This window comes from Fukomys damarensis, unplaced genomic scaffold, assembly GCF_012274545.1.
Source record: "Fukomys damarensis isolate Sample0158 unplaced genomic scaffold, DMR_v1.0_HiC HiC_scaffold_17, whole genome shotgun sequence".
NCBI classification, from domain to species: Eukaryota; Metazoa; Chordata; class Mammalia; order Rodentia; family Bathyergidae; genus Fukomys; species Fukomys damarensis.
The window spans coordinates 79170056-79242144 of NW_022900929.1; the positions used below are offsets into that span (position 1 = coordinate 79170056).

Consider the following 72089-nt stretch of genomic DNA (forward strand, 5'->3'; position numbering starts at 1 on the left):
CCAAATTGTTTATAAACAGACATATTCATGAACCAATACAGTACTGTATTAATAATGATAATAAAATAAATAGGCCCTTTCTTCCCTGGTGCTCTTTCCAACCCACTGAGCTTCCTGGCTGCCATGAAGTGAATAGCATTTCTTGGACAAGCCATCCCATCACAGTGTTTCTAAGTTGGAGCCAGTTGATCATGGAATGAAGCCTCTGAAATTAGGAAGTATAATAAACCTCTCCTATTTTTACATTGAAAATATTGAGTGTTTTGTCTGAGCAACAAGAAAACTGAGCAATACAGAATTTATCCATTTCTTCCAGATTTTTAACATTTATTGCAATATAAATGTTCAGAATAACTTCTGATAATTATTCAGATTTCATGGTGTCTTATAATTTCACCTTTTATATCTAATTTTATTAATTTCAATCATCTCTCTTTTGTAAATTTGAAAAGGTTTTATTAATCTTCTTTATCTTTTCAAAGACCAACTCTGGTTTTTTGGTGGTCAGTAATGCTCTTTAGTCTATATTTCATTAATTTCTGCTCTGATGTTTATTATTTCTTTTTTTCTACTGCATTTGGATTTGGTTTGTCCTTGTTTTTCTGGGACCCTGAAATGCATATTAGGGTATTGATTTGTAATCACATATGTTACTCTGATAAGGGCGTTCCTAATTATAAACTTCCCTCTTGTAATTGCTTTCATTGTGTCCCTTAGATTGTGATGTTTTATTTCCATTTTTATTTGATTACAGGAGTTCTTAAGCTCCCTTGACATCTTCAATGACTCACTGATCATTAAAAGTGTATCACTTACTCTCCAATGTGTTTACACAAACAATGTGTTTACTTCTGTAGTTTCTTTGCTGTTCATTTCCAGCTTCATTCTATTGTGATCTGATAGGGTTCATGACATTATTTTAATTAGGCTTACTTTATGGTCTAAAATATGGGCTATTTTGAAGAAAATTCCATGGGGTACTAAAAAGAAATTTTATTCTACTGTTATTGGATGTAATACTCTATAGATGTCTGTTATGTATATTTGACCAATAGTGTGGTTAACACTGATAATCTTTTGTTCACTTTCTTATCTGGTCACATACCTATCTATTTTTGTAAGTGGGGTCTTGATGTCATCCTCTGTGATTGTATTGAATTCTCTGATACTTTTTGTTTAATAATGTTTTATGAAATTAGAAGTACCAATGATTATATATGATATATATATATATATATATATTTGCAATTGTCATCTCTTCTTGATGAATTATTTCCTTTAACAAAATGTAATGGCCTTCTTTCTCTCTACTAATTATTTTAGTTTCAAGTCTACTTTGTCAGATATAAATGTAACTTCTCCTGGTTGTTTTCAGGCTTAAGTTGCTGGGTGCATCACTTTGCATTCTTTCATTTTCAGTGTGTGTATGTCTTTACAGGTGAGGTGTGTCTCTTGCATGTAACATATACATGGGTCTTGTTTTTATGACCCTATCTGCCAGTCTTTGCTTTTTATTTGAAAAATTAAAATCATTTAACATGTGGTATTTTGAGAGGTTGGCACTATTTCTATTTCTTGTCATTTTGTTTTTATTTTTTATTATTTTTTCATTTCTGATAATGTATACATTTATCTATTCTCCCAATGAAATTTACTCTATCCTTTAGTCTGATGGTTGTGATTGCCCTCTTCTTCTCTGCGGAGGATTCTTTTAAGAACTTTCTGCAGTGCTGGCTTTGTGGTAATGAATTTAATTTACACTGATTTTGGAAATCTTTTTCTTTAGACTTTGTTTGATTTTTTGTTTTGTTTTGTTTTTGTTTGTTTGTTTGTTTTATGGTACCGGGGATTGAACTTGGGTCCTTGCACTTGCAAGGCAGGAGGTGGAACCACTGAGCTAAATCCTCAGCCCTTTCTTTAGACTTTGAAGGATGGCCTTGTGGGATATAGTAATCTGGGTTGGCAATTATTTTTTTCAGGGCTTAAAATACATCACTCAATGCCTTTGTGATCTTTATAATTTTTGTTGACAAATCTGTTATTCTGATGAGCTTGCCATTGTAAGTGATTTGGCATTTCTGTTTAACTGCTTTTAGTATCCTTTCTTTGTTCTGAATATTTTACAGATTAACAATAATAAGTCATGGAAAGGTTCTTTTCATATGTATTTGGGGTTTGAATGCCTCCAAAAATCTTGGTATTATCTCATTCCCTAGGTTTAGCAATTTTTTTCTCTCTGATTTCAGTGAATAGTTTATTTAAAATTCCATTATGCTGTACTCCTCACCCACCTGATGTCCAGTGAATTCAAACTTTTTCTTATATGGTTGTTCAAGTACTTTTGAATAATCTTTTCATTATTTCTTTTTTTTTTAGTACTGTCTGATAGTTGTAGTATATTCACCTTGTTTCAAACACAGATGTTCTTTGTTCTGATTCATCTCATCTACTGCCATGACTTTCAGTTGAGATTTACATTTGACTAATTGAGGTTTTTATTTCAGCTTTTTCAAAACATCTGTCTCTTCAATGAAGTGATGTTTTCTGTACTATATTGTCATCCTTAAAGCATTTATCTGATTATATCTATTCTGAGCTCACTGATCATTTTAATAATTTATTCATTCAGCTGCTTATTTATATCTTCTTTGATCTCACTGGCCATTTTAACTGTTAGTTTTTAATTGTTTGTCTGGAATTTCTTCCATATCAACACCAGTGAGATCAGTTTTAGGGAGTTATGAATTTTTTGCAGGTATCTTGTTTCTTCATGTTCTCAGGTTGCTTGTGTTTTTGTGTTGAAGTTTGTAGATCATCTGGGATGTATATCTCTACCACTGTTGTGTGGAAATTCTTAGTGGCTTGCTTTCTGCAGTGTGCTCTTGGCAGTGGATGTGTCTCATTGTAAAAGCACACACTCAGCCTATTGAAAGTAACAGCTTAATAAGTCACACATGTGTAAATACCAAATAATTTCTCTGATGTGAATAAACTATAGTAGTACATAAGATCCTAATGAGATAATTGACAGTATGAAATAAGAAGAAAAGGGCTAAAGATGTAGGGAGAGTAGGAAGGGTAGGGGAAAGGTAGTAAGGGAAAAGAAAAAAAAATAGGAGAAAATGAAAAAAATGGAAATAAAGTGTTTATAAATGGGGAGGGGAGGAGGGGGTGAAGGGAAGGCAGGGACAGGGAAAAAAATGAGAACCAAGACCTGTCATGTAAAGGTACGAGATCCCAGTAATGAATGTAACTGTACTGTACACCTAAAATGTACCAATAAACTCAATGAGAAAAAAAGAAAGTAACATCTTAAATCTCTACCACTGCTTTCTAAGAGAGACTAAGTACCAGTAACACCAGTATCTAAAGAATCACCTGTATGGGAACATATAATTTAAATTTTATTTTAAAATACTGATATACCTATAACACCATCATTATGGGAGGCTGTGGCAGGAAGATCTGGATTCAAGCCCTGTCTGGACACTTGGTGACTTAGTGAGCCCTTGTTTCAAATTTAAAAAGGTTTTTAGATTTAGCTCAGTGTGAAAGCCCTCCCTGGGTTCAATCCCAGGTACTGAAACATGTCCTATAACATTTCAGTAACCTAGAAAAAGGAAGGAAGAGTAATAGTAGAAGGTCAATAAAAATGAGGAAAAGTATTGAAATGATATATATCTTATATATGAATGAAAGGGGAATAGATGGGAGATTTGAGAGGGTATGGGAGGGAAAGGAATGAAAGAAGGGAAGGGAACGTGAGTCGAAAATAAGAAGATATGCAGAGATTGAACCCCATTGGTGAACTAGCAGAAGCACAAAGTTAGAAAACTCTGTGAAACAACTCTTGCTGTGGGAGAACAGAACAAAACAGACACAGCAGAAGCAAAGGAGTAACTTACACTTATATGCCTTTACAGAAACACATAAGCTTTCCCGTGCCCATAGAAAAAGAAAACAAAAGCATAAACATCTGATCCCTGTTCCTCCTTGTGGGTGCTTTTAATGAAGAACCTCTCCCCGGAATTTTGTTGTTGGACATTGTCTGATTAAAGGGGGATATGAAAATTTTTTCTTTTTTTTTTCTCAGAAATTTAAACTATAGCTTTCTCCTTCTGTGCCTCTGCCCAAGAAGGGAAAAAACCAATGAGGTCAGTGTGGAGGCTGAGCTCTGCCCCTCTGGTAGCAGATGACCACTTGGGCAGGTCTGCCACCAGCTGGACTGGCCCACACCTGCCACTCAGCCTCCTGAGTACCTAGGACTGTGGGTGCTGGGGACACCTAGGCAGTCCACCCAATCTCTCCTTCACTTAGGCCACGGGCCAGTTAGGGCTATGGGCCAAAGCTCCTTGGATTACCAGACCCTACTCTTAGAGGTTTGGCTGCCAGTGTTGCAAAATGCCCCATTTCCTCTGAATGCCTCCCAGCAGAGGCAAGGGGTTGCTAGCTGGGATGCTGTTGGGATTAGTAGCCTTGGGCACCCAGCCTTCCTTCTGTTGGTCCCTGCAGCAAGGCCCCAAACTAAGACCCTCTCCAAGGCAAAACTTCATATGCTTGAGCTCTTTTCTTGCCACAGAATTCAACTGCCTTTGTCTCTCACATACTGTCTGTCCCCTTTCTGGTGCTGCCCTCTGCCTGGCTCATTGTGCTCACTGCTGGCTGGTAGTCCCATCACCATTCAGCCTGCTGGATGACTCCTTCTCCTATGAGCCAGGTGCTGGAGTGTTTCACCCAATCTTGTGAATTCAGCTTTCCCATGTCACAGGTGCCATTCTCCAGGGCTCAAGCTGACCCTTAGGGCAGGTGTCCACTGCCTCCATGGAGTGAGTGTTAGTGTGCTCTATTGGTTTGGACTTGTGAGTGCTGGCTGCCACTATTGCCCTGCCTCCTGCGAATTGCAGGCATTCCTCCCTTTATTATAGTTGACTTCACAAAGCACCGAATCCCAGGTGTAGTGTCGCCTACAGCAAAAAGCATAGCTTTGTTGATCTTTGGAAAAACCAAGGCAATTCATTTTTCTGCCTGAGTGAGTGTGGGCAGGTTACACTTTGGCAATAAGTTTTATACCTGCAAAGTGGGAGATCAGCAGTACTTTGCACGATACTGGAAGTTTAAATGCGATAATCAGTGTATCTTCTTAATGATTAACAATAATTCTCTCCTCATGACTTCCCTCAAAGATCTTATGCAGATGTTATCCGGGCATTCCTGCTTGACCAGAGGCAGGGATTTCTCCAAAGTGAGGGTTCATTTCTCTTTGCTTGTCTTTAGTTTCTAAAGCTACATGAGGAGTAAAAGGGTGACCAGTTGCATTTGGGAAAGGTCATGGCAGATGGATTACTTTTTCTAGAAAAAGTGCTAATTTCAGCAGTTAAAGGAGATACTATTGAGCTGTTGGTGATTCAATTGAATAGAGTATGGACTGACTTTTAAAAATAGGTAGTTTGCAGCTATACTGATTGCCCCATAAGAACAAATAGGCAATAATGTACATATGTGTAAGACAAACATGTTCCATGAACATCCTCATTCCTCTGCATCAGTAAGTTAGGGCTACAGACAGTTGTGTTTGGGGCTGACCCTCTACCAGTTGGTGCACAATGGATGCCCAAGCAACCCTTCGGTGACCGAATGGCATTTTGACCTTCCAGTGACAGTATCTTGTACACTAAATTTGCTATTAGGGCTTAGGGGGAAAGTAATGTTATGCTTATGAAGCAAAATAGCACCTTAATGAACCCATTGGAAATGACCTAGAGACCCTATGGTGCAACCCATACTTACAGATGAGTCTCCTGAGGTTGGGATAGGTGAAAGGGCACCTAAAATCATCTTGAGGATGTGCACAAATGAAGAGAAGCAAAGTCAGGTGAAATGAAGCAGCTCCTGGTCTTGGCTCTCTGGGGCAGTGCTGTGCCTACCCCTTTGGACAAAATGCTTAGACTTTTTGTGCCTCACTTTCTGTATCAGCACAGTGGGACTTGTCTGCTTTCAGCAGTGGGTGGGTAAGAGGGTTGAGGTACAAACAGAGCATTGGGTCCAAAATGAATCGATAGGAGAGCCCTTAAAGCATAGGCTCAATTCAGGTCAAGGACATGGGTGATGTGGCTGGCACTGTTTTCAGAATTTAAATGCCTGTAGGTGTTATTTTCTCTTTCTCCCACAGGTTCTACTTACGCCAGCCTGATCATCCCACGCATGTTACCTGCTTGGGCCTCTGGATATTCTCTTTTGGGAACACTTTTCACCTAAACACCAGTGCAAAGGCACAACCAGCTTTCACATGTGGGTGACGTGGGAAGTATCATTTTAGAGGTACCTGGAAGGCACGATCTTCTTTCCCTGCCCTTTTCCACCTTCTTCCTTTTCACTAGGCAGCTTTCTGATGCCCATAGTTCATTTGTACAGTTCCCTAGAAAATAAAAAATCTCCCCCGGAGGGGAGAACAACATTTTGAACCTTTGCTGTGGTGTGTAACTTAGGCATATAAATTTAGCATAATAATTTCTTAATGCACTTAGCAGTATTAGGAGTTGAATCCAGGGCCTTTGCACCGAGTTACATCCCCAGTCTTTCTGTAAGTTTAAAAAATTCATTTTGAGCAGGTTCCTGCTATGTTGTCCAACTTATCTTGATGTTTTGATCTTCCTTCCTGAGCTTGCCAGAATGCTAGTATTATAGAGTTGTACCACCACTCCTGGTTAGATAAGAAATTTTTGAGGGAAGAGTTTGATAACAGAAACTGATATTGGCTCCATGTGTAGGTAGGAGAGGGAAACTACCAAGCAGATAAGAGGAATAAAAATATTTGAGAAATGTGTAATTCTATAAAGTTGGGACAATAGTCTTGTTTGGAGAGTTAAATGAAATGATTGTATAAGTGTCGCAAATTGCATGTGACTCATTACCAAGGTAAAATTAGCGAATTTCTCTACAAGTTCAGGTCACAGACAGTGCTGCAGAGCCCAAAACATACAGGAGGAGAGGAAGGTCCAAAAAATTTCTTATCCCATTTCTTTGAGAGCTGCTGAAAATATAATCTCCAATACATTCCAGAATGACAGTGAAGTACTTAACAGTGAGGCACAATTCTGCTTTTCAAATACTCATCCATGAGCTTACTTGAAAAGCCAAAGTTATTTTAAATTCTCTAGGACAAGTGTAAGGAACTTGGGATTTGTTTGCATAGGCCAAACAGAGTGAAAAGTTCAGTAGTTACCCAGATGCATAGATTCTAGAAACGTCTGCTGGATCATTCAAAGGAGCTCTTGTCTTCCTCCTGTCCTCTCCATGTACCCCACCACCTAATTCACAGTTTTCCACTAATTTTCTTTGTCTGCATTACATGTGTGCGTTTACCTAGACCCATCATTTCACTGTATGCACATAGGCCTTGGTTATGTATGTGTGTACACACACAAACACACACACACACACACACACACACAATACATGTAGATCCTCCAAGAGTATTGGGTGGGTGAAGGAAACTGATGAAAATTCTCTTTTCCTTTAACTTGGAGCTCTAACCAAAGGCAATGTAAATTGTTCATTAATAATCTTCAATTAGGTTATCTTGGAGTCCTCACCTCTCAAGTCCAGGCCTTTCTCTCAGGGTTCTAAATGACTTAGAAAACACTTTAGGCCTCACTGTAGACCTCTTCAGGTACACAGCATATTCTGTGTATTTCTAGATCTTATTCATAATTAAATAATTCATTATTTCCTTATTTCTCAGTGCTCTTCCTTGAATTTGAATAACACTTGCCTGTTCTTTACTGGATTTCTAGATCACTTGAGAGTGTCTATAAGCAAGACTGTATCTGGAACTGATCTTGACAGTAACTACAAAGAGAGCATACAGAGATGAGATGGAGATGACTTGGAAAAGAGAGACAGAGCTCAGGTTTTAGAATGCTTACCTCATTTTCTGCTCAGCTGTTGTCTTACTGCTAAGTAGTAGGCTGAGGAGAGTGTTCAGAGGGGATGTGGTGCCCAGGGACTCAGTGGAAACATTTAAACATTAATAAATGGGTTTCATTTTTCAATTTTTCAAGTAACTTACAGTAAATGCACTCAGAATGACAAAGACAAGCAAAATGGTTTTTTCAAATTAACCCATTTATTGACTCCTTCTAGAGAGCTAATTCCAAGGTGTCCATTTTATTCGTGGCTACACACAATGATTGAATGGATTAGATACTTGTTAAATCTCTAAAAATCAGAGGTCGGATTTAAGAAATGATGTACAGGGGTTCTACTGATCTTTCAACTGTGACTTTTGGGGCGATGGAAAGAAAGGGTGGGAGACAGTGTCAAGGGAAAGGATAATAAGAGAGAGAGCAGCACTCCTTAGAAGGCAGAATATACTGGACTGTAGCTGCAGACATGGATTTACAGGACTGTACCTCCCTGAAACCACTGAGGCCATGTAAGAGTGATGTCACTCTTGAAAGCCATGTCTCAGCCACACTAATACAGCTAAACAATAGTGCAAACACAAAAAAGGATTTTTATTGAATTTGAAGTACATTGTGTTTTGTTTTCCACTAATGCATAGAGTCCGAGTCGTGTTTTTTTCTGGCTGTCACTAAGTTTGCTTGTGTTACCCAAATCTATACCTACTTTTGTAGGTAGTGTTTGAGGCATGAATTGAGAGACTAAAGGGACTTGACTTTCACCACAGAAAGATCACATGTGGACATGTATGTGGTAACTGGCATAACTCTCTGTAAAAGTCAAATGCCGAATTTCTGAGTATTCAATGGACATGATTGTTGTTGCCATCCTGGCCACTAAAAGAGAAGTGGAAATTCCTTTATCCACCCCAACAGGTATGTTTGGCCCCAATTGCTCAGACATTGCTGAGCACAGTGGGGATCCAGCATAGGTTTTGCTGATGCCCTGTCCTTCCCATGTGTAGTTGCACATGTTGTGGAGATGATCATTTAGTGCTGCGTTGTGTTCACTGACCACTTCTCCCACAAACTCCTTTCTCTTGCACCTGGGTTCTCTGGTTTGGACAAGGGTAGAAGGTTGAAGGAAGGTTCTCATCATGCTGACGTGCCATAGGTGGTAGGTGTAGGTAACATCTTGGGCCTGGAGTGTTCACTATGAGGATGACACTACCTGAACAATGATGGTTCCTATGTGAACTGATGACATATTTTGCAGATTAGGTACCGACCAGCCTTCCTTAGTGTTTGAGTCACTTCTTTGAATTTCTTGGGGTAAAAATCATTTTCGGCAGGTTATCCATCTCATTTGGATGTGTGGCCAAGTCATTTATTTTCTGCATGCTTTCCACACACCTTTCTTGCAAGGTCTTCACATGGAATCGTTTCAGAATTGTCACCAGGACGACTTTCATCATTGCCATGGCTATGTATTTTCCTGCACAGCTACGGGGCCCAAAGCCAAAGGGCTGAAAATACCTGTAAGGAACCTAGAAAGAATTGATGAAACAATTACCACACTGGAAAGGCCAGAGTCTTGTGATACAGTGTCTCATTCATTGTGAAGACATTGGTCAGCCCCAACACTTAGCTAATTTAGGGGTCTCAGCCGTGCATGCTGTTCCTTCACTGAGACACAAGAGTCACACGAAATAAGCCCTTTTCTTATCCAGAGATTTACCTCTTGTGGTACAGACCCAACTCAGAGTTTCCACTTTTGTGTTTGATGTAAGTGAGCTGCAGTAAAGGGATGCAAATCAGCATATTATAAATAATGTTGGGAAGCCAGGCCAGCTCTATAGAGCAGGCAGTTGTATGACACCAAGACAAAGTTTATTTTTATAAGATGCTAAATAACCCGATGAAAATGGACAAATGCAGGCAGGACATGTGGATTTCTGGCATGTCACACTATTTTTGGTCATGCTGAAAATCAATGAGCATCACATGTTTTTGTCATGTTCACAGTATCCCTGGCATATAATAGTTGCTCATATATTTTTGTTGGTATACATAGCATCATCTGGATTGCCTCTGTAGAAACAGGCTAAATTAGCATAGTAGATTAACATTGTGTTTCTAGTCTGAATATACAATGAGGTGACGGGAAAAACACGACACTTAGGCCTAAAAATTCTGTCACCTAAATTTCAACATAATGGAGGCAAAATCCCTAATATTCATCAGTGATATAAAAGAGTTGAAAATTCAAGACCACCAAAACAGCACTCCCCAAAATACTCAAGGATATTCTAGATAGAGACAGTAAAATGAATGCTGTCCAAAAATGGAGCAAAATGAATGTGTTGGGTGTGGTAAGTTGTTAAGCAGAAGAGGGGAAAAAAGAAATCAGATAGAGGAAAATAATGTAATGAGAGGAAGAAGTCAATACCTTTCAGTAATAACTGTCATTGTGAATGGAATTCACTTCCTAATCAAAAGACACAGAACATCAGACTGGATAAAACTATGAAACTGAATGTTATGCTATGTACAAGAAACACATTTAATTCAAAAAGAAATTTAAAGACTAAAAATCAGAGAAAAGACAACAGTATTACATGTAATGTGAGCCTGAAAATGAGTAGAAGTAGATATCCTATTGCAGACAATGTGTGCTTCCAGCCAAAACTGTTCCGAAGAGGCACAGGACACCACATAGTGGCTAAGGAAACAATTCAACAGGAAGAGACAACTGTCATAAACATATATACAGCAAACACCAGAGCATGCAATGTCATAAAAAATTCTACTAGATATAAAAGATCAGATAGACATCAACACAATTATAGTGAGGAACCTCAGTACCCCACTATCACAAACATACCAACTAGACAGGATTTCAAGAAAGAAATACCAATTTTGAACCATACCTTCCAATAATGGATTTAATAACTGTAGAATGCTTCACCCAACAAGAGAATACACATTCTTCTCTGTAGCAGAGAACAAAACTTTCTCCCAAATAGACCAGTACATGAAGCAGGCTTCAGTAAATATGAAACAATCAAAATTATTCCATGTACATTTTCAGATCATAGCTTAATTAAACTAGAATACAGTGGCAAAAGAAACCATCGAAGCGATGCAGACACATGGAGGCTCAACTTTTTTTTTTTTTTCGGTATGTGGTGGGGTGGGGATCAAATTCAAGTCATTGAGTTTGCAAGGCACGTGGTGGAACCACTTCACTAAATCCCTAGCCCTCAACAATATACTCAACAATAAATAATCAATGGATACCAGTGGAAACCAAGCAATTAGATAATTCCTAGAATGAAAGGATAGTTCCAAAGCAACATAGTACTATCTATTGATTACAATTGAAAAAGGCCTAATAGGGAAGTTTATACTATAAATACCCACATCAGAAAAGCAGAGCAAGCCCAAATAAATAACTGAATGATGTATCCCCAAAGTCCTAGATAAACAAAAGAAATCCAAATCCAGTGTTAATACAAGGACATAAATTATAAAGATCAGAGCAGAGATTAATGAAATCAAGACTACAAAACAATACAAAGAATCATTGAATCAATGAGTTGTTTCTTTCAAAGAATAATCAAAATTGACAGACTCTTAACAAGTCTTACAAAAAATGCAGAAAGAAAACACCTATATCAGTGCAATAAGAAATGAAAAAGGTAAAATTACAAAGGACACTAAGACTTAGAGCTTATAATTCACTACTTCAAAAAAACTGTACTCTGATATATTGAAGAATACAGAAGAAATAGGTTCCTAGATACATGTAAGTTACCAAAGTTAAGCAAAGAAGATATGAGAGAAGATATGAAAAGCCTGAATAATCCACTAAAAGGCAATGAAATTAAGGTAGTAATAAGGAACATACAAAGTAAGAAAAACTCAGAATCAAAATGGATTCACAACTGATTCTACAAGAACTCCAGGGGAAGTTTAACACCAATCTTCCTCAAAATCTTCAGTGAAATGGAAAAGGAAGGCATACTGAGCAGTTTCTTCTTGGAAGCTAGCAGTTCTCAATCGGATAAAAGTTCTCAATCAGATACTGAAAATGAGAATTCAACTCATCGAAAAGATCATAAGTCAAGTAGGCTTATCCTAGGGATGCAAACATACACAAATTAATAAATGTAATACAACACATAAACGGAAGCAAGGACAAAAAATTCACATGATAATCTCAGTAGATGCAGGAAAAGCCTCTGACAAAATCCAACATCCATTCATGATAAAAAAAAACAAAAACAAAAAAACCCTAGGGCCAGGAATTTAGCTCAGTGGTTCTGCCATCTGCCTCACAAGTACAAAGTCCCAAGTTCAATCCCCACTACTCAAATAAATAAATAAAGACAGCATTGTACAGGCACAAAAACAGATGTGAATCAGTAGAACAGAGCAGAGGATGCAGAAACAAACTCAGGCACATTCAACCATCTGATCTTTGACAAAGGGTCGGAAAGATATGCTGGAGGGAAGATAGTGTTTGTAATAAATGGAGCTGGGAAAGCTAGCTATACACATATAGAAGATTGAATCTAGACCTGTATGTTTCATCATGTACTAAACAGTGGGTCAAAGATGTAAATATTAAAACAGAAACAGTGAACCTACTGGGAGGCAGGTTCTCAAAACTCTTGAGTTCATGGGTGTAGGCAAAGATTTTCTGAACAGAACTCCAATTGCACAAGAAATAACAGCAAGAATCAAGAAATGGGATCATATCAAATTAAAAAGCTGCATAGCAAAAGAAACAACCAACAAAGTGAAGAGATAAGCTACAGAAGTGGAAAAATTTTACTAGCTACGCTACCGCTGAGGACTAATATCTAGATTATTTAAGTAACTGTCAAAATTGGCCCCCTAAAATAAAAGACCCAGTCAAATGTGAGCAACTTTAATAAATAGATGCTTTTTAAGAGAAATACAAAAGGTCAATAAGTGTATTAAAAAATGGTCAACATGGACTGAGGATTTAGCTCAGTAGTTCTGCCTGCTTCACAAGCATAAGGTCCTGTTCAGTCCCCGGTACCAAAATAAATAAATAAATAAATAAATAAAACCCAACATGTCCTTTAGAGAAATGTAAATTAAAGTAATACTGAGATTCCATCTTACTCTAGAAAGAATGGCTATTGTCAACAAATCAAATAATAAGTGCTGGCAAGGCTAGGAAAGTGTACAATTCTACCATATTTACCCAGAATAAGACCTAACTGAAAATTATGCCTTAGCATCGTTTTTTTAGTTGTCTTCTAATATAATTTCTAATCCCAAAATAAGCCTCACTTAAACTGTCAGCCAGATGGATATATTTAGTATGTCATTTGCAACACATGACAGATGTATTGAAGTATAAAACATTGACAATACTTAAATGATAATATAAATTATAATTAAATATTTGTGAATACCCCAGCAGACACCTTTGCATGAGAGATAAACCCCTATGTGAACAGGTGAACTGGAGACATAGCTGAATGACCAAGTAGATCACAGACACAACGAACAACATGTGCACACTTAATGAATGGATGTGGTTAGGTTTAATATGAATCTTCTTAATTCAGTACACTATGTGTTGTAATGGCGTACTTCATGTACTTGTGTGACATAGGGAAAAATTTTCTGAGCTTTGGTACCTGCAACTTTTGTTCTCTTTTGTGTGGGACATCATTCTGAACTGTCATCATTTTTCCTGCCAATTTTTCCTGCCAGTCTGTGTCTTCATTTAACACTGGATTTAATGGAAACTGTAAATCCAGCCCACAAGGCATCATAATTTGGGTGAAGAATTAATGGGATAAAATCATTGACAGCTGTGTTGCCATTGTGCTACAGCAAGCTACATGAACAAGAAGTGTTCATGTAAGGAGAGCTGCATTGCTGGCCATGAGATGGGGACCTGTGTTCTGTAGGAAACGGAGTCACAAGAAGTTCAGGCTAGAATTCAGGATTTGGAGGTTGTGATGATGTTCTGGAAGAAGATGACAGGACTCTATTTGAATAAGTGTAACTTTAGGTTTATGAACAAACATAGAAATTTGTACATGAATAAATGCAGATTGCTGTAAATGAGAAAATATGACATCATCTGAAAATAACCCTAATTGTATCTTTAGGAGCAAAAAATTACAGTAAGTCTTATTTTCGAGGGAATACTGTACATTGTTAGGACATAAAGTACTACAACCACTATGGAAATCAGTATGGAAATTCCTCTAAGAAATAAAAATAGAAATTCTGTTTAACTGAGCTATTCCCATTCCTGGTATCCTCCAGAAAGAGTTAAAAACATCATATTCCAGTGATACATGCGTTCATGTTTTGTAATAGCTAAATCTTGGAAGCCAACTACATATCCATCTGTGGAGTAATGGGTAAAGAATGTGGTCCTTATACACAGTGCAGTACTACTCTACTATAAGAAAGATACATTTGAATCATCCGTAGGAAAATGGATGCACCGTGAACTATACTGTTAAGTAAAGCTCAGGTATACAAGCATGAAAATCATATGATTTCTCATATAAGAAGTCAGCAGATAAAGAACAAAAGAAAAGATAGATAACAGCGAACAAGGAGATAGAATGCTTGCAAATGAGATGAAGCTAGGAGGGAGGAGAGAGGAAGAGGAAGTAAATACAATATGTGTTATGAACATGTAGCAGCACACTATAAGGAATGTGATTATTATATACTGCAAACATTAACTAATAAAGATAAAAATACTAAGTGGAAAAAAAAAGCAAAAGCTGAATGTCTTGTAATCATTCGTCCCATTTAGAAAGAGACATACCATACGTGGAGACATTTCATGAACCAAAGGCAGCGTGTACAAAGTCAACCTTTTGGTCTCATTTGAGTCCCATACACAGTAGATTGGATTTCCTTTACTAAAATGGTCTTCCAGTTACATCTGATGATAACAAAGTGATTCCTTAAAGGAAAAGCAAATTGCCTAGGTTCAGTGAAACTGACCTCATAATCAAAAACAGCCTGGATTTTTCACTTTTTACCCAGTGAATTGCCACCATTTAGATATGTCCAAGAGCTGGAGACCCATCGTCCTGTCTGCAGTGCCAAATATGCTGCCATGTTGCAGGTGAGGGAAAGGAGGAGGAGTTGGCACAGGGGAAACAGTAAAAGATTCAAGGTATAGGTAGAAACACAGTAAACCAGAATGGATTTAACACCGCATATTGTCAAGAGTAGCACAGTGGATTTAAAGGAAGGGCTCTTACATTCTTCTCAAAGTTTTCAAGAGTAAATTCATTGGGCTTAGGGAAAAACTCCAGTCTATGCATTCTTCCAATATTCAGGATAATGTTAGTTCCTTTTTTCACTGGGTAGCCGTCAATGACATCATCTTCTAAGGCTTTGCGCATGACCAAGGCCACCACCGGCTGGTATCGCATGCTCTCATAGATGAAGTTTTCCACCACTTTTAATTTCTGCATATCATCAATCTGTATGTCTCTTTCTCCTGGGGACACAAATGAAAAGAAAAGTAACGTTAGTTTCCACATCTGGTGGGCATGATGTTCCTGTATCTTTCACAGAACAGTTCTTGGTTGAAGAAGAAATCGTGTCAATACTTCTGATGCATCCTGGCAACCACAAGCAAGTATGCTATATGTGAGCTACACAGATTCTTACTGAAATTCAGATATGAAGTTAGTTATCTTCAAACCTGGAGGACTTCACAGATAAGCTGAAATTTCATGAAAAATCAGAAATGGGTCTGGGAATGCTTGGTTTGAATGGGCATCTCTTCTTAAGGCTGGGTTGATGTCAGTGAAGAAGATTGGATTAGTACAGCCATGGCAGAGTCACAGACGACCCTCAGTGGGCCACTGCTTTTGCAGAATTAGAACCCACCCAGGGTCCTGTGACATCCCTGTCTCCTATGCCACTAGGCTCCCTAGGAAAGTCTGGAGTGGCCAGAGCAATGTACCAAGGCTAAGAGCCCTGCCGCCCATGCAGGGCTCTTATGCTGAGGACCTGGTGGGCAGTGGCTAAGTGGGGTGGGAGGCAGAAGGGAAGAGGATCGAAATGACAAAAGGCATTTGCTGAAGTGCAGGGGCCTCATCTGTCCGCTGAGCGCGGAAGGAGCATGGACATGTGCAAATGCTCTGCTCTTTCTCCATCATTCAGGGGTCTGCTGAAGCATCTTGGGAACCTCAAGAAATACAAACGGCATGGCACAAGGCTGGACTGTAATTGGAGCCCTCAAGGAGGTTCACAAGGTCAAACCCTGCATAGGTAACTTAGTGACTTAGTGAGACATTGTGTTAAATGAAAAACAAAAGAGCTTGAGATCCAGCTCCGTATGATGATCCTTGGTTTAAGCTTGAGCCCTGAAAAACAAAGCCAAAGGGGAAGGGGAGGGGAGGGGACAGAAAAAAAGCCCCCCCCCAAAAAAGCCTTCTATGGACTTCTGTGCTCTCCCCAAAGGCAAGTCTGATATCTTCTGACTGGGGCCATGTTTCTCTGAGGAGTTGGCATGGGGCGATGCTGAAGCAGAGGGCTGTGAGAAGGGGGACATGAAAGATGTGAGGCCAACTCCCGAGCAGATGAGGGGGCAGCATCCCTGGACTGGAGCAAAGAAGGAAACCCATCCCTCACCTGTTTTGGCTGTTACTCTTTCCTCCTCCTGCTGCCACCACCTCGAAGTTGATTTGTGATCTGGCTGCTTCTAACCTAGAAGCACTACTATCAATGACAGCTGTTTTGCTGGTGCCTGCACAAAAGCCTACTGTGACTGATCATGCCGGCAGAACATTGGACACGATCCCACCTTCTTTTAAGACAGACAAACCCGCCCATCTGTGTTTGTGTGCGCGAAGGAAATGATCCTGTGGATGCACAGCACACATTGAGCATGGTTACCCCTGTGGTGGGACTGAGGCTAGGAGGACAGTGGAAAGCACTGGGGCATGTCACTCTGCTTTGTATGGCTCATGATAGTTGAAGTTGTTCAATGAGCACGGCTTATTTTTATAAGCAAAATAAACAGAACTGTCTTTCAACCTATATGGCATAGTCAGTGTGACAACAATCTGCTTTATTTTTCTCTAAGTGAATAATGAACAATTCTGTATTTGACATCAGATTCTTGGGACAAAAGAGGTGATGTTCAGACTTAGTTTTTAAGCGCTGCTGTTGAGTTGATAAACTCTTACCAACAACAGCCTGGATTTCCTTCATGATTGCCTCTTCAACCTTAGGGTGCTCTGCAATGAGAAACAGCATGAAGTACACGGTGATAGACATGGTGTCAGGCGCTGCGATGAGCATCTCCAGTATGCACTGGTTCACGTTCTCTCTTGTGAGTTCTCCACGTTTCTGAGCAATTGAAAGAGGGAAACATTTGGGCAACTGAGTCGAAGTGTCCAAAATAAATGGTAGTGACGCTCAAAAGATGATGATCAACACCCTCAACACAATGAAATTATGTGTCTCTCATTGAATATGAACATGTTACTTGACAATCTTGAGCTGAAATATGCAGGATTTAGCCAGTTATCTACATCCAGTTGGTCCTTAACATCCTTGGGTTCCACATCCATGGATTGAACCAACTGGACCTGGAAAATATTTTTAAAAACTGGGTATACCGAGCATGAATAACTCTTTTGCTCATCATTTTTACCTACGCAGTGTAGTAAAGCAGCATTTTACATTTGCTGAGATTAAAGTATGCTGAGGACATGCACAGGTCACATCATATATGGTGCCACTTTGTGCAAGGGACTTGAGCATCCTTGCGCTTTAGTTTCTGGGGAGAGTTCTGGAACCTATGCCCTGTGGCTATTGAGGGATGACAATGATTAGTATTTTTGGTCTCTCCATTTCCTGCTCTCCTATTTTGTGTTGTGATACTGAAGAGTTTCACTCTTCCAATTCAGTCTTACTAGAATTTTTACTGCTATTTGTATGAGTGCTAAAGGAAATACTTGAAAAGAGAAATATGTAGCAATTTTAAAAGGAGATCTTGCTCCCCTATACACAGGTGGTCATTAATATGTTGGTCGGGGAACTGTTTAGTTCTGGTCAGCACCTCAGCAAAAATCAGCTCCGTGGAAAAATCCATACACTCTTCCAGTTTCTCTGCTGTGCAAACCTTGTGTCTTTTTTCTTCTACCAAATTATTGATGGCATCTTTCAGATCCTTCCTGGAGGAAAAAAAGTCAAAATGCAGTCTTATATTCAGTTTAGACAGATAGTAAAACAGACTCATTTTCTCTTTATCAGTGAACTATTCTGCTCTAATTGAAGCCATGGGTGTTCATAGGCAGATGAATTTGTATTTCATGCCTTCACAAATACACTTATACTGTACTTCATGTTAAGGTACCAGAGTTAAGTGAGATTTCCAAGTACTGGTAGCAAAATCAGAGCTGTGCCTTTACAGTTAAAAGCTCATACCAAAGGCCAAATCCAACCATGTTTTGTAATGACACGACCCGTACAGTCTTTCATTTAAAAACACATGTTTTGCTTTGGAGCATATGCTATTCATTTCACCACAAACACTTTCATTTTCTGTTTTTTTTACAGCCACACATAAGCAAAAGTTGATTTGCATGTCCCCGAAGGCTATTGAGATTGTAGGTTTGTGAGTGTGTGTGTGTGTGTGTGTGTGTGTGTGTGTGTGTGTGTTTATTGGGTGATTGGGATTTAAACCAAGGGCATTTTACGACTGAGCTACATCTCTACTCCTTTTCACTTTTTTCTTTTCAGACAGAGTCTCACTAAGTTGCCCTGGCTGGCCTTGGACTTGCAGCTCTGCCTCAGCCTCCTGAGTAGCAGGGATTACAGGTATGCACACTGCACACAGACAAGTTTGAGGTTCTTGTTCTAGACAATGAATTTTAGTGAAATGAGTATCTCTGATGTTAATGACACTTAGTCATGTATGACTTCTGTACTAGGTAAGTATTTGTTGAGACAGTGCTTGCCTGCACAAGTATATTACGCATTGGGACAATGCAATCTCAGGAAAAGCCCCTTGGACAGACAGTAAGGTTGTAGCCCAGGTCCTTCTCTTCTGCTTTTGGCCTGTGAGCCTTGTGCATCTTTCCAAGTGAACGGATCAGACCCAACAGACAGTGACATCATCTTCAGATCCAAATTGTTATTCTTCTTTCTATCCTTAAGTGTATATGTTCACTTATATTTTCCCAGGAGAAACTGTTCTGTATGACATTAAACATATAATAAATCTTTCTCACACATTCCTGTTTGCATTTTCACCTATACATTTAAATACTCTCTGCATGTTGTCGGTATAAATAGTCTTAATGCTCACTGCAGATAGTGGGAAAAGTAAGTAAAGAGTATTTAAGCAGTGTCGCAGCTGTCCCACTTGAGGTTTAAAGTTTCTTGGGGCATCATAAGGAAGGTATTTAAATATTTTGAGAGAGATTTTTTTCAGTCGGTATAGTAATTATGTATCGGTAAACAAGGTTAGTGTATTGTGTATCTCTATGACTGCCTAAACACACACACTCACAACTCTGCTGGTGTTAGCCAAAAATGTATTGACATTCATTCACTCATCTCTCCATTCAGGTATTCAGCTAAATGTTTTTTGAGCAATTTGTAATGTACATAAGAAGGGCAGATATTCACTCAGCTGCTGGGATGTGTTCCTCCTTTCCCATAGGCATAGAGTGTTGGTAGCATTTCTACCTGAGTATTGGCCCCAGAATCGCTTTAGACTCTGAATCCTAAAGTTCTTCCATGGAACTGCAGCCGCTACTAAGTATTCTTCCTCCCTGCGCTACCATCCAAGATTGGGCAGCAGTGGCCTGTGAATGCTCCTGTTCAAGTGAGAAGTTGACACTACATAGATGCATGCTCTGTATTCATATGCTCTTCAAAACTGGGAGAATTCAGTCAACAGCAGTCAACAGCAGTTTTCAGGGAATAGGAAGCTTTGACCTCTAAACATCTATTACAGGTTGCATTTGAGTTGGCTTATTTGAATTCTGAGTACATTTTTTCACTGAGACAGTGATGGCTCACTCTACAAACACCTATTTAAGGTTTAGGTGGCTGAAAAGTCTTGAGATTGCTAAAAGAGAAAGAGTACAGCACTGTTACATTTGAATTGAAAGAGGCAAAATGCTTAAAAATTGAATAGTTGAGGCAGGTATCCTGTTCAAAATATATTTTTTTAAGTATTGGCATTATTGAAAGGGAATAGTGGGGTGGGATTAAAAGATTTCTCTTGGTTTTACTACTCTAGAGCAGAGGAGATATAAATGAGTACCCTAACCATTGTCAAATGTCACATATAGACTGAAAGTTGCTGAGCTGATTTCTACAGTCTTGTGTGATAAGTTTGGATGGGCCCATCCCCAGGATCAAAGCTAACCTAATGACCAAGAAATAGGTAATTTGACTCTTCAGACCACTGGTGCTGCCACCACAAACAAACCTAATCAAATAAATAGATAATCCTCTTTTCTAAATGATTCAAGGCAAAACAGACTCTGTGGGAACAAAATTACGTGTATAAAGAACTAATATCCAGATTATCTATCTGCCTATACCAACCACAGACTGTGCAAAGCAATGTGAAGTTGGATTCCTCCCTAGAGACTAATAGTTCTGAATTTCAAAATCCACAAAAAGGATAAAGTGGGATTTCAGATAACTTTGGGACCTTTTAGAGGTGGAGAATTTAAGATGGCCAAGGGACCCTTGTGGGAAGATATGAACACAGGGACACTGTGAACATGGTGGCGATTTTGTGCTGTGCTCTAAGCCACTTGCTCTATATACATGATCTCTTTAACCTGTGCCCCCACTCTGGAATGTGCGTTACATTTTACTTGAAATGATTTCCCAAAACCATTCATTTCTCAGTGATGGAGATAAGATGCAAACCACGATGTTCTGCCTCAGGATCCCAAGAGCTTTCCACTGATAATTAGAGGGCAGTGTTTAGTGGCTCCTTACATGCATAAGACCTTCTAGTTATTCTGTAGGCTATTGGTCATTTGTCCAGTTTTCTATTGGACTAGTCTCAGACTAAACAAAGCTATTTAATGATAGCTTCGGGACCCCCAAATCACAAGATATATAGCAAAACCCCCACACTTTTTATTGGAGTTCATTATATTCACTTTGAATATAATTTAGAACTCGTCAGTTTTTCATATTGTTAAAGCAACATAATTATAAATTGATTATATTTTTCCAATTTCCTACATAGGCCAAGAAAGCTTTGCTAAACATTAACAACAGGATTAGGCAACCCTTCTCTTCAGCTGAAAATAGATAGCAGTGACCTCATTCTGGAGATGAGCTCTCAGACCACACACTGCGCTCCTTGCTGTGAAGCTGTCTGGCCAGGAGCCACCACATTGCTCTAAGTGTTTCATCAGCAGCGAAAGCATTAGAGCTCTGTGGAGAACATAAGTCTTCCCAGAGGCCAACAACAGCACAGACACACAAAACCCAGTCCAGTTGCACTCATGCATTGTTCAGACGTGTGCTACTTACACAGGCTTTTCATACTTTTTGTAGAGCCAAGAGATCTTAAAGAAGATGTTTGGCTTGATAATGAGAGTTTGCCATGCATCAAAATAACCCTGGATTTTCCTCACGATGGCAATTTCTAGAAAGCAAAAACAAAAACAGAGCCAGTGAATGAAATGTGAGCCTGAAAAGAACTGTGAGCCTCCAACATACCGCGTAGGTTCTTTGACCAGTGTGGTCTTCTGAGCTGAGCACACCCAGCTCCATCACCAGTGGTGATTTGTGCACCTGAACGCCACTAGACATTCTGAGCACTAAGTTACTCCTTTGACATGTAATTGGGCCAAGTAAACCCGAGTTGCCACTTTTCAAATTTGTGTTCGAGACAGCCATAAATCTCTCATACGTCCTCGGAACCGCAGCTTTCTCCTGTTTTTATGGACAAAGGGCACTGGTAATTGATGCTGCCGTGGCCATGATTGTAGAAACTGGGAGAGCAAAAAACTGAGCTTGTTAGGCCCAAAACGATCACTGTATTTGATGTTGGGTAAGCAGAGCCAGTACTAAGTGGACCGTTCCCTGGGATTATACACCTCATTAATAACTCCTCATTATATTACCACTTCATAGTCCTTTACTCTGTGTCTTGTAGCCCTATCACATAGCTTCCATAGTTATTTATATTTGTGTAGACTTTAGAATTCATCTTAATTTCTTCCGTATCTTTTCCAGAGCTTCATGCATATTCAGCAATGACTGATTGCTTTTAAATTAAATTGAACATTAGAGAAAAGAAAACCTTTGCTATTTAAAAAATTATATCATGTTGTATACAAATGGGAAGGTACCAGTATTTGTTTTGAACTCTCACTGTGCTGGGTACTTTACAAAAGAGATTTTTCAGTTTAGTCTTTATAATCTCACCCTGGGAGTTTTAGTGTCTTCCTCAGTTTGCATGTGAAGAAACTGCAATTCATTGAGGTTAAGAAACCTGAGCTTCACCATACAGCCAGTGTGTCAGATAGGCTCTCAGACTGGAGCCCGGTTCCGTCTGATCTCAGGGCAGTGTCCTTCCTCTTTGTCTCATCGAATCCCATAGGCAAGAATTTAACAAGTACTCAGCATAAAGGGAAATTAGCAGAACCCCGTAGGGGTTATAACAGGTTCTCTGGCATCAGAGTCTGAACCCTCAGGATAACAGAGCAGTGTTTTCATAGGATCCTTCCTAATGATAGAGGCTTGTGGGGGAACCAAGGAGTGAGGCCACGGTGTCATGTTTCTGCCTGCATGAGCAGAGGTATATGTAGAACAGGTTAGTAGGAGATCAGGTGAGAAGGTGTGACTGGAAATTGTCAGAGTGAATGGAGGCTTTTGCCAAGGGCCAGTCAGGTACAGTTTAAGTACAGCACCTGTACGGGCTGGTCAGAGTGGTGGAGACAAGACAGGGCATTAGGCATGAGAAAGGAAGGGCTTCTGGTGTGTCTGTTTATCTAAACGTGGTGAATCGGGCAGTGTGTGTTAGGACTCAGCTGGCTTGAGAAGAGTTTAAATCTGTGCAGTGTTCTTCTACCTGAAATATTCTCCCTTTGGGTCTGCACATGGCTCAGGGCCTCACTTCATTCAGGCCACGTGCAAATGTCCTGTCTGCAGAGGCCTTGCCTGACCTGCCTCTCTGCATCAGACAGACCCCCTCCTGTTGTCCCCTTTGCTTTCTGTGCTCTTAACCCTGTTTTCTGTTTATTTCAAGGTACTGAGAGTTGTGTACTACATATATTTTTAACATTTACTTGTTTTGTGTCCATATCCCCACTAGAATGTAAGCTCCTTGTCACTATAAATATATAATACATATGTATTTTATAAATACATGGATATTATATATATATTTGTTGTTGTTGTTGTTGTTTTGTGGTACCTGGAATTGAACTCATGACCTTGTGCTTGCGAAGTATGTGGTGGAACCAGTGAGCTAAATTCCCCACCCTGCATGCATATGTTCTAATATTCATTCCTGCAACACAGTGAGGAGAATGAGACATCCTGTCCATGCAAATGTTAAATGACAGGCATGCATAAAAGAAATTTTCAAAGTCTTTTTACACGGTGGATACGAAATTACCAGCAGCTGTCATCATCATTTATATCCGCAGCAGCATTACTACCACTGCTACCATTTTTACCATCCAGAGAAAATCAAGTTTTCACATGTAGTAGATCTGCGGAAGGATGTGAGTACACGTATAAACATATGTGGTCATTTTTACGTCATGCCCATGGGAACAGTGGGAAATGGTGTCAGGCTTCTTTTCCTTTCGGCTCTCTTTTTGAAAGTGTTAAAATGATTTTTAAAGGAAATTTTGTTACTTATATACATTAACTATATTATTAATTGATGTGTAGCCCAAGACAATTCCTCTTTACTCAAGGAAAACAGGAAAAAATTACTAGGCCAGAGGTTGAACATGGCTGGGTTAAATGCGTCCGTGTTGCTGAGGTAAGATATCTTTATGACCAGCTAGACCAATAAGGTTTGACTGGGAGAGAAGCCAGTTTCCTAGAGCAATGACGAGAGATACAAATGAAAGAGAACCCCACATTATAGAAGTTTACAGCTTAGAAAAGAACAAGGCAAACACACTAGGGGAAATGCCTTCAGGATAATTAGAAATGTTTAGTCAAGAGCAGTGTGACAGTGTGTGTCCCCGTTAGCTGACTGTTGCCCTCTTTGCCTTGTTTAATAAAGGGCAGGATGTCTAGTCATAAGAATGGAAACATAGGTACCGTCAAGGGGCATCCCTAGGTAGAGCGTGTTGGTGGTGTCCAGCATGATGCATCGCATGAGGGTCAGCACGTCCATGTTGCCTGATGAGTAGGTGACCTCCTCCAAGTTGTCCAGGTGTTTTATGATGGACTCAGCACAGACTGCCACCATGCGCACAAGGCCAGGGCCTGTGAGAGCTGAAGGACACACAGGAGAATCAGCCATGTGCAGCGCTCCAGGGCGCGCACCACCTCACAGTTTCAGCTCTTTCTCTTTGGAGTTTAATTGTTCACAATTTTGCTTCAAAGAAAAGAGTGGAATTTTTTATGTTGTTTAATTTTCTGTCTTTTCCTAATTTTCTACTAATACATCCTTCCTTTTATGGTTAAACATATATGAATCAATGGATGAAGATTGTTTTAAAGGCACTATTTGAAATTTAAACTTTTCTTCCTGCTCTGGCAAATCATTTGTGAGATTGTAGATGAAATGTTTGGTACTTGTGATCATAGTCAGAAATCAGTGATTTTTAAAGATATTTATGGTATACGTTTCCCTTAAAGACAGTTTGAATTTGGCGAAGATCATAGTTATTTTATGTTTCCACAGCTGGCAGTATATTATCACCTAAGTAGCTATCAAAATTGGTTCTTTTTATTTGAATTAAGGTCCTTCAGCTTGGTCTGCTGAAGGTATAAAATACTAGTCTTGCAAAGGGCCTAAGGTGATCTTCTTTTAATTTTCATTTCTCTTCAGCTTACTTCCAGATTTCTTTTACTCAAACAGTGGCGTGCTAAGCAATTTGTTGCTGGCCCTGCAGTCTCCCCCGCCAAACAGAGTGCTCTGTATGACAGTGAAAACTGCTTCTTAGCATCGTACTTCAAACGAGTGAAACACAGGGCCCCTCGATACAAAGTAATGAAGTGCGAAGTAGAAGACTGAATGAACAACGTAGGTAGATTAGTGAACCCGACCAACCACCCAGTTGTTCTGTCTGGAGCACCTGGACAGTGGCTAGTGCTCTATCATGAGAAATGTTTAGAATTCTCATTGATTATAAACTTATCAGGCACCGAGTGAACATTCAGTAAGCGATCAGCCTTCTATTGGCATTTCATTTCAGTCCAGTTCTGCAGCATTTTTATTAGAAAATGTGATGTAGCATATATAGAGTTAATCTAAAAAGTTCACAGGAATGTTTTGATTAGTATCCAAGTACTGTAGGCCCAGCTCTTTTACTGATTCTTACACCTGAGGCCTCCCTCGCTCCATCTGCCCCGTGTCACCGCAGGAGCTCATGGCTCCTCACCACTGACAACCAGGGTCCCTTTCAACCCACCAGGCCCTCAGCTGCCATGCACTCAGATAAGAGGAGGTTTTCTGAGACACACAGTTCGTGTCACTCTGCTGAAACTCTTCAGAAAGGCCTCACAACTCTTGAATAAGCTCCACTCCTCGCCTTAGCAGAGTCTTTGGTGACGTGCTGCCCTCCCCTCGGCTCCTCCCGTGTATGTTGGTACAGGTCCCTGACCTGTCATGTTGATGTATCCTCTGCTTTTGAATCACCTATGCTATACCTCTAGCATGTCTTCCTTAAACTTTCCCTGATGCCTCAGGGGCTTTACGTGGCCCATTTGTCTGCCGTGCAGCTCTGTGCATCCCTCCAGCGTTATAGTGCCTGGGCCATCATTTAGTGCTGGATAGGCCTGAACCTTCCAGGGTCCGTGTGTTCCTTGTCACTGTATTCTTGGTGCCTGTTGAATGATGGCAACATGGCTTGTTAAACAAATGTATGAGTGTAGAGATTGGAACAACTCTTGCAAGGCTGGGTAGAGGGTATATGTGGATGTGAACGTGAACTACTCCTAAATACTAGTTCACATATTCCAAATAAACCAGGGTCACATGTCAAAGTTTGCATGCCATGGGGTCTTATAGCATTGTATCATTTGTTGTTCACATAAGAATACAGTGCTGTTTCTGTGAGATGTATCTTCTCTGGAGCAAGTAACGAAAGTGAAAAGAGTTCAAGTGAATAGCCCAGTTTGCATATCTAGTTAGGGGCCATCTTGGGATTTGTTCCACAACCTGGAAGCCTGGTTCCTATACTGTTTCCACAGATCCATTCTGCAGTTCCCTAAGGAGTGGGGAGATTGATCTGCCGCAGCACAAGTAGTAGGCAGACAAATTGGTCTCCCGTGCTGTCTGGGTTGTAATTCTCAAGCTACTGTGCATATGTTGCATGGAGACAAGAACTTGGCAGAGGTGATGAAGGTGAAAGATCTTGATATAATGACAGCAGTGTGGATCCTCAGGGTGGGCCAGAACGAAACTGTGAGTCCTCACAAGTACAGAAACACTCTTCACTGAGGTCAAGATCAGAGAGAGATGTGGTGATACAACCGAGGGAGCACCAGAGAGATATGACTTGGGCAGGCACTGACTGCGCCTCTCCCACAGAATGCAGGTAGCTTCTGTAAGCTGGGAGCAGCGAGGAGAAGGCTTCCCACCAGAGCCTCCAGAACAGCCTCGTGAGCACCTTGACCTGGGCACGTGTGACCCATGGTTGACTTCTGATCTGCAGAAGTGCAAGATCGCAAACATGTCATCTGTAGCTGCTTAGTGTATACCGTTTGTTACCGCAGCCACAGGGAATGAAGCCACTGGGGTCCGTAAGAGTGGAGCTGAGTCCTGGCGGTGGACACTTCTGTGGGGTGAGATCCACACGTGGCGGGCACACACACAGAGGCACGGCTCCCACCTGTGTGAACGGGCATGCAGGAGGCATCTGGGCTCACTGTGGAGGCGGATGAAGGGAAGAATTCTGATGGGACAGGGTCAGCCTAAAACCCAGCTAGCTGCAGACTCCATCACCGACAGGCTCTCCAGGCCACAGTTATCTTTCTAGTGCTTGACTTAACCTCAGAGGTTGACTTGTTTGTTCCCAACATCATCATCTCCAGTGTGATGCCGAAAAGGCTGAAAATCCCTAGATAAGGAGGCATGGAATTGGGTCTGCTCCTCGGTTATTTGCTGTGCTGCCCGAGTGAAAGTCACAACCTCTGTAGGACATTATTTCCTCAAATATAAACTCAGAGGCTGGGGGCCAGGGATTTAGCTCAGTGGTTCGGCGGCCTGCCTTGCAGGTGCAAGGACCTGAGTTGAATACCCAGTACCAAAAAACAAAAACAAGAAAAACAAACAAGCAAAACTCAGAGACTGAATGGGCCACACTTACACCCCTTTCCATGCACTAACATTCACGAATTTCGCTCACAAGTTGTTTTCTCCCCAAAAATGTCTGCACCAGCAGTCAGTGATTCAGAAAACACATGGATTAGTGTGGGTGACATAAGTCCATCTGTTCTTCCTGCTCATGAATTTACTGTGTGGCTCGATGCTGGGGCTATAAATGTAGGCTCTGGGCTGTATGTACCCAGAGACCCCCCTTTATAATGGTGGGATTTGGGGGCAAGTTACAGGACCCATGTATACCTCATTTCTCTCATCCGCACAATGCAGGTGGTCAAAGTAGTTACCCCATGAGGTTGGTGTGGGATTGAGTCATCAGGTGCTTGGCACAATGTCTAATGTATGGTAAGTGTATAAAGTCTTTCTTAGCAGTATCATATGAAACCAATAAAACAGCAAAATTTTAAATATGGTTTTAAAAATGGCATATTCATACACCAAACGCAAGAACGTAGCAACACCAGCTTACCTTTCATAAAGAAAGGTCGAACTGCTTTCCAGGTATCTGGGTTATTGTTAAATATGATTCCGTTCTCATACATCCCGACGCGTTGTAAACCGAGCTTGCTGCCAAATCGGGAGATGTAGTGACTGTGCTTCATTATGTGGAACATGCTTGAGGACCTGAAAAGAAAGCAAACCTTGCTAATCTTCTCATCACAAAAGGTAGCAAACCTGCTCTCATCATTCCTTATTGCCCTGTCTTTGCTGATCCCAGGTCACAAGCATGGGACCCCCCCACTGAGTCAGAGCTGCAAGTCTATTATAGAACTACATCCAGTGGAAACAGTTCCACCTCCTGCAAGAGTGAGCCCTGGATTTGGAGGCAGCTGGAGTTACTCAAAAGTCTTGCTTTGTTAGTTTAGATCCGGCAGTTGTATGTGGAAGTTCCCACTCCCTTAAAGTCAGTCTGGGTACCACTAGTGCAGTTTCACTTCTACCCCTGGGCTGTGCAGGGCCTGGAGGCTCTCTGTGTTGGCAGGGGAACTTATCTGTGGCCTCTGCACTGTGTTCTGTTGTGGCATGTCAAGGACTCTGGGGTTGCAGGGTTCTGCTGTGCTACAGGACTTGGCGAGTCACTAGAGAATGCAGTTTGCCTGGTATTCAGCAGTGCAAATCCAGGATGCATTAAATAGCGTGAGTGTTATCTTTATTTCATATGTTGCTGCTTTTTAATTTAGTGAACTGTATATTTAGGCATGTTTTCATGTATTCTCTGCTACGTCCTTCTCCTTCCTCTCTTCTTGAACAGAATACAGCAAGCTGTTTATGTCTCAACAGCAAATCTTCCTACTGTGAAAGGTTTAGAACATATAACCCTCAAAAAGTGGCGGTGGCTGCTCTAGTATATGCACCTGACTGTCAGACTGCGTTGGAGAATCTGTCTTAACCCTTGCTCTCATCTTACCATTGACACTTAGCTCCTAAGAAGATGGCTTTGAGTGGGAGACAGGGAGATAGGTCTTTTGTGAGAGAGAAGGGACCAGAGGTGCAGAGAATGAGGAGGGAGAGGAGAAAATGGGAATGAATGACTCATGGAAGCCAGCATGTGTCACGTACCTGAACCACTTCCCAGGATGAATGTGACCCTGACGCGCTGTAGACATGCACTAGTAAAAGTATAAAGTTTAAAAACACCAAAAAGAACTACAGAAGGATGACTTTGTTTCAGCACGGTTGTTCAGGTATGTTTGCCAAAAGACATCCCTTAGAAAATGCTGTTCTGGCTGGATGGACTAGGCCGTGGGCTTCCTATTAGTGAAACTCCCACATTTATGATGAGTTTTATATGCTTATACAAAGTTTAAATGCATGCTCCCGAAAAACTACAGTGCTAATAAGAGGAAAAGGAAATTGTAATTGTTATATAAATAACTAATTTCCTTCATGTTTATTTCAGGAAAAAGCCTTATTTTTAATGAGATAAGTAAGCTAAATATTGTTTTTATTTGATGAGGGTAATGTTCAGCAAGTGAACTTTAGTTTTGGACAAGTTTTCCTCTTCCTAACAGTAAACACCAAAAGAGACAAGCTACATACTTCCCATCTGCATTCCAGCAGATTAATTCAATTAACGATTCAAATGTGTTCCTTATGTTAAAGCCACGAAATAGGACTTAAATTATTACTAGATTAAAAAGATGTGAAATATCTTCTCTTACCTCCTCATACTAAAGTAAAACAAAATTAATGTTTATATTCTTTGCTCACAAAAATTAATCTAAAAATATGAATACTTAGAGTACAAAGGGAGCTCTGTGTTCTAGGGCTTTTGCCCCTAGAACTTTTGTACACTGCATTAATCCTATTGTCCTATCAGTTTCTTTGAGGAACTGCTAATCAAAGTATAAACAGAAAAAGAAACCTCAAACCTGAAACAAAGAAAACTAAGATCTCTTTTAGGTCACCGAGGAGCTGAATTTTAAAACCCACGTGTCCTTCAGGGGGCGCCAAGACCTCAGTTACTCTCAGACTGACTGGGCAAGAGAGAAAGCCAGTTAGGCAGAAGTGATAGAGCCAGTGAAGAGCTCCTGGCCACAGAGCACAATGAGAAGTGGGACTGGATGTATGTAAGCAGAGAACTCCTGGCCATCAGACAGACCAGGCTCTGCGTGGGCCGGCCGGCAGCACAGGCTGAGACCGTTGTCCCGCTGATGGAGAGTGCGGCTTTCTCAGCCCTGAGTCCCCAAGCTCAGAAGGCACAGCAGGCAGTGGAAGGTGTCTGCTTACTTGGGGCCATTCTTCTTCTCTGAACGAAATCAGAAGATGTGTGCAGAAGAGCAAACTGTCGTCCCTTCAAAATGAGGAGTAGCCACAAAGTGAGCTCTGAGGAGGCAGGGAGGAAGCACCCCAGTTCTGCGTTTGTGCGACTCACAAACCCATGGCCAGGCTGGCTCAGAGTGCTACAAGAGGAGTCAGCTGATGACATTATTGGAAACAAACATTTACAACTACAGAAAACACCTCTCATAGACCTGTGCTGTGCCCTAGATCAGGTCCCCTCATTCCTATCACCTTTCTGATGCCTTTGCCCCTCTGACATTTACCCAGCTGAAATTCTAGGCTCAGTGCAAGAGAAAAACAATCTTTACGACAGACAGCCCTGGCTATAACCACTCCAAGCCGGTGATGAAATTTAGATAAATCCAACATTTCGTTTGAGTTGCTGGTGCAGTGGGATTCACGTGTATGCAGGCACGCATATTCTGACCCCTGCTGACAGGTCTCGGTGAAATTCACGTGGACCCTCTGTAGCTGGCACTGTCTCCCTTTTGCATTCACTCTGCTCTTCTGTATGATGATTGTCTTGTGTCCCCTCATTCTCAGTTGAATGAATTTCTGATTTCCCAGAGAAAATAGAAGAAAACCTCGTCAGGCTCCATCCCCCAGGGCCTGTGACTCACACTCAGCCTTCTCTCCTGTTAGGATGATGAGCTCCCACATCCGCTTCAAGGCCACCTCCTCTGCTTGCTCTGTGACCCTCTTCCTATCTCACCTAGCTCAGACTTCTTCCCTCATCCCCGAAGTTTCCCTCTGTGCTCTGTGGCTGTTTCCCCACAACTCACACATAACTCCTTTGACTGCCTGGCCCTGCAGCATGTCCCGCCTCCTGCCTCCTTTACAGAAAACTCCTGAAAGAGCTGCCCATTCTCGCTGCCTCTTTCTCACTGCCCCTCGCCCCCAATCCTCCTCTGGTCCGACCTTGCCCCCAACATCCATTGATGCAGTTCTTTCAGGCTCACCAACCAAGTCTCCAAAAGTAACATTCAAATCTCCATCCATTGAGCAGGTCTGTAGCAGCATTTGAGATACCTGGCAGTTCCTTTCTCTTTGAAGTGCATTCCTCAGCAGGCTGTCAGACTGCCACACCCTCCTGCCTCCCTACCCAGTCTCTCTGTGCCTTCTCAGTCTCCTTCACTAGCTTCTGACTGCTTTACCCTGGAGGGACCCAGGCTTAGTCCCTCCCATTCAACATCCCACTGAGGTGTTCCCTGGGCGTGGCAAGTCCAATGTCATGATCTTAACTGTGATATCTCCCCACCCCACCTTTGCTTTGTCTGGCTCAGCTAGCAATTCTGTCCTCTCCTTGCCTGGCTCTTTAGGCAAAACAGGGCAACACTTACCTCTTCTTTCTGTCTTGTCCAAGGTCCAAACTGTTGTGTCCTGAAGGTACTGGCAACTACCTTCAACCCATGACTGGAATTTCATCTCATCTTACCTCCTCTACCACCCTCATTTGGTCCAGACGCCATCATCTCTTCCTAGCTGGTCCTGTTTCCCACATCCTTCGTGCCCTCACCACTGATTGTCAACAGAGCAGCCCTTATGAGTGTGTGGAAACACGAGTGAGCCAGATATGTCTCCCCTCTTCTCAAGCTGGTCCATGGCTCTTGTGTCAGAAAGGGTCAAGGCAGAGTTGCCATGAAGCCTGTGGGGCCCAGCACGGCCTGGTTTCTTGTCATCTCTCTGGGCCCCTTCCATGGTGCTCCCACTCAGCCACGCTGGCAGACATTTGTTGCTTGAATGTTTCAGAAAGACTCCTGCCGGAGTGTCTGCACTTGCTGTTCTCTCCATGGAGAATGCTTTCTGCAGTTCTGCATGGCTGACTTCCTTCAGGTCTTAATTCAAATGCTGTCCTCTCAGGGAGGCCTGCCTCAGACCACCTCCCGAGAGGTCACTGCTGTGTGTACCAGTGTTCCTCTGCCCACAGCTTCCCTGCCTTTTTTCTAGGTAGCTCGTGTCCTCTTGACAGTAGTGTGAGCATGAACTCTGGTTTACCAGAGACTGTCCCAGTTTTAGCAGTTCCAGTTTCATCATAAGAAACCCCCTAGTGTCAGACAAACAGAGACAGCTGGTCACCCTTTTGATGCAGGTTCTTTATGATGACCTGTTTGTCAGTGACAGACTGCAGATGTGACATGGCTCTGGGACATTGTATCGCCACGTGAAATAGAAGCCATCTTAGTGCGGACATATGCTATAAATACAGTGGTGCCACGATATGCATGCCATAGCAGGCTGTTCATAGCATTGAAAGTTCTAAAAAGTTCAGCAGAACTGCTCTGTAGTGTGCACATTATGACACCTTTCTTAGAACCTACCCTAGTGTTAAGTGACTTATGACGGGACTATATATTTTCTTTCTTTATTGTTGGTATACTGACAGTATATTGCTGCATGACGATAGCAATGCTTAGCTTATTGTATTCTCAAAATAAAATGCCACTGCATACCCAGAGTCTAGAACTGTATCGGTGTACATGGTCAGTACTCCATAAACATCTACTTATCAGTGTCAAGCCACTGTTGACTATTAAGACTTAGGACCACAGAGTACTTACTTACTGTGCAATAAATTTTAATATACATTGATAGAAAGCTAAACAAAACCCCTGTGGATTTACACATGGTTAAGACAGATGGCCAGATATAACCCTGGCTCACATGTCCATTGCTAATTCCTCTCTGTAGAGTTACTGAACTCGTATTTGACAAAAACATAAAAACATGCCCATACGGTGGACATAAACAGTCATGTCTATCATCTGTAGACGGTCATGTAGAGTGTAGCTGGGGAGCAGCTGCCTTGGGCAACTGTGCTTACTTTATCTATAGATGACCAGAGGGGCCTGAACTCCCAAGCCTCCATGTGGCTGGGGCTGTGGGCCAGCAGCCCTCACGCCTGACTTTCTCCCCTGAGGTCCTGCGGTCCCTCCCACTTTGGGACAAAGCGGTCTCTGCACAGTTGGAATGAGTACAGCCCTCAAACTTCTCAAAAGAAAAAGAAATCTGGCAAACTATTAAAATACAAATCAAAAGGTTTCTGAGGCCCAGTGGGGTCTTTTCTCAAGAGGTACGGGCAGTTCTGGAAGCGGCTTGGAGAGCAGGCAAGGAAAGCAGAGGGAAGCAACTTGTCCCACTCCTGGGGGAGCTCAGCACTTAACCAGCAAAATCGAGCTGCTCTGAGGCAATTAAGGGGAACACAAAGACTCCAGCAAGGGAAAAACCTGAGAGCACAGCAGGACAAAAACAGGACTGGGAGGGCTGGGGCCCAGCAGCAGGTGTGTGCACGCCTCTGTGTGCATCCATGCCTTAGCTGGCCAGTCCCTCACATGGCCTTCCTCGTTAGATGGGCAGAGTAGTCAGATGCCAACCTGACATTCCAGGTGTCCTGAACAGTCTTTGGGCTGATGGTCTAAGGGTCTACTGTCTAAGAGGGGCTCCTGCCTGGTGCTCAGTTCCCAAACCCATTACTCTTCAGTCCAATCCACGCTTCACCCCCACCACTGTAGCTGGACTCAGGAGCAATGCAGTGAGACACAGCTGGTGCCCCCTGCTTATGCTTTCTCCATAGTCCACAGGACAGAGCGCTCCTGGTAGAACCTTCTTCCTGCTCCTTCTGTCCAGGTAGGAGATTTCCAAGCCTGCTGGAATCTCCTGGAGAGCTAAAGCACCAGCGATGTCTGGGTAGCACTCACAGAGAGTCTGATCTCCAGGGCCTAGACACGGGGGGCTTTGGGAAGCTCCACAGGGACTCCACTGGGAAGCGGGGCGTGAACCGCTGCACTGAGTCTGAGCTGCAGGTTCACCTCCTTTTGGATGAAAGTCCCGAGGACCACACAGCCGTTTGCCCAGAGGAGCGGGAGCCAGGGAAGGGGGATTTGAATTGAGGAGGCCTGGAAGGCAGCCAACGTGCAAGTCCTCCAAATCCAAATTTCCTCTGTTGTGGGATGTGTTTGAGGCTCTAGCCAGTTACAAGAGACTAATTTACTGATTTTTAAAATGAGACCATCTCTAGTTTCCTTCAGTATGGCTTGCCAGAGCTGAGTAGACCAGAACAAGTAAAACCAGAGAGTAATCATGATCCAGTGATTATAGCAGTGGATCTCATCTCCGAGTGTGCATCAGAATCACCTGGCACGTTTGTCAAAACACAGCTGCAGGGGGCAGTGGGGGGGGTGTCCCATCCCCAGTTAGGTCAGTGTGCATTTGTAACATGTTTTTGAGTTTGCTGCTGCTGCACGGTGGAGGATGCTCTGTGAACCATTGTGTTAGAGTGTTTCCGATAAACCTGAGGAAATGACATTTCCACCAGCAGCCATTTATGTGTAGCTAAAGAAATGTGGCCATCCACAGCAGACGCAATGAAACAGGAAAGCACTGGGCAAGAATTGAGGTATTGGATTGATTGAACACAACACTACGGGATAGCCTGAAGTATTTGGAAGTGTGACGCATTTTCCTCCCCTGCTCTCTTCTTTTTTCGCATTTGCTTGAAGGCACTGGACTTGGAGGGCGCTGTGGTACTTGATGAAATGATGTATGTAATTTGGCCTGAGAAAAGTAATTCAGCTTCTGGAAGTGCTTCACTTAACTCTGAGCGAGTCTACCTATCTGGCTGAAGGAATTTAACAAGGCAGTAAAACACCTTGGTCTCTTGGGTTTGTGGGTAAAGCTCTGTCAGGAATTGTAGCTGTAAAGGTTATTAATAAGAAAGTGTTGGCAGATAGCTTTGTGAGGAGCTAAATTCAATAAAGAAGAAAACTAGGATTCGTAATGTCTGTTCTTCTCTTTTGATAAATTTTTGGGTATCTCTAGAGTGAATTCAGTCTGCTTCACTAATCCAGAAAAAAATGATACAGAAGAGAGAACATCATTTTTTTTAGCACGCAATATGTCTGTTTCATTCAAACAGTGCTACATGGGCAAGCGGCTCCCAAATCACTTCTTTTTCTACTCTCTTCTATCTCAGAGGTCCTCAGTAACCTAGTATTAGAAACACACTAGAAAACTACTAATCACATACCTATTTCTCAGGTTTTGTTTTCTGTGGGTTTTTGTTCTTTGTTTGTTTGTTGAGCTTGCTCATGGAGATAAGGTCAAACTCTCAGGAAAGCCAAAAAGCTACTGCCTCTCTGTAAAGTATATTTACTCAAGAGCAAAGCATCTGAAGCCCAAGTTTGTACATTAAGAGATGTTTTAATACTTTCCCAGGTTTTTGGAACTCTTTGCCTCTGTACCTTTGGGTTCAGCTCAAGAGAAAGCTAGTAATTCCATATACCTACAGATCTAGAGTTTCATGAGGGAATTCACTTACATGTTTTTACTCATTCAGTTTGTTGGTACGTTTTGGGTATGCAGTATGATGACATTCATTACTGGGAATCTGTACCTTTACATGATGTATCTTGGTTCACTGACTTTTATTTAACTGTGAAAAATGGCTTTAAGAGATGTCAAGGAATCAAAATAATGTTTGTTAAATCAGGAAAAATCTTGGTCTTGATTTTAAAAGTATTTCTGTGCTGTGTTGTTGTTTTAAGACCTGAGCATTGACCCCAGAGCCTTGAAAATGATCAGCAATCCTCTACCAGTGAGCTATACCCTATTTCTCTGATTATTAACACACTTACTTGCTGATAATGAGAGTTTCCTCTCCATTTATCCAGACTCTCACGAATTCTCCATACATCTTGTTGTAGTAGTCACAGGCACTGCCAATCCCCATCCACAGGAATCTGCCATAGGAAATGAGGGGCCCAATTCCCAGACAGTAGCCAGGACCTAGGAGAGTCATCAGAACATAATCAGCATCTCTGCAACACCAAAAATACTTGCACTTTTCACCTACATGTTCTTTACATCTTCAGCTGCTTATCTGTGAATCAGTAACAAAATGATTTACAAACACCAGAACAAACCAAGCTTGACATGCGATTCCTCACCTCTCCACAAGTGAAAAGCATTCAGCATCCACATCATACTAACTCTTTTTCTCAGTCATTTCTGGCTCAGTGAACTGGGGGATGTGTACTCATTTCTTCCTGAGTTAGTCAGTGTCAGTGAGTTTCAAACACAAGTCCTTAGGTCTGTGTGGTAACAAGTGTGAAAACCATGGCAAGTGTCAAACTGACAGAATTGTTTGGCTGCTTGGTTTTGTTTAAGTGCTTTTGGTTTAATTCCCTACTTGATGGAATGGATGGATTAGAACTAGGTTGCTTTAGAATTATCCTTTGAGCTTGGAGAAGCAAGGTCTGCAAAGATAATGTTCAATCTAAGGATCTCTCTCCCCCCCCACACCCCCTCAGAATTCAGCTTAAGCAAAAAATCTAAAGCTCAAATTCATGTGGCAAAATAAAGCTACGAACAGAGGAATTAGGCACTGAGTCTGCTCAGTGTCTGAGTACCGTTTGAGTCTCAAGACCTGATTCTAACTAAGTACATGGCCAGTCACATCCTTGCTTCTGCAGACAGTGGCAAGCCGCAACAGGGTCAGTGTGCCAGGTGTCGTGGTACATGCCGCCTTCTAGTCCCAGCTACTTGGGAGGCTTGGAGGGAGGAGTTAACCTTGAGTCCTAAGCAGTGAGTCCAGCCTGGGCAAACTTTTAACACCAATCACTTAAAAAAAAAAAAAAAGCTTGGCACACCTAAAAATTATGAAAGGAAAAATATTTTTCAAAAATAAGTATGCAAGTAGAGATTGCAATAAACCTTGGGCTTGGCTTGGGAACATGAATGTTCTAACAGAGGAGAACTGGTGTTTGAGTCTTTAGGGAGCAACTGCAAGTCACCTTATGTTGTCCAACAAACATTTACCAAGACCCTACTAGACAGATACACTAACTCCAAGATGGGGGCTTAGGATAAACAGTAGAGAAATAATTCTCATTGCATTGACATTAAGCTGCTCTCTGCCTTGCGGATTTGGGGATGTTTATGTAGGCATGCAGCAATGACAGTGGCATCTGTCATACCCAAAGAGGTAAATAATTCACTACATTTTTGTGCAGACACTGCCTCGCTGAAGACAACTGCTGGGATCTCTTCACAGTCCTAATCAAGAAGCTGGTTCATTCAGTATCTTCTTAGAAACCTGAGTCCACATGTGTTCCCGGCAGCACTGTCGAAAATAGCCTGGATGCAGGCTGGACACATCCTAGTTGCTCTGAACACAGAACTGTAGAGATGTTCATGAAAGACTGTATGACAGTGAAAATGAGCTACAGCAGCATGCCACGATCACAGTGTGGATGAGTCTAGCAAACACAACACTGAGTGAGAGAAACAAAAGAATAAGCAGCGTATGATTTGATTGCTGAAATCTTTTCAGTGAGGCAAATTAAACTACATTGTCTGGAGATGTGAGAGTAGGTGGCCAACCAATAAAGAAGCCAGAGAGTGATTGTCACAAAATCCAGGAAGGTATTCACATTTGAGGGTGAGGGTGAGAGCAACCTGAAGGGCACAGGAAGATCTCCTGGACTGCTATTAACATCCTGTTTCTTGGTTCGGACCATAGTGGAAACTTCTCATTACCCTGTGCACTTTGCTGTGAAATGCTTCCTTAGTGGGCAAAGGGGAACATGTTGCCATGTCCTCCTTCTGGGGCCCCACTGTGGGGATGTGCTGCCGGGGCAGAGTGTGGCACGCAGAGCAGAGGTCCCAGGTGCAAGGTTGGGGTGGTTGTGTGTCTTCAGCGAAGGGAGAGCTGCCAAGTGCCAGGTTATGTGCGTCCTGGACAAAGATGAGTGGAGATGGGGCACTTCTCCCACCTGAAGTCTACGACACCCCTCCCATCCCCTCAGATGCCCTCACCCGGACTCTCCAGCCCCATAGACAGGCATGAATGAGCTTCTGTTTGAGTCGGCATTTCATCACAGGTTAGCTGTGCAGCCCCTGCTTTCCTTGAGTCTCAGGTTCTTCATTGAGGAAATGGGCAGATACACCGGCCTCACCAGAGAAAACAGGCAGGAAACTGCCTTCCAACAGCAACTGCAGGGCTTTGATTGTTGTGCCTTCTGTGTGCCCTTTGACTTTTGATGACCCCGAGCTATAAACCGTATAAAACTGAGAAGCCAAGGAGCAGTAATTCAAGGGACAAGGCACGAGTTTGGGAGAACTGGACAGCAAGAACCACCCTACCAAACTGATTTTGCTCTTATCACCCACCCAAGAGCCACAGGAACTCAATCTGCGTCCCAAGAGGATTCTGGCCAGATCCTACATTTTCAGAGTGAAAGGAAGCAAGGAACTCCCTGGCCAGCGAAGTGCTCGTTTCCCCGGGCTGGAGGAGAGCATGTGTGGACAGCGTGACGTCCCTGCCCAGAAGTGGTGGACGGGGAGGGCGGTCTCCCCTCCCAGTCCCAGCCACTCCTCACACAGCCTCCACAGCAGCGCCGCCTGAGCTTACAGCATAAGCATCTGGGGGTGGAGAGACCGGGTCTTTTAAAACAACAACAACAAACAGAAGCTCCCGGGCCTGGAGAGTCTGATTCAAAATTCTGGAGCACAGCCCAGGGGTCAGGATATCCATCCCCCAGCTGCAAGGTGATTCTTACACTAAAAGGCTGAGAACCTCGGGCTTAGTCCTGCTATGGGCAGTGCCGACTTCCTCCTCCTTGTGAGACCTCTGATAATACAGGTAGATTGGAGTTCAGCCCCTGAGCCTGTGACAGTAACGGGAAGGAAGAAGCATTCCACCACCTCCTCCCCTTCTGTACCCTGACATTCACTGACCCTGACCAAAGAGTCCACTGCAGGGAGAAGAAGAACTCAACTGAGTGACTTGAACAGTGGAAAAGGGAGTTCAAGTCAAAGATGCTGGAAGAGTTTTCTCAAACCTGAGCTTCCTTCTCCAGAGACGACCCCAGGGAGGTCATTTACTACATAGTCCATTCACCTGAGCATTCGATGAACCTACACTTCCACGCTGAATGCAACAGACAGGCTGTTTCCTTGAAATATTTTGAAGGAATCCAGGGAGCATTTTGTACCAGGCTTTGTTCCCATGCTCAGTCGCCCTATCCTGAGGCTCACCACACATAAAAGTGTCTAATGAATAAGCTCTTGCAACAAAGCTTGTGGGGTCTTATGGGAACAGTTGCCTGCCATGAGGGAGGGCCACTGACAACTAAAGAAACTGTCTGAAACGTCTGATAGTTTAGAACCAATGTGATACCAAGTAATTCCAGCTGTAACAGTGGAAAATTAGGGTATAATCTGTGTCGTTCTGGTATTCTCCTCTTTTGCCTGACCTGTAGGCCTGGTTGAAGATTCTTTTGGGGTGTGACTTCCCGAGGAAAATGGAATGGACCCCCCACACTTCTCTCACTACTCAGGTCCCAGTAGACCCCCTGACTAACCCACCATTGCCGTGTTGCTGCTGTGAGAATATGAAGACTAGGAATAAATACAAGATAGGAAGAGTGGGACGAAGCAGTGAGGGAGGAGAAAGCCGCAGGACAGAAGACATCCCAGAGACACTCCCACCTTTTGAATCTTTAAAAAAAATTTTAATTCCCTACAATTTTATCTTGCTTTGCCCCAACTAAAGCTGTGCTAAATCTGCCAAAGTGCTGGAAGGACAGGAAGCAGTTTTCTCAGACATTTTAAAATGCTGTAGTGTAAAATGTATAGATAATTGGGTTAAGTTTTTGCCTAAGTCCCATTTTGCTATCAAGGCTTTGATTTTCAGCGATCTTACCAAGTTTGCTTTTATACTTTTGTCCAATTTTCCTTGTCATCATGGAACAAAGGCCCAATGAAACAACATCTTTAAACACAGAAATAAACAAGCAACTGACCTGGAATTGAGGCTGCGCTCTCACAGTTCCAGATGAAGAGGAGGAAGGCCACGAGCAGCAGGATTAGCATGGCAGCAACAGGCAGGACTACAGGCATCATGCTGGTGACTTTACAGTGTATTTGGTTCAGCATTTCCAAAATCATGCTGCCGTGCTGGGTGTCAGAGGCAGCAGTTTAACCTTCTGTGGAAATCAAGAGGCAGAAAAGTGAGAGAACCCTTATGAGGTTCTCTGTGGCTCCCGTTGCTTCCAAGGATGCTACTGGAGTGACTTTGCTTTGCTTTATAATGTGATCAGGCAAGACAGATATGTAGTTGCAAGTCAAAACAAGCAAACCCAAATGTCTTTTGACTTGAAGCACAGAATTTCTGACCTTGGTTGTCTCAGGTTCTCTTCGCCACATGGTGTAACAGAACATTATCAATTTGCCCTTGAATGGGTAGAGTGATGTGCATTCGCAGTTTAGAGGCAAATCTCTTACCAAAACAAAAGAAAATGAAGCTCATTCCAGAGGAGAAATCATTTTGTGACTTTATCAGCTGATTTTGTTTAGGCAATCTTCTTGCCTTGAAGACAAATCATTAAAAAGCAAAAGCAGCAAATTACAAATGACTTTCCTTACGACCTGAAGTAGTTCCCCAATATTAAATTCCTCCATACTTCTTTGAAACTGTTGGATGCTCTCAGAGCATCTGAGTTGTCTATTGAATTTAAAGTGATAACAGGACAGTGTTTCCCCAGTGGCTTTATAGAGCCCTACAATCTCTTGCAGCATGGGCTTGATTAAGCAACCTCCGTGCAGGTTAATTCAGAAGTAGAAGGAGCAAAATGGAATGGAAGGAAAAGAATAAAGGGAGAGTAGAAAGAAAAAGAACTGGAGAGAGAAAGACAAAGAGTAATAGAATTCCCTTGTAGATAAAATGGCCCTTAACCCACATCCTAAATGGCTCTTCCAGGCAGATAATAAATCACTCTGGGGAAACAGTGACCCAACTTTCCTGCCACAAAGCCCTCCCACCTCTAGTCCTTCCCACCCGAAAACCTGAACCTGCCAATGGATTTAAACATCATCTCTGTCGGCAGTCAAACATCTACCTCCACTATGCCCCTTCCCCTTATCCCTTGCCCATATAAAACCTCACCTAGCACACCCCTGCCCCTCTGCTCTCACCATCACTGAGATAGCCCACACCTCGTCCTCTACAACTCATCCACCTAATAAAACCCTAGTTTTGGGTGTTCGAGTCTTCATCTCAATTTCCATCCTCTCATTTCTGTTGCCGAAACCCAGGAATGACATGATTAGGATTTTGGGAAGATGCCCTGATGGTCAGGGTCAATGGCCTTCCAACTGTCCTTCTCCGACCCTGCCAAGCATTGCTGATACTCACATCCACACCAGCCTTCAGTTGTTGGGTGAGTACGCAGACTACTCCCCACCCCTACATCTGTGTTCCCACTCAAATAAAATCTTAGTGCTAAGTCAGATGGACTCCTTGGCCTGCCAGGACCATTTCCCCTGGCAGACACCCCATCAGCTTGGAGCCTCTCACTCTCTCCGGAGATAGTCAAAGGGGCCAAGCGCTCTTTTCCCTCTTGTCTTTCTCCTCGGGACCTTGTCTGATATACACCCTATATCCAGTCTCCTTTCATTATGGGAACTGCTTGACCCAAACCCTCACATTCAAACCCTTTGGGATGCCTTTTGACTAACTTAAAAACTCTTGGGCTCACTGGTGACACCGAGCCTAAATGGCTTATTTTCTACTGCAACCAAGTGTGGCCTCTATATAGATTAAATAATGGAGTCTCATTGGCCAGAATGTGGAACATTTGACCTAAATGTTCTTTGGGAACTCCTTACCTTCTGTTGTCACAATGGCAAATGTCTGAAGTCCCCCCTCTATAAGCTTTCATCTACCACCACACCTGCCCTTCTCTTTGTTAGTTCTGTTCCACCCCACAAATTCTCCTTGCCCACAAGGCTTCATCCCCCACCCACGATCTCAGCCCACACTCAGACATGACTACTTTTGATCTGGCTGACCACCTACCCTCTCACTCAGCCTCCACCCTACAGTCCCTCCTTCTTGGTGCCTTCAACCACTCCCTCAAGCTCTCCCTCCCCACAGTGCTCTCACTCACCACAACCATTCCGCCCATTCCCTCCTCACCCTGATGCCCGATACCCTCACTTCAGCCCCTCCTGCCATGCTCATGCCTCTCCAGGAAGTGGCAGGAACAACAGAAGGCATTGTTAGGGTCCATGTCCCTTTTTCTCTCATAGATCTTTCTCAAATTGAAACATCTTGGTTCTTTTTCTTCTGATCCTGACTTCTGTATCAAATAATTTTGTTACTTGACTCTCTCCTATCATCTCACTTAGCATGATATTTATATTAACTTCTACTCTCCCTCCGGAGGACAGGGAAAGAGTCTGGATGGCAGCCCAGGCTGTGGCAGATGAATTTCATGCTGCAGATAATGCCAAGCCAATGGGAGCACAGGCTGTCCCCTGGGAAGATCCCCAATGGGACTATCAGCTAGGCCAGATCAGGGCCGCAGAGACCACATGATTATCTGCCTTATCAAAAGCCTCAAAAAAACAGCCTAGAAGTCTGTTAACTTTGATAAGATCAGCAAAATAATTTAGACTCATGAAGAAAACCCAACACAGTTTCTGTCCTGCCTCAGTAAGACCCTTCAGAAATACACCAAAATTGATCATACCTCCCAGGCTGGCATGACTGTCATTAACACTCACCTCTCCTCAGCCGCTAACATTAAGAAAAAACTAAGAAAGATTGAGGAGGGTCCAAAGGTAAGCCAGCAGGATCTCCTCAATACAGCTTTTAAGGTACATAATGGAAGAGAAGATCAGGAAAAACAGGAAAAGGCTCTTCAAGATAAGGCTAAATACCAAATATTTTCAAGTGTCCTGTATGGCTCAAATGGCTCAAAGCAGGGCCCCAAGACTAAAGGGGCTATAAATAAACCACCTACTGGGATGCCTCCAGGTCCCTGTTTTAAATGCAGTCAAATTGGCCACTGAGCAAGGAATTGCCCCAATCCTAGTCCACCTCCCAGCCCTTGCCCAGCTTGCAAGCAGAAAGGTCATTGGAAGATGGATTGTCCCTTTCTCAGATGGGTTCGTGGGCTTGCTGGATGCTGACTACCCCCTGGGGAATGTCAAATGGAGGGGGTGTACAAGATCAGACACAAAACAACAGCTAAAAGAGGTAGAAAACTCAGGTCATAAGCTCTTAAAACACCTCCTCCTTGTAAGATCTGTAGTCCCTTAAAAAAGTGGTTGAGACACATAAAAGGCGCCTGCATGTCTTCAGCACCACCCTACTTAGCTTGCCAGGCAACCAAACGGAGTTCTGGATGTGCCTGTTACCCCAATTCCAGCCATATGTCCCTATACCAATTCCCCTTAACTGGACTATCGCTGTCCCTGAAAATACCACAATGTTAGGTCCCTTTGCAACTCAACTAAAACCCTCCACACATGGTGATTGGAACCGTATAAATTCATCCATCATAAATCAGTACAACTCTACCCTTTTGCCTAAAGTTATCCATGTTCGCAAGTCAGGCATGACCTGTCTTCCTAATGGTTTGTTTTACCCCTGCAACTCCCGAGCTTTTTGCTGTCTCAACTCGAGCCTGTCTTCCCTCTGTTATGTAGACTTCCTTAGCCTTCCACTCACAGTTTATACAGAAACCCAGTTATTACAGCAAGTTTTGCCCTCACAACAACCACCTACCACCACCTCAATAAGTGCGCTACTCCTGTACTTCCCTTTCTGATGGGAGACAGTATTCTGGCAGGAATCTCAACATCGACAGATTTCTGTTACTCCCTATCCCAAGAGCTAAATGAAGATATGGAAAAGGTAGCTGACTCTCTGGTCACCCTGCAGTCCCAAATCATTTCCTTGGCAGTCGTGGTTATCCAGAATAGATGGACCCTGGACATAACAGAAGAAAGAGGAGGAACATGCCTCCTGTTATGGGCAGAATGCTGCTACTTTGTAAAACAATTTGGCATTGTTGGAGACAAGGTAAAGGAACTCAGGGAGGGCATGGAAAAACATAGACAACTTAGTCCTGCTACTCTCTGCCAGGATACTTTGACCAATGGCTTCCATGGCTTCTTCCATTTCTGGTTCCCCCACTATTCTCTGCATAATCCTACTGTTCAGACCCTGTCTGTTCCATTTTTTTTTTAAATTTCTTGCAGGAGCATATGCAGGCCTTTACCAACCAGACAGTTTGCAAACGCATCATGGCCAGTTACCAGCCCCTTGCCACAGAGGACCACACCACTGTCACATAAAACTCTATCCATCACCCCCAGCCCTTCCCAATGCCCCTTACCAGCAGGAAGCAGATACAGAAAAAGACACAAGCCTGGAGATTTAGCTCAGTAGTTCTGCTGCCTGCCTTGCAAATGCAAGGGCCCAAGTGCAATCCGTGGTACAAAAAAAAAGAGAAAGAAAAGGAGACCTTTGCCCCTATCCCATAATAACACAAGTCTGGGATGATAGAGTTCCCTGCTAGATAAAATGGCCCTAACCCCACATCCTAAATGGCTCTTCCAGGCAGATAATAAATCACTCTGGGGAAACAATGACCCAACTTTCCTGCCACAAAGCCCTCCCATCTCTAGTCCTTCCCACCAAAAAACCCGAACCTGCCAATGGATTTAAACATCACCTCTGGCTGCAGTCAAACATCTACCTCCACTATGCCCCCTCCCCTTATAACCCCTTGCCAATATAAAACCTTACCTAGCCCTCCCCTGTCCCGCTATTCTGGCCATTGTCCAAGACAGCTTAGCACACTAATAAAAGCCTAGGTTCAGGTGTTCATGTCTTCGGCTCAATTCCCACCCTCTCAGAGAGGACAGGGGTTGTCACTGACAGCAGGATCAGGTGCCACTCAGCAGCTCTATAGCAAAATCCTCTATCATCCTGTGCAAGACAGTCGCTGTTCAGCTTGATTTGCTGGTTAAACTGTGTTTCTCCACAACAATGTGCTCTTGAGTCTGTCTTTTCAGCCAGGTTTTACAAATTTATACTATCAGAATAGAGTTTCGGGGATGATAGAAGCATATGTTGAATAAATTTGTGAAGCAAAAAAAACCCAATTCAGTGTGTTTCCCAGAGGCACCTGACATGCTTGGAGGTTTGCCTTTTCTTAGCAAGTTCCCGAATATGCGAGGCTGGCCATGACTCGGGAAAGACTTCAGCTGGGTTTTACCAGTAATGGAATTACATGTTCATGCATAGGGCTTTTAACTGCATGTCAGGTTTCTGAAAATTCCTTGAAGTGATGCTTAAAATGTTCTATCTGTTACTGCACTTTGGAAGGGAAAGAGGCTCTATCTATCCTCAGATAACTAGGGGGTATGTAATTACATCTCTCTGATCTACATAATATCGTTAATGTCCAATGACCAAATTTTTACAGCAACTGAAACTTCACATTATAGGTGAATTGGTTCAGTTGTTTCTTCATTTTGTTAATTCATTCTATTCCACCATTGAAATAACCATTGCCATTTAAGTGCCAAGCATTGAAAATGTGTGTGCCTGTGTTGGGCAGTTTTTAGTTGTTTGTTTTTGGTACCGGGGATCAAACTCAGGACCTTGCACTTGTGAGGCAGGTGACCCTGAACTCATTATGTAGCTCAGGTTGGCCTCTAATTCGAGGCAATGCTCATGCCTCTGCCTCCCGAGTGCTGGAATTACAGGCGGGAGCCACCAGGCCTGGCAAGGTAGTTTTGTTGTGCTGCTGAGACTGAATAGTCAGCATTGCATGGTTTTCGTCTTGTTCCTCTATCAATGCGTGGCTAGGTTGGACAGTTTGAGGATGAGGGTGTTTTAGGCTCTCAAGTCACTGAGTGGATTTTTATGTGATTCTGAGTAAGCACTACTGTGGTGGGCAGGACCATTGAGGTTTCTATGTATATGGATGAAATGAGACCATCTTGAAAGCATAAGTGAGGAAAGAGATCACAGTAAAAATGATGACGATAACCCAGAGGAAGTGATGCCAGCAGAAAACTTCACATTAAAGGAACTCACAGACATGTTTCAATGCTTTGAAAGTGCAAAGTATAAGATCCTAGAAGCTAATACCAGTTTAAAGGGAGTAGGGCAGTTCACTGGACCAGAGAAAAAGGCACTCCCTCATTATAAAGAGATGGAAAGAATGGCCAAGGGTACAGCTCAGTGCCTGGCAAGCTCAAGATTCTGATTTCGATCCCTGTTGCAAAAATTAAAAAATAAAAAAAGAGAGAGAAGGAAGAAGTGTTTAAAGGTTCTCACTCTAATGTGAATTACTGCGCTCTAAAATATTCATGACTCTATTTTGATTCCCTGTATATATTCACAAAGTATTTGTTAAAGAGTCCTGATGTTTTGACAGAAAAGGTTAAAAGTAGTGGACCAGTTGTAGTTTTCTCTTGGTCTTAAGATGGCTTTGCACACTTGCAGTATATGCCATTTTTACAACATTGCGCTAGCACACACAGGGCAGACTGCATGTGTCTGTCTCATGGGACTGAGAAGCCTCGCTCATTATCTTCCTCAGAAGTATATCATGAAGACTCTCGATGAGAACACCATTTAAAGACCCAAGAGCACGAGAATATCTCTAACACCCGTAAAACATTTGCTGTCTGTCAGACATGGTTCCAGGAAATTACTGATATTAACTCTTTCATCCTCACCACAAACCTGTGAGCTACAAAAGATTATTGTCATTTTACATGTGAAAAAAACCCCAGAGAATAGAGAGGTTAGGTAGCCTGGCATAGGACACCCAGGTGCACTTAAAGCCTTCACTAGCTCAGAGTAGTAAATGCAGTACCTGCACCCAGAGTCTTCAGTCAGGGTCACAACACAGCCTGTGTCCCAAAGCCGGAGTTCAGTAGGGACTCCCAGATACTGTGGTACAGCCCCTGCAGGGAGAAAGGCTTCCAGAAGTGCTGTGTTGCCTGGCTAGACCCTCCTACATCCTTCCTAATGCATGCGTAGGGTGAGCAGGGTAGTTGAGCAGGGAGACCATGCACGCACCCTGAGTCTCAAGGCTCAGCGCTGGCTGTCCTTCTCTTGAGCATTCCTGGGCAGTCCCTCTTTTATACTTCAGTTTCTGGAGAAGTGCAACCCAGCGACCTTGGTTCTCCTCTGCTACATCCTTTTCTTTGGTTTTTCCCCAGGAGGCTGAGTCAGGGCTTCCACTACAAGCAAGACAGATGTGACTTTGGCCACCTGGAGCAGCCACAGTCTTAGGGAAGTATCAGCCCTTTCGGGATGGTTTTCCAAGTGATTGAGAGCTTCCAGTTGGGGGCAGGAAGCCTTGTGGCTGGAGAAAGCTCTTCCCAGGCAGTGAGGGGGCAGGGGATTGGTGAGCATGATGATGAGCTGAAAGAAACATCAGTCAGGAGCAGAGAGATGGCTGGGGACCTGAGACTCAGGAAACAGGTGACTGTGGGATACGTGGACCGGGGACAGAGGGATGAGACTCTTTGGTAAAGACTTACAGGATGCAGTAATGATGTTCACATTGTCCTAAGTGAAATGATAAGTCACTGAATGGCTTGAAGCAGGGGTCAGCATGATCATATTTGTGTTATGAAAGTTGGAATTACCGTGGCTGCCGTGGGAAAAATATGATGGTGCTGGTGCATGTGGGACTGGATGAAAAGAGACGAGTTGGGAAGACCTCCATGGTTTAGCAGTCAGGAGAGGTGCTGCTGTGGCCATGGGGGGTGGGTAGAGGAGGATACAGAGTCGGGCAGAAAGCTGAGGAGACATTAGGAGCTTGAAGTGATGCGAGGGATCACGATTTAAATCCGTGACACAGGGGAGAGGAGAGCATGCAGGATGACAGCCAAGTTTCCAGGCTGTGTACCTGGGGGGAAGGTGGTGGTGCCCTCTCTACCTAGGCCAGTTCTGTGTGGGGGAACCTCAGCGTCCAGAAGTTTGGAGTAGAGTACTATTCAAACACCCGAAGCCCCGGGATGTACAGCCCATGACGGAGAGTGCAGGCCTGAGTCATTGACAAGTGGGCAGAAGTGAAGCCTTGGGCAGTGGAAGTCATCACCCAAGGAAGGTGTCCAGCCTGAGGATGGTGTCTAGAGGGACACTGCAATTCAGTGATGGTGTAGTGGAGCATAAATCTGGGGAAAAGATGAGTTTGCAGAGAAGGCAGGGGAGGCAGGGCCCAGTGACAAATGGAGCTCAGAGGAAGTGGACTGTGCCAAGTGCCAACATCTGTGATGATCAAGGCAGGATGGTTGAGATGATACAGTAATGACATGAGTTAGGGATGTGGAAGTGGGTGTGTGAGTAAAAGGCATGAATCTCCAAAAAGCTATTTTCAAAGTTCACAACAGTTGTTGCTGCTGTTATACAAGATGTGCAAACCGTGTGGGTAGTACCCCTAGTCGCGGGATGACTGGCAGGATGTGCTGACTAGAGCACCAGTTCCACCTCCCTGGGAAGGCCACCGAGCACTGTGCATTTACAGTTCAGCATCACTGTTCCCTTGCAGGATAAGCTGGCACCATAGATCCACGTAGATGAGATAGATGAGGCGAATGGCGAAGCACACAACCGAAGCTTCTCCCTTGAAGATCATCTCAAGCCTCTCTTACCCATGTGTCTCACCTCCTGCTTCCTTCCTGTCCTTTCCTGGCCTCTGCAATACTGGCCTCTATGGTGGATGTTTCCATTTTTATTTGGAAATTACAATCCAAAATGCATACCAAGAATGGGGGCTATGTGTATGCAAGGAGGGGGAATACTTAGAGCATTTTGAAAGGATTCACAGCAATCTGTCTTTTCTTCAAATTATTTTTAATTTAAATTATTTTCCATTATTTTCTGATCATACTGCATTGAATAACTAGTTATGGCAGCTTCTGTCAAAAATGTGACAGATGTGTAGTCATCCACCTGACTCACTGGAAATGGCACCGTACACTTCCTTGCTCTTCCAAAAGCCAAAATGCTCATGAAAGGGATGTTTTCAATCAAGTCAGGACGCCCACGCAGCCAGGACAGCACAATGGAAGACACTCGGGAAAGAGAACTCCACAATTGCTCCTGGGAGTGCATAGATGGATGGGCCGTGTGTGCTTGAGGCGGGGTGGGGAGGGACTGCGAAGGGGATAAAGGGCAGTGCGTCTTTTAATGTGTGCAGCAGGAATTTTTCAATTTAAACCTTCACCACAGTTTTTCTTCTTATCGTACCCCATACCTCTCTGATCCGTTTCTCTTCTTGGCAGGTTCCTTGTTTGTTTTCCAAATCATTAGTGTATTTTCACTGCTCTCCTCTTCTTTTGACACGTCCCCTTTTGTCATCTGGCTTCTGCCTCGGCATAACAATGGCACATGACTCTCAGAGATGACGCATGACTTTCTACTGCCGCACCCGAACCTTTTCCCCTGTGTTCCTTCTTGATTTCACTCCATAGCACTGGGCCCAGTAGCCACTTCCTCTGCCTGGTATCTTTTCTCCTGTAGCTGTTGTGTCAAGCTCTGCCTTTACGCCCAGCGTTTCTTCATACGGTCCTATACCTGTTCTTATTCCCCCTGCAAACTCCTGGGCCCCCAACACAGTCATCTCCCCAACCCAAGCACTTGGCCTCTGTGCTTCACGGTCCTTTTCAGCACTCCTCACTCTCCCCTCCTGAGTTCCCCCTCTGTGTTGGCACCACCCATGTGCCATCCCGGACCCGCTCTTCTCCATCTGTAGCCCCAACTGCCTAGTGCGCTGTGCCACTTAGATGCTCCACCATCACTCCCCGTTCCATGAGCCCCTGCCCAACCCCAGGTCTCAGTTTTACTCTTGGTATAGTTATTGTACTCTTCGCCTTTCCCTTCCTAGCCATATCCCTCTCCTGTCCCAGCGATGGGACGTTATACCCTGTGTTCTCTCTGCAACTCTTTCTATTTTTTATGTGTGACATGAAGTGACCTTATTAGGTCAGTCTCATGAAATAGTTTTATCTGAGAAAGGATTTCAAATACATCTGTTTTGTAACAACAGTAGATAAAATTGTTTGTCCGTCTGACATATATTTGTTTTTGTAAACTTACTCAGTTCTCTTTAGAAGAAAATGGGTCATGGGTTGCTTAAATCTCTTATCTCCCCCTTGTAGAAGGTGAGTTCCCCAAGGCTGGGAGTCGGTGTTCTCCCTCACGCTGACCCCATTTCTGGAGCCACTTCCGGGGCTGTCTATGTAGGTACCCTCTATGGAACTGATCCTGTGTGCACTAAAGTGCTTCCTCTTGGGCTCTGCCTTTCACTCCATCCTTCCCGCTGCTGCCAAATTGTTTTAAAACTCAGTTTTATCATGTCCACCCCTTGCTGGAAATTTTTCCTTGCTTCTTCTTGCTGTAAGGCCTCCAGACTTGCCTGCATACAGCCTTGTGTCTTGATTCTCTCTGCTGAGACTCACTGACCCACGAGCATGCTTCCTGCTGGGTTCCTCCTCCATTTCTCTCTGATCTTCCATGTCTTCTTGACCTCCCCACCTAATAAGAGTTGGCCTTTCCTATTTTTCTCAGAGCCATTTGCTATCTTTTATAAGGGCCCATCTCTTTTTCCCTTGGATATGGGTCCTGGGTACTGTTGACCTGATTTCCAATGCACTCTATAAATCAAGGTCTGGAAGGGGTTTGTTGTACTACGTTCAGTTCTGATTCTAGATGTGAGAAGCAGTAAGACAGTCGAGGAGGTAGTGGTGTTGGCCAAGCCACCTTTAGAAGGGCTGTCGTTCTCTACAGGGTCAGGAAGAGCTGCCCAACAACTGTGATGAGGAAAGGCAGATTATGAGAACTGGAAAGAGATGCTGAGGTCTTCTAATAGCACAGTCTTTTCCCTTTAAAAATGGACCAATATATATATATATATATGAGATCCAGGTACATAGGACCACTTCTCCATGGACACTTAAAAGCAAAAAATTGTACTGGTCCTTACATCCTGTGATCGGCTTTCCATAGGCAAGTGCTAGGGTCACGACAGTAGAGGTTCAAGGCATTCTTCCCAGCAACTTCTAAGTCATGCCCTGAGGATTTCTTGTTCTAGAGCAGGAATATTAGGAAGAACCAACTAGGGAGACTGAGATGGATGGTTGTGCTTGGGCCAGGTCACCTGAAGCAGAAGTATCCTGACCACTCTGTAGTCCCTGGCTCATCCTATGTATGGATTGATGAAAAGCCCAGGAGGAACCATTGTCTGGGAGACCTGAGACCTAGGGATACAACCACATAAGGAGGACTGTTGACAGTGCATGAAAAGCAGGTGCTGCCTGGACCCATAGTTCAGGGGAGCAAGTAGAGCCAAAGCTCTTAGAATCAGTTAGGCAAGGCTGGGTCTTTCTTACTCATTTTGAGGTCCTGTGACTTCCAACAGAGCACATCAACAGAGGTGCTCAATGTATGTGTATTTAATGGAAATACTCCTGCCTTTACTTTATACTGGCTTATCGACCACCACCAGCAGGCTGGATGGAGCCTGGGCGATTTCTGGGACCTCAGCTTTCATCTTTGCCAATCTGTCAGTGCCTCTTGACTCTCACATGTGCCCAGTGTCCCAGAGGAATTGTTTTGTTCCCAGTAGGCCGAACCCAGGATAGTCTCCCAGGAGAGCTTGTGTGAGATAGGGCCAGCAGTGACTGCCTTACAGGCCACCTAGATCCTGATCCTTGAAGGTGGTCAGCCCATGATGAGGGACAGAGTAGCGTTTTGGGGACTGGAAATCCACTCTGGGCGCTCAGATGCTATAGTACTGGGGATGTCTGACACCCAAACCATCATTTTTCTCACTAGCAGGCTGACCTGTCTTATGGAAGTGTAGAAGAGGGCCAAAAGAAATGCTGCTTTCTGAGATGCTTTGCACCACTTCACTTTTCCACTGAAATTTGTAAGACTCAACTTGTTGCCTTGGCCCAGTAGATTTCTCTGGGCAAATGGGGCTTTAGCCTCAGAAGGGCAAAGGCAGAAGTGACAGTGTCCCATTGTCAGAGCACGACTAGGGTTTAGAAGACCCAGGTTTAAGCCCCAGTTGTGTGAGCAAGCAGCCCCTTGACCTCGTTCAGTTCTGGAGCTTTGTGAGCAGCATCTGCGTAGGTGAAGTCTCTCCACCTCAGGATCTGCGCACCGGTGCTCCCGGTTGCCATTTTGGTCTCTTTGGCACATGCAGTTCTGTGATTCCATGACTCTGCTTGCAGCAGTGGAGGTACCCAAGGGGACCCACCACCGTCAGAGTGTCCAGACCCCAGAAAGGACACTGATCCTTTGTGGCAGACCCAGATCAGTAGCTGAGCCTTTGTATCACCTTGCAGACGAAGTGGCCTTGTTCCTGCTCACTTACATGGATACTATCAGCTCTTTTAAGGGAAGGAATCACTTCTTCCTGCTCTCTTTCAAAACAGCCAGTTGCCCTTGCAGTGGGATCTCCTTCATCATTAGCAGACCATTCATACCTTCATGGCTGGGACTTGCACCTTGCTGCAGAGTGACCCCATGGTGTTTCCTATGGGTGCTCAGTAAGTGTTACTGAGGGGAACGAGTTTACTGAGGTGCGTAAGTTAACTCGTTAAGGTTTTTAGGCCTGAGATCCTAAAAAAGTGATACATTTCACATGTGCCCAGAGGAATGTTTTCCTTTTCCTATCTGTGATTCCAAATGTCAAGTTTCAGCAGTGTGATGACCCATAACTTTCAGATAGCAGCCTAATCTACTGTTTAATTAACAAACTACAGGGTCACAGAGATGCCCTAGCTGAGGGTCAGGCTCTTCCAGGAGCTCCTGGTTGACTGCAAAACATCAGAGTTACTTCACCCCCTTGACCTTGATTTTCTGATCTGCAAAAGAAAGGGTTTGGCCTCATGGCCCTTTGTAACTGATTGTGATGCTCTGCATCCTTCACCTTTGCCTGGTCCTCCCACTCCTGAGCCAAACTGGGAGGTCAGGGAGGCTGGGCTGCAGATAGCCAGCTTTGTCCACCGACTTCACCTCTTCTTGTCTTCGGAACCCCAGGCCCATTCTCAGAAACTGATGGAAGCTTAGAATCTCTCTGGAGAAAACAGTCCAGGAATTCACATGCTGTGCTTTGAATAAGATGCTGGGTCCCCAACCTCCTGAGGCCCATTCAGAGTGGGGAACTCCTCCATCTATTTCCTTGCTTCACCTTCTGTCTCAGGTGCCCAATGTCCCAGAGAATTTTTCAGAGCAAAACCACTTTCTCTTGACCAGTAGGGCCTTGCTTCCAGGCCATACTCAAAAGAAATTTCTCTTGGGCTGTTGACAGTAAGTAGTAGATTCATTGATCCATAGAACCACTGAAAAAATACAGAGGTCAGTTTTCCTAGCTTGATCCCATCTGTGATCCATCTCGGCCTGTACTGTCAAGGGCCGCTCCTGTCACCCCAGCAGTGAGTGTCATGGCTCACGGCATCTCTGGGCTTCGGCCACAGAAGGTCCCATCTTCAGATGCACAAGCGCATTCAGGACACTTTCTTCCATCCAAAACTGTCAATAAATCTACAATGTCCGAGCCCCTATTTCAGTTAATTAGGAATGTGGGAAAAATGAAGTCTTTTCCCACGAGTTAATTTTGGGCAGCACTGTAATAAAAGTCTGATTTCAGCACTCCAACGGGAGGACCAAACAACCATGGGAGGAGAGGACAGAGTGACTCACTCCCCGGAAGGCCTGGCAGCTTCATGCACAGGCCTTGAAGAGCATTCCTTTGAAAGGCATCAGCTTGGGGGAAGGACACTGGAGGCTGGGAACATGGGAGAAGAACTGAAGGGAAATTCAGTGCCTCTCCTCCACCCTGAGTGCCTTTTCCTTTCCTGGGTTCGGGGTCCATCTATCCCTGTGTTCACTGCTACAGCTCTGCCTCAGTTTCTTCACTGAACAATGGGGGCAAATAACACTTTTTCTCGTTATGGTCACTCTGAGGGGAAATTACTTTCAAAGCCATTTGAGTCTTTTCCGGAGTTTGGCACACAGTAAACTGAGTTTCATAGAAGCTGCTATTAGTCTTCACTCTGGCAGGTAGTAATGGGCAGTTCTCGAATAGCCAGAAGGAGCAGCATCTCTGGACTGGATCTGGGCCCTTGGGGTCACTAAAGGTTTGTGTGCTTGAGGACAGGCCACGCGTCTCTCTTGGGTACCCAGAGGGGTCTGCAGAGTAGGATCATTCCCGAGTCCCTACATTTCTGTTTCTGTGGTCTCTTGTCACTGATCTGTTGAGGACACGGGAGAGACACAGGTCACCTGACCAGAAGTGTGTATCTGTCTGCAGATGGCACCTGCCTGTGGCACCCACCCTCACCCACACCTCCTGCTCTGTATCACTTTCCAGCACTTTCTACCCACCCACTTTCCTCTCCCTAGGCAGAGGAAATAGTCCCACAAAATCATTAGCATCCAGGGACTTGTTCTTCAGCTTCTTCTCCCTCCTGGAGATATTTCCATAACAGTTGACCATAGGTGGTCTTGGGAGGGCACAAAAGCAAGGTCTGGCACTCGTGGTTCTAGGGCAGCCTGCAGTGTGTTAGGATTGAGAAACTGGCAAGTACAATAGTATGGGCAAGTGCAAAGAGGTGTGATCAAAGGAGGTTTCAGGTGAGAGGTGGCACTTGTTCTGGGCCTCTTGAAATGAGGCTGGGGTCTCATTGAGCTGAGGGAGGACATTGTCAGTGGCGGGCCGAAGGAAGGAATGAGGTATTTGGAGATCACGAGGCTCAAGCAGCTGTATTCCTGTTGGGCAGCATGAATATCTGTCCTGGACCACTGAGTGTGGGTGCATGATATGGAGGATGCAGGAGAGACCCTGCTTTTTGGGTGGGTCACAGGCTTCTGATTTGCTCATGCACCCCCATGCTGTATTAGAAGAAAATGAGAAAAAGTCTTGAGAAAACGAAGGAGATTGTACTGGCTATAATGCCTGTAGTTCTTAGTAGTAGAAATAGGCTTCGTTAGTGCTAATTTGTTAGTTCCCCCCCCAAAATTTTTTTTTTAAATCTCATTTAATTTAGTTTACATCTCATTGTCAACACAAACTGAGTTTGATCCAAAAGTGATGGCACATGCTTGTAATCCTAGCATTCTGGGAGGCTTAGGCAGGAGGTTCACTAGTTCAAACCCAGTCTGGGAAATTTAGCAAGTCCCTGTCTCAAAAAGGGGTTGGGGGTCTGTCTCAGTACTAAGGCCCTGAATTCTATCTCCAGAATCCACCTCAAATTTAAAAACCTGGATATAGTCATCCATTTTTTGGTGCCATACTTGGCTTCTAAGCCGTTTTTCAAGGTCAATTGTTTTTTCAGTCAATGAAGAATTGGCCTCACTGAGATATTAATATGTGGCATGTTTTTACGACTATGAATTCAAGCAGTCCTTTTTCGGGAAATATTTGATTAATATTTCTGTGAATGTTGCCTCTCCTCCATCCTAAGTATTTTTCCTTCTTAAAGTATCAATTATAAAACCATTGGATCTGAAAGATTCCCTCCTTTTTTTTTGAACCTGCTTTCTTCATATTGCCTGCCATCCCTTGTATCACATGCCAGAATAACTCCTTAATTTTATCTCCTAACTTGTCAACTGTCATTTATTTGGCCTTTTAGAATACCCACTCAGATTTTTAATTCAAAAGTCAAAGTATCAATTTGCATCTCGTGTTCATTATGTTATGGATTCAGTGTCTGCTGGCATCTCTGATAGTAAGCCAAGATCCTGTGGAGTCCACTTTTAATTGATCAGTAAATCTGTTTCCTCAGTTGTAAACTCTTCCCTTTGTCTACACTTTGTGACTCCCTTTTATAGTGTTGCCATCTGTAAAATGTTTGGTGATTCTTAATGATGCGCTCAGCTTTGTGGCTGAATATCCTTGCTAGTTGGATGGCAATCTCTGCTTGCTCACTTTTGAGGCAAAGAAGAGGACAAATGTTCTTGGGCAGTTTGCACTCCTGTGTGTTTTGCAGAAGAATGAAGAAGGAGTAGGATGTACCATAAAAACTGTCTTAGTAGTTTGGCTTCTGGCCTTAAAGTGTACCCTGTGTTTCCAGCACCAGCCCTGTACGTTCCTAGCTTCTTTGGGCCAAGATACTGCTTGGTAAGAGTAGGGGTGACCCCTAAACTCTCGGGCCAGTTCCCCAACCTCTTGGTTGCCCCTCCTTTCTTCCTGCTCTCATTATTCACTATTTCCAGATGTAGAGTTGTCTTGGATTTTTATCCTACCCTTATAGGAAAATTTTTTTCTTCTTTATATGTATTCTCATCTGTTTTCTTTATACGATCTATTCCATTCATTTTTTACGCTTTTGGAATCTCTGCCTCAAAGAGGGCTCACCTTTTTGTTTTAGAGTTCATGAATTTTAAAATGTCTTGTCTTGTTTCCCCAGAAACTTGGTGAGAGAAAGTAAGATGGGAGCATGTATTTAGTCCACTATTGGGAACCTGAAATTCATTGAGGACATTAACAATATGCTGCCATAGTTTTCAGACAGCAATTCCAAAGGACTAGTGATAACACTGAACTGAGCAGTTAGGCTGCACAGGAGAATCATGTTTGACCATGGGATGTTTGTGGTTTTAGTTATTTATCAGCCACATAGCTTGAGGACAGTCCCTGTGACAGTACAGCACCACCACTGATGAGAAAGGTGCTCTGCCCCTCACCTGAGGAGGGGTCCAGATCTGAACACTGAAAATATGAGAGATAGGAGGAAGCAATTAATGAAAAGAGATACACCCGGAGAACAGGAGGGCAAGCAGGTCGGCTGGAGAGGTCAGAGCCCAGCTGGAAGAAACAGAAGCAAGTGGAAATGCATATAACAGTCATCCCAGTTATCCCAGAATGGCTATAGTACAGATTTTGACCAGGCATGAAAATTCTAATATAATAATCAAACTTTCTACAAAGCAGGGTACACTTGGAAAGAGACCGCAGATTTACCATCAAAAGGTAATACAGATATACTCCTAAGTGAAATAAATAAGTCACACATGTGTAAATACCAAATAGTTTCCCTGGTGTGAATATTCTGCAACAATGCATAAGATTCTAATAAGATTACTGACATTTAGAAATTTGAAGAAAGGAGCTAAAGGTGTAGGGAAGGTGTGATACGTAGGGGAAGAACAAAAAGGGAAAAGAAAAAAATGTGAGAGAATGAAAAGATGAAAATAAAGTGTTTGTAGATGGGGAAGGGAGGAGGGGGTGAAGGGAGGGCAGAGGTAAGGGAAAAAAATGAGAATCAAGACTTGCCATGTAAAGGTACATGATCCCAACAATGAATGTAACTGTACTGTATCCCTAAAATGTACCAATAAACTCAATAAAATTAAAAAAAAAAAGGTAATACAATTTGAAAAAAGCTCTGAATGATTTGTGACCAATTCAGACTTTGAAATAAATCATAATCCATATTTTATTCAGTTTTTATGATGTTCCATTGTTAATATATTCATCTCATGGGGATAATTCACTCTCCAGCTTTGCCCCATCTTGTACTGTGAGACAGGGCAAGTTACTATACCACTCTGGGCCATCAATTCCCTTGCCAGTAAAATGGAGATCATAAGACCTTCCCTACCTTGACCTAAATGGTGAAATGTGAATAGCAGACATAATTTTGCCTGAAGCTCACTCTTAACTTTCCCAGAGTTTCAGAGGAAGAGAGAGCCTGACCATCTCCAGCTCCATATTAGCACCCCAAGGACCTGGCAAGCCCCACCTGCCATAGCCAGTGAGCCAGACACACTCACCCAGCTGTTGTGTGGTCCCATGCTAGGTGAGGGGGTGAGGGACATGGCCATGCTGTAGTTGTGCAGGCAGGCCTCAAACGCTCAGTAGCAGAGGTAGCTGAAGGTCCTTCCTTGTCAAGTGTAAAACTGAAAACCTCTTCCAGAGCTGCCAAACAAGGCAAGACACCCTCCTAAGTGGACTCTATTCCATCCATTTTTTAATATTTCCTGAGCAAGTGCCAAGAAGGAATGGCTAAGGGGAGAGGGCACAGTGTGTGTGCAAAGGCCCTGATGGTGACAGTAGTGCTCTTTCCCAAAAGGAGGAAGGATTTTCCAAATCCTGCAGATGTTCTCCCAGCAATGGAGGGAGACATTGTTCTCTCACCCCACTGGGCTCTGTAATGGCTTGCACTGAGCTCCCCATGTGGTCTCCTGACCAGAGGAGATAGAGAGAGGGTAAGCCTGTATGCAGCAGGGCTCACCTCAGCTGACATTTCCATGACACGAGAAAGAGGGATTTGTCTCCATAAAATCCCAGTGAATCACTCACAGGAGTCTTTCCTCAGCAGAATATCTGAGAACAGACTTCATTTTTGGCTCACTATGCTTGTAAGTGGATGGGAGGGGAGGCTTTCAGGTGCTCTGCTCCTCAGGAATGACCTCAAATTAGAAATCCCTTAATGCCCTGGAATGAAAACTATCCTTAACACTGAAGGTTATTGAGATAAAAGTCATAAGCTGCCAGCTAGAGTGCAAGTTCTGCATGGAAACTGTAGTGGAATAAATCAGTCAGGGAGTACAGAGGCAACCTCAATACTAGGACATGATTTAAGGAAACAAGAGTCCTTCTGGACAAGTACCCTGGAGGTGACGAGCTCTTTGCAGATGGGCAAGTAATAAGTTTATTGAAAAGCTCTCTCTTCACACTCACACCAGTGCTATAGATAGCAGTCATTTTCTGACACTATAGAAACTACCCTACTGAAAACTAGGGCCTAAAGAGCTCACCTAAATTCTGAGTATCATTGCCCAGCTTTCTTCATGTGGAAACAGACTCTCAGAGCTCATGTTTTCTACCAACAGACACTTAACAGGTAAGATGGTACAGCTATACCGCTGTGGCAGAATCAGAAGGGGCATTCCTGGAAGTACTGCTTCTGCAAAGCTTATCAGCAACTCATTTTATCAAATGAACCAGTCACTGGCTCCAGAGATCCTGCTCTCCACTCCCTGCCTTGGGAATACTGAAATGACAAAATGACAAAATCAGCAGAAACCTTAGCAATATAATTATTAGGCCTTATGAAAACTATACAAGATTCCATTTTCAAAGCAACCATGAACTGTTGTATAGCCTGAATTTATGAGGCTCCTATTTCTGTAAAGTCAGAGAGCACCCGATGGCTATACAGCTGCCTTCTCCAACCTGAGGATTTGGAATTGATGTGTACACAAGGAAGATAGTGATCCTAGCACTCCCATGAGTATATGAGGAGCCAGGTGGGAGACAGGGCCTGGGCCCACTTCCAAACATTCTGGTCCAGGAAAAGTCAGTAAAGTGATGTTAAATGTGGTCTGTGGTAAATCACAAAATATACCACTTAACCTGTAACCTTGCTTGGGCAAGTTACTTAACCACCTTGCACTTCAGGTTCCACAGTTGTGTGTCAGAGGTAACATTTGCCGCCCAAGTCATGGTGCGGATTTTAGAGCTTATTTTCATCAAGCACCGAGTAGAGTGGCTGACACATACTCCCTCCCAAGTACTGGCTAGCATCCATTTCCTAAGAAGGGACGTAAACCTTCATGGTGAAAGAGTAACCTTCAAAAAACAAAGATACCATGACAAAACAACATAAAACAGAACAAAGCTCTGCTAAGAACTATATTTTGGGAAAAAAAGGTCAGGTGAGAGGTGAGCCTGGACAGAAAGTGATAGGCTGATTGGCCAAAGGCACCGATATCAGTATCACCCATAAATCCCAGAAGTGCCTCACTTCAGACAGTCAGCAGATGGTCACTTAGCTGTGTGTGAGTTGCTTCCAGCAGCAGCCTCTTCTGTGGACCAGCATCAGTGTCACTGTAGTGATTGCTGCTCTGAATAATTATGACGGCCACCTTTAGTTAACTGCCATACTTTTTTACATCTAAATTTCATCATCAGTCCCATAGGTAGACTTTATTTGAACACCTATTTTACAGATATAGTTTGGCAAGATGAAGTAATTTGCCCAAGAGTTCATATTTCACCGAGTGTAGCACTTGGAATGATGGCCCTCATGTATATTCTTTATGGCTAAAATACACATTGCCCTGGGCCCTCCATCTGGAGAGGTGCAGAGCAGGATAAGGACTGATGATCTTGTAAGGATGAAAAGAGTCACTGGAAATTTCTCAGTAATGAAACTGGCTTTCCATGGTTCCCGGGACCTGAACCGAGAACACGTCTAGGAAAGATGAAGCTCTTGAGCCTGCAGCTCTTGGGATAGTATTCAACAGGAGCTTTGCCTCCACGCCATGGTGTAAAGAATCCAAACAGGCTTTGCCTTCTTGAACAATTGTACTTCAGCACCTGAGCCCAGAGCCTCAAGGTCACTGCTTTTATTGCAATGCTTTCCTCTGAATATTAACCCAAAGTAGTAAACCACGTAAAAACAACAGCCAGCAACACACGAAGGTTAAGTTTTCTTTCCCTAAAAGAAAAAAAAAAAGGTTTTCTTCCCCTGACTTTTCCTAGTATCTTGTAGAATATAGCAATTTTTCAATTTATAGATCCTAATAGTACTTATGGACCCTAACGGGCATTATGTGTGTGCATACATGTACAGACTGAGCAGTGATAAGAGCTAATACTTTTGAGTACTTACTCGGTGCCAGGCATGGTTCTAGGCACTTTGTAGGTAGTGTGCTCATTTGATTCTCATGCCAACTTTAGGAGGTAGATACTGTAATAGCAGTCCAGAAAATGCGCGTGGCTTGTCCACAGTCCTCTAGCTATTGAGCATAGAACAGGACTCAGATCAAGGGTACATAGCTCAGAACCATTCTCTTATCTTCTACTATTTCTTGCTGTCTTCCGGCTCCTCCCCTCTTCCTCAGTACTTAGTTCTGAGTAGCTAACGCATTTGTATCCTTGGTACTTCCAAAGGACTTCAGGCTCCTTAGGCAGGCACTAGGTAAGGACGCTGGGGCCCTGTGGTGAGCAGAACTGTGTTTTCCTCCTTTTAAGTAGGATTTTACACTTCCTAACTCATAATCCCTTCTCACAACGATTGTGCTTCTCCAGCCTACAATCACCCCTGCCTCTATTTCTTTTTCATTGACTTACAACACATGCAGCACTTAATGTCCATACTTGGTGATATTTCTAGCATGTCTGTATTCTAGCATAGTCTATATGCTTGTTATTTGCATGCATGTGATTTGACTCTCATAAACTACCCTAAAAATAATAGGGCCTCTGTATCTCTGTCTCCTCCAGCCCCTTTTCACCGGGACCCACAGTGGACCGCACAGCATAGTTGGATGCTTAAGAAAAACCTCCATCCATCTCTGGAGAGTATACTGTGGAAAAGGCTCTCCTTCGGTAGGTTTTATTCTAGGGCCCTCACCCCTACAGTCTTTCTCTGCTTCATTTCTTCCACCCTCTTTGCTTCCCTGTCTCTGCATCTAGCAGAAGGGCTCACAGAGGAAGGGAGTAATAAATATGTTGCCTGAAATTCTCAGCTAAGTCCTGTTGAAATTGTTACAAAGATTTACAGAAACTAAGAGGATTCTAAGAGTGGTTTTCTTTTTAAATTGTCAATTGGATTTATTCAGTTAGATGAGTTTCAATTCAAAGACTAGGGGAACCAGCTTAAGTGGATGATGAAATATCCCTGGAATCAAAGTCAAGACAGATTTGACCAAAGCTTGGGAAAGCAGGAAAGCCTTAGGAATCTAAGTACTGAACCTTCCCACCCACCACACCCTGGACCACACACACCATTTGTAAGGAGTAGCAGTTCAGGACAATTCCAGATCTTTCTCCCAGCCCCAGATTGTGCATCTGTAAAGGGACTAATGATACCTTCCCCAGCATTTAGGGGATAGAATGATCATTGGAGCAGATGATCATCGGAGCAGTGGAGGCACCCAGAGACCTGTGAAGTACTGGACAGATTGGGGACTTACTGTGATTATCATCAAGAATATGTAAAGTAATCAGCAAAGTCAGTGGAAGTCGCCGGGGATGGGAGTGGGAGGTGGGTTGTTTGTTTTGTTTTGTTTGCTCAAACAATGATGGTGTGCTCATTACACAGCAGTCACCTTCTGGTATACACTATGTTTAGGAATAATTGGAGCTGAGAGCACCATTTTGTCTGTGTACAAGAAAACATGAAGGAGCACAGAGAAAGAACACATTGTGTTCACTTTCTTGGTTTCAGGATTTGGAGGGATGAGTTAGATACTGTACATAGCCTTGTTTGGCTACAAGACAAGCAGCCCCTTTGCAGAGAAGACTTTATCAGGCTTTGCCATGGGCTGTGGGGCAGCACTTTCTTATCAGGGCTGGAGCAGTAGGACAGTTCTGCAAATGGAATGAAACTGATAGACCCTGGAGCTAGCTTGAGTCAGTATCTAAAAATGAGCCAAAATGGGGAGTGATAGTAAAGGAGCCAGGGCTGCAACAGACTAGAAAGCTCTTTAGTGGTGGACAGAAATGCCAGACAGATGGGGAGAAACTACAGGAAGCCAGGATGAGTGGGCAGAGAAGAGGCTGAGGACTTAAAACGTGGGCAAAGACAAGTAAAGCATTTTTTATGAGAAATGGCCCAAATCATGTTTTATTTTTCATCCATTCACTAACTCTTCTAGAACTATGTGCAAAACATGGTGTTCCGGTATTTAAGGGATAAGTACAAGTAGGAAGGACACAGAGAATATTGTCTCTGCCTTAAAGGAGCATAGAATACAGCTAGAGAGAAAGACATGAATACAAATAAAAATGGCAAGACTTTATGTGATAATCTTCACAGAAAAGTAGTATGCAGATTATCCAAGGGGACCCATGGGAATTGACTCCCATAGAGAGTAGACAGAAATCAGGAACTACCTTCCAAGGAGGCAGTCTTTCTGGTCCTGCAGAATCATTAGGGTTCTGCTCGAACTAGATGGTTGAGTATTCTTAGGGATGGCATAGGACATGAATTCAGAGGTATTTAGAGCATTTTCCCAGAAATATTGGTCCTACAGGCTGCTGGAGCCCTAGTCAATGTTGGGAAAACTTAGGAAAAGCATTAACTGTGAAAAAGTCAGGAAAAGCACTACCTGTGAAAATCTACTTAAGGCAACACAGAGAACATCTGAGTTAAGCTGTACTACAATATGCATCCAGTGTTACTAACAGTGTCTGGTCCATTTAAAAGGTTACATTGCTAAAGCATTTGCACACAGCTTGGAAAGAGTTTAACTGGAACCAGCTGAGCTCTAGTGCGATCACCCTGGGGTTTGAGTCATTTAGTATCTCAGAGGTAGTGTACAAGGCTATTCGGGAATTAAATGATTGCTTACTTCAAAATCAAAGGAGGGAGTAGCTATCAAAGACTTATACAAATATTATTTTAGAAAAATGAGGAATAAACATTATTAATATGCCCCGCTAAACTTTTATTTAAAGGAGGTTGTGGAGAAGATGCTTAATTTACTAATTATAAGTCAAAGAAATGAGAGAGTATGCTTCTTTGGATTTACAGGGTTTTTTCTTTAATAGTTCTAGTGTGAAGCAGATATTTCATCACAGATGGCACAGTGCCTTGAAATGTTCAATTACACAAGCAGTCATGTTCCACAAAACAGTCCATGATCTTGGCTGTGTGAACAAAGTGCTGTGGAGGCAAACTGTAAAACTGTTCTCCCTGGGCCACTCAGGGAGAGTTTCATAGAGATCATAGTAGAACAGGATTCCAGCGAGAGAAGTGTGGGGAGCTAGGTCCCGCTAGGGAGAAAGAACAGCCTGTCTTTGAGGGCCCACTGAAGGGCACAGTGGGTAAATATAGTGTCCTCAGAGTCTGCGGTCCTCCTTGTCCACCAACTCACCACCTCATTCAGTTGTTACCATCTGAAGTCTTGCCTCTCCCTGTCCCTCTCTGATCTCAACATGACCTGTAGCTATGGCTATTCTCAGCCCTCTCCAGGAGAGCAGAACCGTGCCACGTCCCTGTCCCTACTCTCCCCTTCCACCAGTGGTTCCTGTTCACTGCTGACAGTTTCCCCAGACGTGCAGAGCTCACCCTGTCATTCCTCCACTCAGACACTTGAAGACCCTCTCAACCCTTCATGCTAGGTTTTGAATATTATTATTAATAAAGAATTTCCCCATTTCTGGCAAATATTTGGGTTAGGGTTCTTCAATGAAAAAAACTAACTGCGCACTTAATCTGGAGAAAAGGCTGTAGTGACATGTCCTAGCTCCTAGACAATGCCATGAAGACAGACATGGGCCTAGCAAGTAAGATGACATTGTAACTCGGTCACCTTTTTGTAGGCTAGCCCAGTGATTACAGAAGTGGCGAATAAAGAATGCTCTACCTGCCCTCAGAGCTTCTAGTCTAGAGGAGACACAAACAATATACACATAATCACCCCAATAGGTACTTAATGTCAGTTCTGTGATGGAACAGGTAAGACTTCAGAAAAGATAACCCAGGGAGCTAACTTAATTCACTGCAGAGATGGTATTTAAAGCCTTGTGAGAAGCTTGGGATTACCAAGGGACAGTGTGGTATAAGAGGGGTTCCCAAAGAACTCAAGGATTAGCAATGGAAGTAAGAAACCCTAAGAAATATCAGTCAGAGAATACAAAGACCAGACAAACGTTTATCACTGAAGGCAGGAGGAAAAGGTTTCAAGAAGGAAGACATGGTTAGCTATATTCAGCCCTGCTAGGTGCCAGGTCCAATGAAGACAGCACATTTATGCCTTCTCACCCCTGAAGCAACAGCACCTGCCCCCTCCTTCACCTCAGGGCCAGCTGTTCTCTGGGGTTTCTGCACTCTGATTCTCACCTGCAGGATCTTCGTGGCTCTTGGTACTCTATTCCAAATACTGGAATTTCTTTGTGCAAAAGTGAAGCTAGCCACTCTTTGCTGACATGTCCAGCCCAGAGGCAGCAGGGAAAAGAATCAGCACTGGCCTCACAAAAAGTTGCCGGGCTGGGAGAACAGATGTGAAGATGTGCGCATGGCCTCATCATGTGCACAGTGCATTCTTCCCCTTGGCAGGTACCCGCTGGATACCGGTAGACTATGTCCTCAGAGGCTTAGCCACATGCCCGGGTCTCACAGCTAACAGCAACACAGTCTAGTACCCAGGCCACTTGCCCCTAGTCCTTGAGCCCCTGGGGATGTCACCACTTCATCCTGCCCAGGAGAAGGGCTGGCAGGAGGCCTCCCACATGGCGGAAGAAACAGTACCTCTCTGCTCACCCAGACACTTTCAGTGGAACTTTGAAAGTATAGTTTTACTGCTAAATTTTATGAGTTTAATAGACTTGTGGGCTGTGTCTGCTAAACAGAGCTCATACCTGTAGTGAACATGGGGTCAGTCACACTGAATACACAATGATTACTGGCAGTCAGGCAAGGAATTCTAAGAGAGTAGTGACCAAAGAAGCTGAATGGCTCAAGAACAAATTGCCCAAATGCCACAGCTGGAGCAACAGGTAAGACGGATAGAAACCACATAGAAAGAGACACAGCAGAACTGCAAATTAGATAAAACTGTCTCAAATGATTGGAGGAGCTTTGCTCCCAAGCCGAGTACTCTGGGCCTCTGTTGGATAAGGGTGTTTCCCTAGCCTGCCTCAACTTGACCTGAACTTTTATTCAGTGAGTGACTTGGACTCAATTTGGCCTCATTTGTATGATGAGGATCTCTCAAATATATTCGATTGTGCCTGCCTTATCAAGTAAGGGACTAGTATATGAATAAATCGGGCATTCAAAAGATAATCTCAGTCTCTTACCTGATCTGTTCCCATCCTTTACCTCTGCTGGGAGGTGCTCAAGACAATACCTGCTCTTACCCTTTTATGATAAGCGTTCAGAAGCTGGCTTGGATTATGTGGAGGAAGATGGAGGAAAAGAACTGACAAATCAAGGAAAGGTTTGCCCCTGACTTAGAAAAAACCTGGAGGCTTCTTGGGTCTGGTCTCCCCCTGCCTCTTCTGCTCCTGGGGCGCTATTTTATCAGGTACCCTCCTCTGGCAGGAGAGGTGAGGCCTGGAGAGGGAGCTGTACCCCTTTCCTACTCTCTCAAAGGACTTGGCTGTAGACATGGTTAGTTTTTTCAAAACATTAAGTTGGGACCTTCACTCATTCCACTGGAGAAGGAAGCAAAGGACAGGGAGTCAACATCAGAAGAAAATCTGATGAGGGCATGACTTTTCTTGCATCCCGCACCCTTTGTATTTCTTGCCCTGGGAAATGGGTCTGTCCTACATTCCAGACTCTTCATTGCAAGGTAGGTTAAATTGAGCCAGCTCTTTCTCCTGAGTCTCTTGTAAGCTTTCAGTCCTTCTACTAGGAGCAAAGCATAGCTCAAGCACTGTAGGAATTTGTATATGCAGTCATCTCAAGCAGACTCTCCCGTAGCCAGCAAAATGAAATGTGAGTCCTCTCTTGTTCACTAAGTAGGAAGAAAGTCTTTCCCTTTCTTCAGTGGTCTTTCTCTCCACCCATCACCTGTGGGTTTTGTTTGCTATTTAATATTGCTCTCTCCTGTGCTCAGGGACACCTCTGGGGCAAATGCAGACCCTCTCAGGCCCAAAGACACAGGCCCATGGCTGTGCATGCAGCCCCTATACTCCCCACGTATGGGCTCCAGGAGATGAGATCACACCTGAGGAAAGCTATTCGCATCAGACTTCTCTCATAACATACAGATTCAAAGATCAAATTAAGAATTTCAGCATGGAAATTGCAGATCATTAAACCTCAAGCACTGCCCCTTCTGTGTGCCAGATTCTATGTGACTGCCTTGGCCTGTCACCCGAGAAGCTGGTCCTGCCTGCTACTGTCTCCTGGTCCCACAGGCAAGGGCACTTATGGAAGCCCTACCACCACCACTGGTTGGCACTAGGCATTGTTCCCTCTAGCCTCACCTTGCTGGCCCTAGGGAAATGGCTGGTACTAAGCAAACACCACAGTAAAGTAGTCTCTATTCCCTGGGTTTTCTTTAAAACCTACTGTATAGGTGGAGTTTCATCTGCAATGTCAGACTTCATTCCACCTACCTATTTAAACCTGGGAAAGGAAAGAGGAGAGGAAAAACTGGAAAGGGACTTGGACCACAGTATTGTTCTGGGAGTTTCAGCCAGCACCAGGGTATCTCCAAGCCAAGAGTGCCTGCTAGAAGAGTCCTGTATTGGCTGGAATAAGCTACCCCAAAATGTATTTTTAAACTCTTAGATATAAGATTTCATTGAGGCATCAGCAACATACAATAAAACTTGAATACCTAAAAGTGCACAGTTTGTTGCTCAGTGTTGCTGGGTACTGTTCTCTGACATGGCTACATGGTTTACCCGTGCACTTCTTAATGAACCTCTCCACTGTTTCAAATGAGGCAACTATGAACATGAGTGCACAAGGCATTTTGTGGACAGATGTAAATCTCGGAGTGGAATGTCTGTGTCCTAGGGTTGGTACATGCTTACATTTTTAAGAAACCGCCAAACTCTCTTCAAAGTTCCACTGCAGTATATGATAAATCTGGTTGTTCCATGTTCCCACCAATCCTTATTTAGTGTTGGTCTTTTAACTTTCAACCATTCTGGAGACATCTGACTGTGGTCTTACTTTGCATTTCCCTAATCACTAATAACTTTGACTATTTTTAAATGTGCTCACTGACCACTGATATATCTTCTTTTTATGAAGTGTCTGATCATACATTTACCCAGTTTTTTTTTTTTAATGGATTGCGTTACTGACATGATTTTAAGAAACGAAGTAGGTTCTGTGGTCCTCTATTCTACCCAGGGTTTTCAGATGAAAGAATTGGTATGTGCTCCCTGGGGAAGGGATGTGGCATGCACTGTCTGTGGTAGATATGTGGTATCTGTGAGCCAATCATATGTGTCATGGCCCCACATACCAGGCAGGAAACTCAGAGGGTGGGCACGTCTGACTGCAGATAAAGCCTGGGATAGAGAAGTGTGAAAATTGCTTGGATACTTATGCAGGATTATTAATTTTAGTATAAAAATGGAACCTCCATGTCAGACTTCCTACACTGTCCATTTCTGACTCATGATTGGAGGACTTATTCACAGGAGTACCTCAGCAGGGGGCAATTAGAACAAGAAGGGGAAAGTTGTCTCATACTTTCAGAGCGTGTTAGTCCCTCCTCCAGAGATGGACACAAGAGTCCACACACAATTGGACAGGCAAAGCTCTGCTTCTAAATTCATTTGATGATTGTGTCAAGTTCAAGGCAGATCATTGCCAAACCAAAATCTTTCTGGACCATATAGTACCTCAGCCTGTTTCTGCCTACCAATGTCATCATATCCCCCAGGTGAAAGAGCTACAGGATTTCCAGTCAAAAAACTTGAGTTCAAGTCCTACACCTACATGAATTGCCTGGCTTTTGGCAAGACCCTCCAGGTCTTTGAGCTGACTGATGTAAGGATCAAAAGAAATATGGATGTAGAGTGTTTCAATCCAGGGATAGTCTTAGCTGCCACAGCCTCCCAGCCCCTGTCTTCTACCCAAGTACTGTCTCCTGAAAGTTTTGTTAAGTGAAACTCTCTTAAGTCTCACCCCTTCTTGAGGAACTTTTTTTTTTTTTTTTTTTTTTTGGTTTTTTTGGTTTTTTGAGACAGAGTCTCACTATGTATTTAAGACTGACCTGGAACTCACTATGTAGCCCAGGCTGGTCTCAAACTCACAGCAATGCTCCTGCCTCAGCCTCCCGAGTGCTGGGATTACAGGCATTTGCCACCACACCCGACGAGGAATTTTTGAAGAGAGTGCAACACCATAAGCCAGAGGGAACTGAGCACCAGAGTTTTGCAAGTTTGAAGCAACATCCTTGGAAGAAAGCTCTGCCTTCTTAATTATCATTTCAACCTCCACACTTCTCCACCTTCTTTGGTGGCATGTCACTTGACCCATTTGGGATCTTGTTGGCTTTCTCTCTGCCTTGCAGTCCTTAGCTGTTGTAGTCCAAGGATGCACTCCAGGAAGGCCGGTGTCTGACTGTTCTCACAGAAAGGCACCTCAGAGTCCTATTCCTCTTCCTTTTCGATGTGCACCGTGGCAAGGAATGGCAACACACCCTGTGGCCACTGCTGTCATAGCTGATAGCAGTCTTGGAAGACGTAGCATCTGAGCCATTCCTGACAGAGCCTCTTCTGTGAAGGAGGCCTGAGTCGCCATCTCCAGCCCAACTGCTTAGAGCTTTTGCTTTCCTAGGACCAGTGAGACGATCTCAGTGTCAGTTTAAGATAGCTGCTATGCCACATGGCACAAGGAAAGCATCCAGGCTTGGGAGTCAGATTGTCCTTGGTTTAAACTTCACCTTTGCCATTCACTGTTTAGGTAACATCCTGGCAAATGGCTGAACCTGACTTATGTACATATGCGTAAGATGGAGACACTAAAGATACCTTGGCACAGTTATAAGATTTGAACAAAACTGCACCCTATAAACTGCCTGGCCTGCCTGGCACTTGTAAAGTGCCTTGTCCACAATGACTGCTCCAGGGTTTTTCTTCCTTTTGCCACAGAAAGATGACATTATGCCAAGTGTGGCTCACTTAGGAGGATTAAGACATTTCTGTCAAGAAGTCAGTCATGTAGTAATTGGTCAAGTTCTGTCTGATCGTTTTAATTCAGCCCTTCCGCCTGCAGAATAAATGGCTCCGTGCGCAGTGGAGGTCTCCCCTCCCTCCAAGCACAACCGTTTTGACAGTGGATCTGCTGTTGTCTCCCGCCACCCAGCCCCAAACCAGACTCAAGCCTCAGATTTGAAGGGAAAGCACCATCAGGTTAGCTAAACAAAGATTGTGCTGGGAACCCATTTGTGGAATTACAGCTGTCCTTTCTCCCGAGAAGCTGTCACTGCTATACAGGCTCATTCTGATTTCACTATTCGCCTTGTATATAATCCCAGCACTGCAGAATGAATGGCTTAGTCAATACAGTAGTCTGTTCAGAGTATTTCCTAATGTGTCCCAAAGCTTGCAATCATTTGCATCAGTCAGATGGTTCCTCCAGCCAGCTCTACTGTGTTATCACCCCTTTGTTTCCTTATGCACAGCTACCACTCCAAAAGACATGAACCTCAAAACACCCCATTCAAAAACTATTGTAGAACCACTGCAGACACAGCTGCCACTTGGAGCGTACATGTCACTGTATCTTTGCTTTCATTCAGATTCCCCTTCATATTTAGACTAGTTTACTGCAATATAAGTACAAAAAAATTTTAATCCTAAAGAACAAAACTTCCACACAAAGTCATCATAAGAAGAAATTCTTTCTGCCTGAAGTTGGTAGCAATAGCAGAAAAACAAGTCACAAACAGCTTTTAAATCAAGTACTGTTATATTGTGCTGTTGAGGTACCTTCTATAGCATAGCAACCGTACAACCCAATATATTCTAAGACTCCTGATTTTGAATGTTCACTGCTCACGTTTTCTCCAAAGGACCCTACTTTTTTTTGGTGGTGTGTGTGGGGTGGCTCTAAGATGTCTTCATATAGTTCAATTTAAAGAAAAGTGGCACAGCAATTCTTATAAAAAAAACAACATTCAGCATCACCACCCCAACTTGTCTTTGAACCTGAAATTTTCTTAAGTCTCTTAAGTCTGTGGTGTCTTTATGTAACAGTTTCCCAACTCAGAAAGATTTTTTTGCTTCCCTCATAAGCCCTCATCTTTTTTATGCCCTTTCAGTACCCCAAATTAGTTTATAATTATACCATCTTGTTGAAGGGGTATGGATAAAACAATTTATCTCCAACTCCAATTAAACTCCTAGGTACCTGAAAAAAAAAATAAAGCATGGTACAGATGCCTAGAATTTCTCCTATTTCCAGTTTTGGAGTGAATCTTTGTTTTTTACAGCAGTGAACACAAATAGAAAAAAAATGCTTGCTTTTGTGCTATGGAACAGAAAAAAGAAAAACTATTTCTTAAATATTTACAACAAAAGACCATCACTTGCTACTGATATTGACACTGGATTAAACAGCTGAAGTTTGGGACTAAATAAATGTTACTACTCAAATATTTTAGCAGTTTAAAAATGCACGCTTAACAGCACATACCACTTGACATTCTGCACACTTCTATTTTGATACAATGTGGATTTTCCCCTTCAAATGCAAATCTACAGAAATAAATTATCAAAGGATAGATTATTTCCCTCTTCCATTTTCATGTCAATGAAATATTTTAAAGTGAACTTTTTTATCACAAAATTCATGTCCAGCTTGTTTAAAAAACAATCAAGAAGCAGTTATTCAAAAGAATATATCTTATTACTAAAAGTTAGCTAAGACCAACTAATAAGACCTGGAAAATGAACATATTTCAGAGAATTTTATTTTCTTCAATAGTTACACGAGTTTTTTTTTTTTCCAGGAAAATGTGCAAATAGCAAGGTTACCTGGGTCTGCTGGTCACTTCTAGTTTTGGACTCTTGACGATGCTGAGTTTTGCTAACGATGCGCGGCTGTTGTAAGAACCGGGTGGTTTTTCTAGCAATCACTCTTTGTGTGCCATCTTTTATAAAGGTGCTTCTTGTTGCTAAGAGATCAGTTGCTTAGAGACCAAATCATTTAAAAAAATATATATGTCAGGGGCTAACATAAATTATACCCAAATTGTGTCGTTTCCGCTCACCCTCTGAATGTTTGGCTTTTGTGATAGATCGTAGCGTACCAAGAGAAGCCAATTACTAATCACAAAGAAAAAACCAACCAGGAGGAGGGAAAGAGATCTGTGCGTACTCTCCATGGACAGAGAGTAATGCTTCCCTTGATGGAGTCACATCGCTGGGCTGGCAGGAAACTTTGGCTGCTTGTGGGGGTCCTAGACATAGATCCAGATAGAGAGGAAGAGCCTTCTCCCAGGCAAACTTGTTTGCAGTTTGGAGGATGAACATGTGTGGGAACTGTGCAGCTACTTTAGTCTTTGCAAAGGGCAAATTAAGGGAGGAAGTAATGATATGCTTCAGAAAATGTAAGCTGGAAACCTGAAGTGATCCTAGCCTTTGAAC

At 43.3% G+C, this 72089-nt stretch overlaps 1 protein-coding gene across 2 annotated transcripts; it reads right to left on the reverse strand.

Moving 5' to 3' along the window:
* Positions 1 to 8576: 8576 nt before the first annotated feature.
* Positions 8577 to 40357, reverse strand: LOC104872581 (aromatase). 2 transcript variants are annotated; one of them, XM_010638812.3, is made up of 9 exons: positions 40032 to 40354; positions 35862 to 36012; positions 27917 to 28071; positions 24216 to 24392; positions 21459 to 21573; positions 18004 to 18118; positions 17126 to 17288; positions 15185 to 15426; positions 8577 to 9448 (listed from the first exon to the last, which is right to left on the reverse strand). In XM_010638812.3, exons 1-9 carry the CDS (start codon positions 40174 to 40176, stop codon positions 9212 to 9214), a joined length of 1500 nt encoding a protein of 499 aa, XP_010637114.1. In that variant the 5' UTR covers positions 40177 to 40354; the 3' UTR covers positions 8577 to 9211. The 2 variants fall into 2 exon arrangements, with proteins under 2 accessions (XP_010637114.1, XP_010637123.1); XM_010638821.2 differs by lacking the exon at positions 24216 to 24392 and having other exon boundaries at positions 40032 to 40357.
* Between the last annotated feature and the right edge of the window lie 31732 nt (positions 40358 to 72089).

Bases quoted from the DNA above. Each gene is read 5' to 3' on its own strand.
- LOC104872581 (XM_010638812.3), bottom strand. From the start codon at position 40,176: ATGATTTTGGAAATGCTGAACCAAATACACTGTAAAGTCACCAGCATG. The intron at 18,119-21,458 runs GTAAGTAGCACA...TTTTTCCTCCAG, and splicing joins AAAAAGTATGAAAAGCCTGT to GAAGGATCTGAAAGATGCCA. The intron at 15,427-17,125 runs GTAAGAGTTTAT...TTGTGTCCCCAG, and splicing joins GGAAATCCAGGCTGTTGTTG to GAGAAAGAGACATACAGATT.